Source organism: Gallinula chloropus (genome assembly GCF_964237585.1).
Source record: "Gallinula chloropus genome assembly, chromosome: Z".
In the NCBI taxonomy this organism is placed as follows: Eukaryota; Metazoa; Chordata; class Aves; order Gruiformes; family Rallidae; genus Gallinula; species Gallinula chloropus.
This window is the reverse complement of record NC_140089.1, coordinates 66,600,888-66,671,856: the sequence shown is the minus strand read 5'-3', so window position 1 is coordinate 66,671,856 and position 70,969 is coordinate 66,600,888. Positions and strand designations below refer to the sequence as shown.

General features: G+C 39.7%; 1 protein-coding gene across 2 annotated transcripts; it reads left to right on the top strand.

The window, feature by feature from the left end:
• Window positions 1-19,905: 19,905 nt before the first annotated feature.
• RGS7BP (regulator of G protein signaling 7 binding protein) lies at window positions 19,906-62,438 on the top strand (the record flags this gene model as incomplete). Of its 2 annotated transcripts, XM_084278145.1 has the most annotated exons (6): window positions 19,906-20,064; window positions 22,798-22,964; window positions 47,917-48,047; window positions 59,017-59,164; window positions 60,516-60,586; window positions 62,209-62,438. In XM_084278145.1, 6 exons carry the CDS (start codon window positions 19,906-19,908, stop codon window positions 62,298-62,300), a joined length of 768 nt encoding a protein of 255 aa, XP_084134271.1. The 2 variants fall into 2 exon arrangements, with proteins under 2 accessions (XP_084134271.1, XP_084134272.1); XM_084278146.1 differs by lacking the exons at window positions 19,906-20,064; window positions 22,798-22,964; window positions 62,209-62,438 and having other exon boundaries at window positions 47,984-48,047; window positions 59,017-59,162; window positions 60,516-60,548.
• Window positions 62,439-70,969: the final 8,531 nt, after the last annotated feature.

Here is a 70,969-nt window from a genome sequence, read left to right as displayed (position 1 = left end):
AATGGTGATATTTTCACTATGTGTACTTATATATGGAGTACCAAGATTTACTTTTTCAATTTCTTGTGCTAATTTTAAGTTCCTAATTTCTTTTCCTCTAATATAATTATATCTAAATGCCTTCTTTTGTATTACGAATACTCAGATTCTGGATTTGTTCTTACTCAGGTATTTCGGAAGGGCTGCTACAAATTAAATGACACATTTCCAAGGATAAGTATTAACACATTAAAACCATTTTTGACTACCAAAAACATTTTAAATGATGAGCTGAAGTAGCTAATGCTACATAATCATGAGCAGTTTCTAGTACTGAATTGGCTATAGGTTTTCCAAGACTGTTTTGTGCTCCTCCCACAGCATTTTTAGTTCCGTATCAGCTCAACAAATAACTACTTCTAAAAGATGCTAAATAAGATGATTCACTGTATGCTGATTTGAAACAAACATTACTAAAATCTAGAAATATTTTTTTTAAAATTGATTTGTTTTACAATTTTCAGTAAAAAAAATGAAAAACGTGATAGCAGTGTATCATCCCTCCAGTGCCATAAATCTGAAAAGACAACATGTTTTGGCCTTAATTAATACCCACATTTGTAAAGCCACCTAGCTTCCACTCTTCGTCCATGCATACAAGAAGTTTAGTAATAGCAACGAAGCCACAAAACACATCTCTGGGGTTTATGTAAGCAGGAGGAATGCCAGTCTGACATTTCTTCTTACTGTAGTTAGTATAAATGCAGATACACCTAATGAACAGCAGAAGTGATGAAGAGCTGCTGTAAAAGGATAAACCTGAGACACTCCTGCAAGACTAATAAATACAGTTCAATCTATTGCTGCCGTTAGAAAGCAAGCTTAGCTGAACTGAAAGTGACTGAATTAAGGGAGTTTGTTCTCATGCAAGGAATCAGTTCTCAAACGCAAAGGATATCTGGGATTTTATTTCTGAGCTTTGAAAAGTCAAAATTATCCTTCTTTTAATTCATGTTGCCATTGCAAAATGGAAGGTAAAAGGATTCAAGCGATTGTACTAAGTCTAAATCCTGTAAGAAGACTGAGGAGAATTTAGCCAGAATTTGAGAATAGACGGTTACAACCGATAACCATGTGCATCAAGTTAATAGGTTGTAGAGTTGCTTAAATCCAATCTTGGGCCCATCATCACCTATGTTCCTTTCCTGAGAAATTTTCTTAATTATTCTAATTATTGTCCCTGTTAAATGTTCAAAAGAAGTTTACTAGTGGCCAGCAACACAAAACTTTCTGCAGTTTAAAGACAGAAAAAATCAGGGATTGCAATCAGCTTCACAGTCAACCTAACTTTAAGTCTCAAAGTTTCCCTGTAACATGTGCTAACTTTTAGCATCCCTTGTGAATGCCAACGATCTAATTAAAAGTGTCTTGTGATCTCCAGAGTCCCCTCAGGAGTGGGGGATATAGCAGGTGCACTTCCACAGCATGGCAAAGGCTGTTTTATAGGAATCCACCTGTGATTGACAGTAAATTGTATCAGTAATGCATATCAGAGAAAACAGCTTATTTAAGTTTAATATGTTGTCAGAAATATTTTATTCACAGTAGGAATGCACTATGCAACTCAACAGCAATAACCACAAAAGGGATTCAAGGATAGTGCTGTAGGGATTGGAGTGTTAGAGTAGTATTAGGAATGAATATCTCTAACAAAAGAAATTCTTAATTATGGATGCTGATACTTCAATTAGAAAGTCCCAGCATCCATAAAACTGAATGCTATTGAATGCTGCATTCTTTCACTCTGCCATTACTTCTAACTGTTGAATGAGTAGCTATGTCAAAGGTAAATTAATTGCTATTATTCCGTGTAACGTTTGTACAATTCACATGGCACATAATTCATATACTATTACCAACTAATTCTCTCAAGAATACAGAAAGTGACATGCAGGTGGATGTCAAGGGGACTGCTTTTTACTATGCTTTTTGTGTTCCTGGTATGCAGTAATATTTTACAATCAAACTGAGTAAATTGCAAGATTTGAATGCCATTATCATTGGTGAGCTTAAAACTAAGTTTTAATAAGGCAATGTCTTTTGACCATAATCAACTCATGGATACACTAGAATAACCTCCAATTAAAAATTAAATTGAAACAAAAAAATTGGAGAGGCTTCCTGGCCTGATATTATTGATATGGCCATTGAAAACAATTGTGGGTTGTTTGTTTTGGGTTTTTTTTTTTAAATTGAACCTAATTCTTTTTAGCTTTTTGTTTTTTAAATGAGTCATTAAGAAAATCACAGCTACTAGAAAGAAAATTAACTCTATTCCTGCCAAACCTAGGACTTGTCTTGGTCGACATGAGCCATCGGTGTGCCCAGGTGGCCAAGAAGGCCAGCAGCATCCTGGCTTGTATCAGAAATGGTGTGGCCAGCAGGACTAGGGAAGTGATCATCGCCCTGCACTCAGCACTGGGGAGGCTGTGCCTCGAGTCCTGTGTTCAGTTTTGGGCCCCTCACTGCCAGAAAGACATTGAGGTGCTACAGTGCATCCAGAGATGCATCAACCTGTCTGTTGAAGGGTCTAAAGCACAACTAAAGAGGGGCAGCTGAGGGAACTGGGGCTGTTTAGCCTGGAGAAAAGGAGGCTTGGAGGACACAACTACATGACAGGAGGTTGTAACCAGGTGAGTGTTGGTCTCTTCTCCAAAGTAACAAGTGATAGGACAAGAGGAAATGGTCTCAAGTTGCACCACAGAAGATTTAGATTGGATGTTAGGAAAAATTTCTTCTCCAAGAGAGTTGTCAGAACTGGAACAGGCTGCCCAGGAAAGTGGTGGAGTCACCATCCCTGATCATAATTAAAAGACACGTAGATGTGGTGCTTATGGTCATGGTTTAGTGGTTGGACTTGGCAGTGTTAGGTTAACAGTTTGACCTTATTACCTTGAAAGTCTCTTCCAACTTAAATGATTTTATGATTCCAATACTTAACATATATAATTTAGGTTATTATGTTTTGTATAAGCAAAGGTATCTAGCCTGTTAATGCAAATTTTTTGTACTACTCCATTTACCTATTTTTTGGCTGTGCTGTGACCTAGTGTTTCCAAGGTAAACATGTTAAATACATTACAGAGGAAGCCTGGAAAACTGAATTTGTTGTACATATTGTTCCAGAATATTTTTCTGTATCATTTACCATGAGCTAGTGATAGAGGATACATATACTTCACCATGTCCTTAAAATAAACTTCACAGGGGGTCTTAGTCCATCCATCCTTTACAGCAAAAGTGCTGGATCAATATGATTTATTTTTGTGGTTATTCTAGGTACAATTGCAAAGGACACCTTTGTGCATCCATTACTTTCAATTCACAGGTTATGTAAGTTTAAACAACCATAAACCATACTGATGGGAGCATTTTTTTTTAATGAAGGCTCAAGAAAAAAGAAATTTTATCTGATTCTAAGATAATTGAGATTAAAAAAACCCCTCTCAGTTTAGTATGATATTATTTTCTGTATTGAACATGAAATAATATGGAGGAAGGAAAAAAGTCATTCTTGGTAGGCTAGAAAAACATTAAATAGTACATTAAGCATAAGAAATACTGGCCACGGTACTCTCAAATCCTCTTGTGTTACAGAATTTACATAAAGGCAGCACAAAATGGTCTTTCAGTTCAAATCCTGGACCTCCTACTGCTGTAGTCCCTGAAAAGGTCCCTCTTCAATGAATTATTATTAAAGGGTTCTGGATGCTAAGTTGCTTCTGCAGAGGATTTAATTGCTAATGGCAATAATTGTTAAGCTTGAAATAATACTAGGATGAGCAGAAAGACTATTTAAAGATTACTGTTAGTGTGTACACAGGCAGGTTTTTATGGATACAACCACTTTTCACAGAAAAATACGATCTTTTTGTGTATGCACTCCTGGAGTATGTAAATGAACAGAAAACTAAATTGTATCATAAGGAATTGAATTTACTTCCTAAAAATTGACTAGCCTCTGAGCTTCGTGAAAAAGTAACCAAGAATAGTAAGGACTGAAAAATGACAAACTGACTTCATCCTTACACCCAACTAAATCCATGGCTGAAAAGACAGATATGTTTCAAAACAGAGTAAAACAAACAAACAAAAAATCCATAAAGAGAAGGAATCACCTACTTGACACATTTTTTGCTTTCCCTTTTTGCCTTGTGCTGGTCTAGGTACCCTGCAGGACCTCTTCCTTACCTGCATGGGTAGTTGCCAACCAAACTAGCCTGTGTTCCATAACTTCCTGGGTTACCACACTGCTGTTTTCAGTAGCTTGTTTGTTGTCTAGTTCTGAAACTATTTGTCACAATTTAATTTAGGAGTCTGAACACTTGCTGCCCATATCAAAAGCAGAGCCAGTTTCAACTAAAGACTCAGTTCCTCTGTTTATTAAATGCTGTTTCTTTACAAAAGCACAGTTTGTGTGGTTTGCCTGTTAATTTCTCAGCAGACTGTGGGCCAAACCAAAATTCTTACATAGACTTCACTGGTCTTGGATTGACTTCTACCCTAAAGTAATGGTCCTATAGTTGCTACAAGTAGCACTTGCTTTGGAGACTAGCCCTTTTTAAAAGAAGTTATTTTTGACTGGTGGTTGTACATTACAGCCCCATAATTTCAAGATTAGATTTTCCTTTTCTTTCTACAGTGTTAGATGCACACTTTGACCATTCATTCCTGAACAGGATATTCTACTTGTAGAGAGGAGTTTTGGGAAGAGCCTGCAAAAGTGCATGCCCTGCATCCTATGTATCCTATGAAACTGGGCTCTGTAGAGCACAGACATACCATGGGCTGAAAGAGCCATAGAGGTGCTGCCACTATACAAATTGTGTGTTTATCCCGCTGTGACAAGGGCTACACTAATGCTTGCAGAGCACTACTTCAGCCAGTGCATCAAATAATGTCTTTCTACCCATTACATCAAGCATTTACGCTATGTCAACAATGCAGAGACCACAGGCTACATTAAAGAACACAAAGTCCTGCCTGGGACAACTTATCATCAAAAAGTGGCAGAAGACTACTCACAGTTAGGAAGAAATCAACATAGAATCGGAATCACAGAATCATAGAATGGTCTGGGTTGAAAGGGACCCTAGGGATCATAGAGTTCCAACATCTCTGCCGCAGGCAGGGCCAACAACCTCCAGGCCTGGATCTACACAAGGTTGCCCAGGGACCCATCCAACCTGGCCTTGAACACCTCCAGGGATGGGGCATCCACCACCTCTCTAGGCAGCCTGTTCCAGCACCACAACCTTTTCTCTGTAAAAAACTTCCCCAGAATATCTAATCTAAACCTACCCTTCTTTAGATTTAATCCATTCCCCCTTGTCCTGCCATTATCTACCGTTTTAAAAAGTTGATTCCCCTCCTGTTTGTATGCTCCCTTCAGGTACTGGAAGGCTGTAGTGAAGTCCCCCTGCAGCCTTCTCTTCTCCAGGCTGAACAAGCCCAGCTCCCTCAGCCTCTCTTCGTAGGGGAGGTGCTCCAGCCCTCTAATCATCCTTGTGGCCCTCCTCTGAACCCTCTCCAACAGTTCTACATCTTTCTTGTATTGGGGGCCCCAGATCTGGACACAGGACTCCAGATGGGGCCTCACAAGGGCAGAGTAGAGAGGGACAATCACCTCCCTGTCCCTGCTGGCCACCCCTATTCTGATGGAGTCCAGGATACCATTGGCCTTGTGAGCTGCAAGAGCACAGTGCTGGCTCATCCACCATGACACCCAGGTCATTCTCAGCAGGGCTACTCTCAAGGTGCTCTTCTCCCAGTCTGTATCTAAGTCTGGAATTCCTCCAGCCCAAGTGCAACACCTTACACTTTGCAGTGTTGAATGTCATTAGGTTCACCCGGGCCCACCTTTCCAGCCTGTCCAGATCCAGCCTTCCTTTCCTTCTGTTGTGTCAACCACACCACTCAGCTTGGTGTCATCCGCAGGCAGAAAATTCAGCTCACCTGGTATTTACTGAAGACTGCAAATGGGCAGCACAGCTAAAATAAGAATCATGTGTTTTCATTTTTTTGCTGGAAATAAAGCTAATGGATTTAAGTAAATTCAGGGAATTGAACTTTTTATATGTGTTGCGAGGTAAAAGAAAAAAACAGAACACAAAAATCTAGGTCCACTTGACACAGTCTTATTTCTGTTTGTACATACTGGTAGCTTCCTTTTCATAGCTGAATTAATAAAGCTTTTGTCTGGCATTTCCTCAAAATAACTGAAAATATTTACAAATCAAATAGATGATCAATGCTTAGTACATTCCATTCTTTGTCAAATGTCAATAGCAGGTGCTCTCTGAATAGAAAGGGAGGGAAAAACACAAAAAGGCACCAGGACTTGGTCTTTTTCTGTGTCCCACTGATTTGCGTTCTCATTCTGACCTTCACTCCTAAATTACTGCTCTCTCACTGCTTTCCATTTCACTTAATTTCATCATGCATAAACATTCTCAGTTGCTGTTTAGCTTTTCCCACTCTGTTTCTTCGTATTAGTATATGTCTATCTCTTTCTCGTCCTTCATTTCTTCCTCACTTTTTCATTACTCTTATCTTTAAAAGCTGTACCAATTTCTGGAATATTTTATAGCACTGATACTGCTGTCATTAAATCACTTGCCTAGTGCACTTGTGGGAAGAGCACTTCCAGTAACTGAACATTGAGAAATGTTGCTTCCAACAGTACTGAAGAGTGGAAAAGAGGCTAAAGTAGTGACAACTGCAGTTGAGGAAAGTCTGTCTGTCTCATGAATTGACAAGTAAACTTCCATGAAATGACAAAACCTTTTATACAACTGGGGAAGGCTGCAAAAGTGGAAGTTTTTGCCTCTTGTAGGAACAACTGTAAATTAATATTTCTTACTAAGCTGAGATCATATTTTTGTAATTCCAAGAAGTCATGTAAGAATAGAGTTGAAAAGGGTCTGGAAAAGGCTATAATACAGTTTCACTTGGTCCCCAAGTGTGATGGTCCAGCGCAGGTCCACCAAGATGACTGAGTGGAATATCTTCCTTATGAGAAGAGGCTGAGGGAGCTGGGCCTCTTTAGCTTGGAGGAGACTGAGGTGTGACCTTATTAATGTTTATAAATATGTAAAGGGTGAGAGTCACGGGGATGGAGCCAGGCTCTTCTCGGTCATGACCAGCGATAGGACAAGGGACAATGGGTGAAAGCTGGACCATAGGAAGTTCCATGTGAATATCAGGAGGAACTTTTTCACTGTGAGCGTGATGAAACACTGGAACAGGCTGCCCAGAGAGATTGTGGGGTCTCCTCTGGAGACATTCAAAGCCTGCCTGGATACATTCCCCTGCAATTTAGCCTAGGTGATCCTGCTGTGGCAGGGGGGTTGGACTAGATGATCTTTCGAGGTCCCTTCCAACTCCTAATGTTCTGTGATTCTATGATTAATAACGTGTATAATTTCTGGCAGAAGATTGTCTGTATTTCTCTTAAAAACCTTCAAATAACTAGCCTTAGAATTTAAAAGAATTTTCAATCTAACCTGAATACTCCTGCTGAAATTTACTATATATTTCTATGATTCTGGGGGTGGGGGGGGGGGAGGGGGTCATAAGATTACCCCTTTCCTTATGCTATAGTGTTTTGTGTACCTGAGAACTGATACTTTCCTTCAGTCGTCTACTTAAAGTACTTCGAATCTCTACAGAATTCATGTTTTCTGGCCCACCTTATAATATTTTTCTCTCTCCCCCTTCTCTCCAAGTGGCCCATATCTTTCTGGAAGTGTGAGGCACCAGGCTGGATAGGGTACTCCAACTGGTAAAGCCAAGACTGAGTACATATTAAGAGGAATTATTATTATTTCATGTGTCATGCTAGCTTCCTGGTATGAGAATATCTTCATCTTCATCTCAACAACAAAAATGCCTAGATCCTGTTCTGCAGCACTTTTCCTACCATAATCTTACCTAGAGTGAGGCAATTGACCATACACCTGGAGACTGTGTCTGTTAGGCAAGAGAGAAGGGTAGTTGTGGTAGGTGATTCCCTCCTCAGGGGGACGGAGGGCCCCGTATGTAGACCTGACCCTACACGCAGGGAGGTGTGCTGCCTCCCTGGAGCCCTGGTCAGAGACATCAGCAGAAGGCTTCCAGGGCTGGTGAGATCCTCTGACTACTACACATTATTGATAGTTCAAGCGGGCAGTGATGCAATCACAAAGCAAGCTATCTAAAGGGAATTCCAGGACCTAGGGCACTTTGTTGAGAAAGGGGGAGCTCAAATAATATTTTCCTCTGTCCCTGTTAGTGGGATGATGGGTTTGGAGCAGGTTAGGAGAACCCAGGAGTTGAACGAGTGGCTGAAAGGCTGGTGCTGGCATAGGAACTTTGGGGTTTTTGACCAAGGGGTGGTGTACTCAGCTCCTGGTATGATGACTGTTGATGGGGCTCACCTGTCCCCAAGGGGAAAGCGGATCCTTGCCCAGGAGATGGCAGGGCTCATTGAGCGAGCTTTAAACTAGTTAGGAAGGGGGAAGGGGATACCACGAAGGCTGCTGGGGTCAGGAAAGGGTTTTGGGAGACACGACAAGAGTTGATGGCAGAAGAAGGTAAATGCCAACAGCACAGGGACAGACTTGGGGTTGTTGTTCCATGTGATAGTAGGGAAAATACTGTGGATTGCCCTGAGGACTCCTCAGTGGAGCTGCCATTGCCCATGCCCTGTCAGAAATCTCCCTGTGACCTGTTGAGGATACCTGCATCTGCTGCCCCCCTGAAGTGCCTATATACGAGTGTGCGTAGCATGGGTAATAAACAGGAAGAGTTACAGGTCTTTGTGCGGTCGCAGGGCCACGACCTCATTGCAATCACAGAGACGTGGTGGGACAGCCTGGATGACTGGCATGCTGGCATGGATGGCTTTGTGCTTTTTGGGAAAGATAGGCTAGGGTGGCGAGGTGGGGGAGTTGCTCTTTATGTGAGAGAGCAGCTAGAATGTATTGAGCTCCACCTGGGGAAAGATGAACCATCAGTTGAGTGCTTGTGGGTAAGAATCAAGGGGCAGGCAAGTGTGAGTGACATTGTTGTGGGTGTGTACTACAGGCCCCCTGATCAGGAGGAGTGAGTTGATAGTGCATTCTACAAACAGCTAGAAGTAGCCTCGAGATCCCAGGCACTGGTCCTTATGGGAGGCTTTAATTACCCAGATATTTGCTGGGCAAGCAACAGGGCCAGTCGCATGCGGTCTAGACAGCTTCTGCAGTGTGTAGAAGGCAATTTCCTGCTACAGATGGTGCAGGAATCTATAAGGGTAGGGCGGATACTGGACCTTGTTTTTACCAACAAGGATGGACTCATTGGGGAAGTGAAGGTCAGGGGCAGATTGGGACAAAGTGACCAGGAAATGGTAGAGTTCAAGATCCTGAGTGGAAGCAAGCCGAAAAGTAGTATTCATCTATAGTGTTTATATATTCTATGCATATATAAATATGTAGCATATATTTAATAGGATTTCTCCAGTCCCCTTTGTACATACTGGTAGCTTTCCGTGGTGAATAAAGGCAGGACTAGGGATCTGAAAGTCTACCATGTAGTATAGTCTATGTCTACATATGAATTTTTATGTCATTTTTAAAGCTCACTTGTATAATAAATCTTCCTCTTATCACGAGTTTTAGCTTGTGCTGAGTAAATTTTTAATTGTACTCGTATTCAGAGATCTGACATGCTAACTTCAAAACTATAGTTCCGCTTGTCATTTAGAAGAACAGAACACAAAACTGTTCTTTGATCACACAGAAAAAACAGATGGGCATGTGGACAACAGAGAAATGAGTGAGAAACTAAATGGGGAAAATAAGGACAAAATATAGAGTAGAAGGATAATATGAGACAAGAAGAACAAACAGCAGATGAAAACAGGACAATAAAAAACCCATACGGTACAAGCCATAAAGAAATTAAAGCAAAGAAACAATAGGACAAAGTTAAAAAGAACAGGAAAAAAAGAGACAAGAACAAAAAAGCAAATCAATGGAAAAAACATTGAAACCAAGCACTTATTTCTTTGCCTTTAAACAATAATTCAGTCCTATATTTTTAGGAGAGTAGTCATACATTCTCAAATCTTTAGCTCTTTACTGCCAGCACAATAGACTCATGCAGGATTTTAAAAACATATTTTAAGACAAGGACATGCTATATCTTTCCGAATCTCTGCAGGTCCTCCCACATGCTGTGTCCTTTTCTCAATCTAAGAAAGATTCATTAAAACTTAAGCTGCTTTGCTTTTTTTTTTAATTTTTTGCCTTTGAAATACATTGTTGGAAACATTGGTACATTCATCTTGGTGAACATGTCTCCCTAAACCCTCTTCTGTTGGAATTCATGGTAGTGTTGAACCATTGTTTGCTCTTACAAAGCTCTTCAGTTCACTATCACGCAAAGCCCAACTAAGAATTATTAGAAAGGCTGCTTCTTCTTTCCGTCATTTGCAGAGCAGAAAGCAGGAAAATTTAGAGGGGATGGAAGTTTCTATCTACAGCCTTCATTCTGATGTTTCTCAGGTTCCAGCAATGCAGCTGCTGGAAATGCATAAGCAGAAAGCCACTTCTCTTATTTATGAGTCTCTCCATCGCCTTAATAACCAACCAACAAGGCAAAGCTGCAAGCCTACAGCAGCAAAATAGCATAACCACACCACAATACTAAACTTTCTGCCCAGGTAAATTGAGACAATTAAAAACCTTCAACTCGCTACAGTTTGCAGAATTATACATATTATAAAACAACAAAACTGGAAGTCCTGGCCAGTATTTTCTAAGAAATCACCATTCTACCATTCTAAAATACAAGGCGGGAGGGAGGGGGGACAACAACACATGGCATGACCCTTCATTTGATTTCATATGGATAATTGTATGCTTTATGTTTGTTTATTTTTCGTATTCTTAAACTCCCTAGTGTATTCATTTCTAGTTTCCTTTAAAAAACTCACTGCTTTCAGTGAATATCCTTGGAATGACCACAGGTAGCACCATCATTCGTGATCTTTTTCTAGATTTTTAAAAAGATAATGCAATATTTGAAGGTCAGGAAAGCAAAAAAAAAAAAAAAATAAAAGGGTCCTCATTACTATCCTTCTATGCCGCAATACACAGTCAGATTGTCAGAAGTGTATAGTATTCATTAAGAACAATTACACTTTCTCTTTGCTTTGTTTTGAGTCAGAGATTATTCCTATGAATTTTTTTAAAAAGGTTAATTTAGTAGATCGATGGGCTAGGTGAAAGCAGATTGATAACTGATTAAGGACAAGTATGACAAAGGCACTTGATGGTGTATGTTTCTATTAAGCATAGAATCACTGCATCATAGCCAGGTTTGGTTTCGAAGGACCTAAAAGGCCGCCTAGTTCCAAATCCCCTGCCATGGGTAGGGACACCCTTTACTAGACCAGGTTTCCCAAAGCCCCACCTAACCTGGCCTTGGACACTGCCAGGACACACCTGGACTTGGGCACAGCTTCTCTGAGCAACCTGTGCCAGGGCCTCACCACCTTCACATGGAAGAATTTTTTTTTAATATTCAATATAGATGTATCTTATTTTATTTTAAAGCTATTATCCCTTGTCCTGTCACCACACTCCCTGATAAAGAGTCCCTCTCTAGCTTTCCTGTAGAAAAAGTATATTAAGAATGGCCTGGTTTCAGTGCAGGTACTCAGAGCAGCAAGGCTAAAAATCTTGAAAGGCAGAATAGGAGCTCAGATTTCCCTGCTGAAATCACTGATAATTTGATTCACCCCACAATGCATTCTCGTGTAAAAATTAACCGTGTTGCACTTGCTGTGTACCAAAAGTAGATTAAGTCATTGTTTGTGGTGTGCTGTAGTGACACTTACATGGAAACCACATCATTTTCCCTGTGATTTAAGCTTTCGTTTAAAGAAAATATGAAAATATGGTTATTACAATAATCTTTCAAATGTGAAAATGTATTGAACTTGCAGGGTAACAGTTCAGATGATAGCTCATAAGAGGATGTTCTGTTCAATTCAATAAAACATTAATTCCAAAGTGATGATAGTTTTAAAACCCAATGCTGGATCTCTTCCTACATTTCACGGAAATGTGCAACAACATAATAACTGAAATTGAGGACAAAGTTTGTTTTGGAGGGCTACAGTGTCTCTTTCAAACATGTAGATAGTGAATAGTTATTAAGGCAGGAAGAAGTGTGGAGATATAAAGTAGCCACTGAAGGCTTTTCCACAAAGGCCAAATTAAATGGCAAACTGAAGAGGTGTCAGAGTACTGCTGCTTTCAGTGACTTGGGTAATTTTGAGTTATATTCTCATCTTCTTATAACAAAAATAACCTTTTGTCAAACTGACTAAGCCGGAGTGTCCAGTGTGATTTAGTTTTCAGATTTTCATTAGATCACTAGCTCTGAGAGTTATATTTGCATTATTCCTTGTAACAAGATGTTGTGGGTTTGCATGGCAAAGTTTCGGGGGCTGGGGGGAGGGGGAGGACGGAGTGGGGGAGAAGAGCTGGGGGTGGGGGCGGTGGTGCTGCAGGGGTGGCTTCTGCAAGAAGCAGCCAGAAGGTCTCTGCAGGCCTCACAGAGTGAACACCAGCCCGCTCAAGGCCAGAGTCATTGCTGACCAAGGCTGAGCCCACCAGCAACAGTCACAGCGCCCATAGTGCCTCTGTGGTACCATATTTAAGAGAAAAAAACCCCTGCTCACTGTTTGCTGCCAGAGAAGGGAGTGAGAAGATGTAAGAAACTGTGCAGACACTAAGGTCAGTGAGGAAGGGGAGGAGGAGGTGCTCCAGCCGCTGGAAAGAAAGATTCCCTGTCAGCCTGTGGAGAAACTCATGGTGGAGCAGGTTGTTGCCCCGCAGCCCATGGAAGATGACAGGGAGCAGAGACACCACATGCAGCCCATGGAGAGGCCCCATGCTGGAGCAGGTGGAGACCTGTGGAAGATTCTGTGACTCCGTTGGGGCAGACTCCTGGCAGGACCTGCAGCTCGTGGAGAGGCACACACCAGAGCAGGTTTGCTGGGAGAGCTTGTGCCTCCATGGAGGACCAGGCTGGGGCAGTCTGGGCCTGAGAGACTGAGAGACATTCTGTGATTTATGACTGCTGGGGCAGCTGGTGAAGAGAGGAAGCCCCATGGGAAAGGATTCACGTTGGAGAAGTTCATGGAGGACTGTCTTCTGTGGTTGGGACCCCACAGTGCAGCAGGGGAAAGGTGTGAGGAATGTCCATGTCTGCCCTCTGGCAAGAAGAAAAACAATTCATGATGAACTGACAGAAAACCCCATCCCTGTCTCCCTCTGTGACACCTAGGAAGGGGGTGGAGCAAGGGAGAGAAATCATGAATAAAGTGAAGTCTACAAAGAAGGGAGTGGCGGCAGGAGGTGCTTTAAGATTTGGGTTTACTTCTCATTATCCTGCTCTGGTTTCATTGTGTGTGTATGTGTAATAAATTAGACTTTTTTTCATTACCTGTTGAGTCTGTTTTGCCCGTGACCCAAATTGCAGAATGATCTCTCCCTGTCCTTATCTCAACTCCTAAGTCCCTCCTGTCCAGCTGAAAAGGGGAGTGACAGAGTGGCTTTTGTGGGTGTCTGGCCTCCAGCCAGGGTCAAACCTCCACAATTGTTTTAATAGGAATAATACTTCATGATAAATCAATGAAGTCATTGCCATGGTCCTCAAGAGATCTTCATCTTTGTGCTGCATTTACATTATTACTCCTGCATTTACATTAGTAGTCCTGCATTTACATACAGTAGTGAAGTTTTACCATCCTTGACTTGCTTTTAAAATCTGAAAATATTTGACTTTCTTTAAATGCTACTGGACATTTGTTTTCTAAAATTCCAAAAGAGAACAGCAAAAATATTGTAAAAATAGTATTTCTTTTAAAAAGGTACTAGCAGGATTCCTGAGGTTGGTGTAGTCTGCTGCTTGCTATTCCATTTCTGAGCACTTGAACCATGTGATGAGGAAACAATATAGACACAGTGGAAAAACATTTCTCATACTGACTAAACCAGAGTTTTTGTGTAGGACTTCTATTTCTCATAGCCATGTGGGTCTACAAAATAACTATGGACATGGTAATGACTACAGATTTTGACATTTATTCCACTTCTATAAAGCATCTGACTTTTTAACATATTTCTGAAGATATAGTGGAGGGCCTCTATATTGGTAGAGGCATTTTTATGTTTGGTTTCAGCATTTATGCATTATTTTCAGTTTCTCAGAAGACTATACTTGGAGGGTTTTAATTCAGTACATGTTCTCTGAATACAGAGAGGAGTGAAATTTAAACACTTCATATAAAAGCGCAAACCCCACATATTTCCCCCATTTTGCAGATTCCAAAACACTGCAATGCCAAACATTGCATTTTCTAAGTAGCAAAGCACTGATTCTTCTATACATATTAATTTCTTAAAATTCCCTTTGGACAGAGCTGTATTCTCTCACTCCTCTGTCTAACAGTTCCTCACAAATCCACAATGTTTTCTTTTCCTTAGCTGTTTCTATTCTACTTTTAACAGTATCAAAATTTTTCCTTTAATTTGATCTTCACCATTCCATAAATATCTTACAGATTTATTATGTGTAAGACTTTCTTCTAATACTTTACTACCCAGTCATTTATTAAGTTGGTCATTGGGCTTCTGATTCATAAGGAATCCAAATTATATAATACTTAGGTTTTAATTCTTAGTTCTTTTAAGTATTCCAAAATTATTTTGTGTTTTGTGCTTTATGACTTTAAAGATAATTTTTCTTGGCTTTTTTACAGACATTTGCAGGGAGATTTGCCAGAGGTCTTTTTCACTGTGTAGCTTTGGTTTTATGCCGGATTATCTGTCATAAAAAACATAATGTTGAGGCAAATTTGTATTTATTTATTACAATCATTCTGTATTTTATTGACTACACTAGAGCTAAAGGTAAATTATTCTGTTTATGCTTTCTAAATGAGAAACTGATGTTAGTCTCATTCTATTCAGAAATAATTCATAATTTCTGTACTCTGAAGATTTGATATGCTGATGTTGTTCTTTTTAAAAATACGCATTTGTGGTGGTTTTTTTTTCTTATAATAACAGAAGTGCTGATGGCATTAGCATTAGGTTAACAATGAAATAATCTTTTAAAAATTATACTCACAGAGGTGAAAGCAAAAAATAAAATCTGGTTGTATGCTCCATTTTCTTAGATCCCCTTGTCATTGAATCCTATATTGTGTTGGGCAAATCTGTCTGAATTTGAAACAGTTGTCTTGCTACATGAGGGCTCCTGTGGTTATTTCCATATAAATTCATGATCGAATTCCATATGTAAATACATGTTGTAAAAGAAATAGGGAAGGCGGGAACGTATATTCTGGATTATCTGATTTAGAATTGCTTTCATTCTCTGATCTAAGTAATACAATAGTTCTTAAACTGCAAAATTCTCCCTGTGATAATCTCTGGCATACTCAGGGCATGACTTAAGTGTCACACACCATCTTTTCCAACACTTATGGGGAAGGTAGGAAAGCAGACTAAGCCATTTTGACATTTCTGCTACCTTAAGCACGTTGTTTCATGCCTTCATAACCAGAAGCAACATGCCTATATTGGGCTGACAGCTACAGGCGGACTCACTAATGACTGCACTCCTTTAAAACTTCCAGTGACTGCAAGCAAAATAAGCCTCTCCCTCAGCATCTCCAGGGATAATACACTGTGTGGACATCAGCTGACTAAGTAAACTTAAAAACTGTGGAGACTGACACAACAGAATTTAGAAGAACGCTCCTACTTTCTCCAGAATCTCATCTAACATACATTGCTGGTCTCTGTTGAACTGTGGCTAAAAATTTCTGTTTGTTTGTTTTGAGGGGTATCTATGCAAATTGTTTTTCAACATATTAAAAAAAAAAAAGGAGAAGAAAAATACTGTATTGTCTTCTAAAGAGACTACATGCAATATTTTTCTATACCTTGGGTTTACTCTAACAGACATTAAAAATATACTAATGTGCCATCTTTGCTACAAAATTTTTTGACTTTGTAAGCCCTGCACTGATCACAAGCTGAGGAGAGGGGGTACAGGGAGCTGCCATCACTGGAGCTCCTCTGAAGTGAGGAAGGCTAACACCTTGGGTACCTAAAACACTTACTTGTAGAATCAGGCCAGAATAATGCCTCCTGTGGCACTCCTTTCCCCAGCCTATAGGAAATTATTAACAAAGAAGAAATGGCCACTGAAGCTTTGATTCTCGAACACCTTATTACATTGCTTTTTGTAGGGGTTAAACAGTTTTACTCCATGGGAAGACTGGTACCAAAATTAAGTACTTAACCTGGAGACACTGATCTGACCCTGCATTTTCAGGGAATAAATTCATTTTCTGTTTAAAATGTACCACATTTACTTAGAAAGACAGTCAGTTTGCTTTCTGTAAAAAAAAAAGATTATAATGACATGTGAAAAAGTCTCTACTCTTATTCTTCAGTTCCCTTTTTCAATCTAACTTTAGAACTTACATTTTATTTTTCTGTCCTAGGGACATCACACAGAATTACTTTATTTTCTTCATTTCTCCAGTACCCATTTCTCCTGTTTCTTGGCTTCATCTTCTCCCTCTGTATCTCTTTCTACAGAAATGGCCTTTTTGCCTTCTCTGTTCCTTTGGTTTTTGGTTGGGCTTTTTTTTTGTGTGTCCAAAGGCATCTCTCACATTTCTCAGCTAATCAGTGTCTCTTTCATAACTTATCTAGTCCATTACATTCTACTCACCCTTGGGAAATATTACCAGAAGCCAATGACCAAAGAAATAGATGGATTAGGCAGAAATTACAATAAAACGTAACAAGAGAGACTCCCAAGTAAGAAGTTCATCCCAGTACATTTTTTAGAATTACCATATAGGTATAGCAAAGTCTACAGAATAATTGTTATTTCATTTTGAACTGTGGAGCTGCTGAAGAATTTGGCTAAGAGGCCAAGTACTCTCTGAACTTATTTCAAGGTCACCTACCCATGGTCTTGACAGGATGCTGTGGGAGGGAGCAACAAGCCCCTGCTTGCTGCAATGCATTAAACATCAGGAGACAGAGCTAGAATAAGTCTATTTGTGATAGGAACTAGTTCAGGTGAGAGGAAAGAATGCCTTTCTCTTTTTAGGAGAACATTGCAAGATATAATAGCTCTGACTCCTCAAGACGGAATTTGGTTTCCTAGTGATAGGTCTTTTCAAACTGCATCTTACTGTTCTCACATCCCGTCCTGTGACAGCATTTTGTGGCTTAGCTGGGTGCTTCCTTCCCCAGCACAAGAACCAGGATACCTATAAAAATCATTGTTTCTTACGCATCCCAAACTGCCTTGTTCTCTGTTACTCCTGCCTCTTCGATATCATCCTGGGGTGCCATCCATTTCCTCATGTGCCATGATGACTTCAGAGGTCAGCTGGAAGAATTATGAAAACATGTGGTCTTATGAATTACAGAATTGACAGATTCCAAACGTGGACGTACTCAAGATACAAAGAATCAGGAGTGAACACACTGCAAGTTATTTGGGACTTCAAAACTCTTTCCAGATATTGGCTGAAGGCAAAACTCAGCTGTGACTCAGCTTTATACAGGGCAGATATATCACCAGGAACTAAGTTCTGGGACTTCTGGCATTAATATCAAGGGATGAGAACTTCAGCCATGTACAAGCAAACATGCCACACTTTTTGGTAGATTTAATGTTATTATTTGATTTAGTATTAGTATTACTGCATTATTGCTAATTACAATAGTAATATTCTCGTGATAGGACCTGAAATAGACTGAAATGAGACTAGAACATAGGACTAAAATGAGTAACGATTAAAACACTAGCATCAGTGTGGCATAACACTATGTTTTAATTTCCCTTTACAAATATATATGTTTTGTTCTACACAGATGTGAGGAAAAGATGTGTTTATTTTGCTCTTTGCTCATTTTTAAACTGTTTCCCTTGTCATCAGGTAATGGTTTGCCTGTATGTGGAAGCAATACAATGTTCTGGCTCAAAGTTACTGGCCAAATTCAAGTACTTATTTCCTATGAGTAATACAATTAAGTTTACTACCAAGATAAAAAAAAAAAAAAAAGAAAAAAAAGTGGTATCCTTAAAATAGCCCTGGCAAATTGCAAGTTTGTGCTACTCTGGATGCTGGAGATGTAGTAGTTTGTTTACAACAGTAACATTATAATTACAAGGTCATCATTATACCTAAAAGTGATGACAGTGCTTGCAAGCGTGGCAAACCCAGCAACACTAACACTCGTCCAGTAGCTTCTGTTTCTGGGGAAACAACAGAAATGCCTAACAGGCGTTTCAAAGTAGAACAGCAGTCAGTGTCCAGACTCGAGTAGGTGCCAGGGTGTGATGGTAATGGTCAGCACAACCTGAAAAGAGACCCTCAACATGCCAAAGTGCCATTGCTGCCATGTTCAAGCTCCTTTGCAAGACTGGCTTTCTGTGCATGATGGGTTTGGCGCACCTTTGGCACAACGAGCATTATCAAAACACCAGAAAAACCCACTTAACGTCCTAACAAAATAAGATTACACCAGAAGTGAGCTGAAGAGCCACAGCTGCAGAGAGGAACTGGACCAGCCCGGAGCTGAGGATGGCCCAGGACACAGCTTGCCCCAGGGGCCCCGGGGAATGCAGCTGCAGAGTGTGTGGGCACAGCCCTGATGCTGGCAGCGTTGGAAGGGCAGGTGGCCAAGGCTGGAGGGAACTGTAACCATCAGCCTGGGGCACATCAGCACATGCACTGTCGTACCACAGCCTGGAGGAAATACACCCTCCAATCGATTATCGTCCAATCTTTTCGAGGATGAGCAAATACCAACCTACGCTGTACCCTGCATCGCACCCTCCAAACGTTTTTTTTCTGAGAGCCCCCAAAATACGACAGGTTTTAGCGAGAGAAAAACCCGAGCGGCGAACCAAGCCTTTGTTCTGCAGGAAAATACTGCCCAAGTCAGCTTCGTGCAGATCACTTCCAACTTCGGCACAAGCCGGCCGGGCGATGTGCTAACGCCCCGGCGGCCCGGGGCCGGCTGCCGCCGAGGCCGCGGCCCGCCGAAGGGAAGGTGCTGCCCTCGCCGGGCACGCACCGGGGGGCGCTTCGCCCCGGCGCTGACCCGCCTCCCGCGGCGGGCGGCCGAACGAGGCGGCGGCGCCGCTGGCAGGCGGGGTGGGGGGGCGGGGGCGGTGAGACCGGGGCTGGGGGGAGGGGGGGGCGGCCGCCACTCGCTCTCCCGCCCTGTGGGGGCGGCGCACTGTTGACGGTTTTAGCCCGCCGGGCCCCGCCACCCCAGTGGCCCCTCCGAGCGGCACCCGGCGAGCGCTCCGCCGAGACGCGCCGCGGGGTAGCGCGTAGTGGCGCGGCGGGGCGGGCTCCCCGCGGGGGCTTCGACAGGTTTCGGCGCCCGCTGGATGGGAGCCCTTCTCCGCCGGGCACGGCCGCGCTCGCCCCCCCACCGGCTGCGGGAAGGAGGACGGCAGAGCATGCCACCGGCGGGGCGGTTCCGCAGGGACTGACATGCTTCTGAAGGAGGGAAGGCACCAGCCCCTCCGCCTCTCCCCGCGGTAGCGGAGACGATGCTGCAGGGCGCTCCCCGGGCTCTCCCGCAGGCTCCAGGCTATCACCCACAGCAGCCGCTCTCGCTACCGTGAGCGGCGGGGTCCCGGCCGGGCCGAGGCGACGAGCGGCGCGGGGCCGGCACCCCTCCTCGGGGCGGCGGCGGCGGCGGGGAAAGGCGCTGCCCGCGCCCGCGGGGCCCCGCGCGGCGGGCGGCTCCGCGCGGCGGATGCGTGTGCATGAGCTCTGCACCGAGCGGGCGCAGGAAGCGCCCCCGCTCCGCCGCCTCCATCTTCCAGGGCAGCAAGACCTCGCCGCACGGCCGCGACAGTGACCGCCGGGGCAGCGGCTCCGAGAACGCCTACCAGACCCAGAGAGCCCTGGATGACTGCAAGACGGTGGGTACCACGGATGGGCTTGCCTTAATTTTTCTCTTCTCCCAGTGTTCCCGTGGCTGGCGGCGGTGCCGCTCCTCCCGCCAGCTTGCCTATTCCCATCACGTGCAGTTGCACTATTTTTAAAACTGCAGTCCCCGTCGGGGGTGCTGCCCTGTAGCCTAACTCGTAGCGGTTCAAACGCGGGCGAGGGGAGGGAAGGCGAGACCCGTGGGGAGCCGGCTGGGTGCTGCGGGACAGTCAGGGCAGCTGAGGCACCGGAGCCTCAGCACACGCCGCTTTAGCGGCGCTGCCAAGCAGCTGGAGTGCCTTTTTTTTTTGCCGGATCCGGCCAAATCTGTCCCCAGACTTGCACTCACTGAAGCCTTGGTAGGTAAATAGTTGCCTTCCCCCGAACCACCGCACTCTCCGCTGCTTGTCTTGTGCCGCAGCCACACTCTTGCCCTGCGATCTAACAGGACTCAGAATTCGAGGCCCTGAAATTCTGCCGTTGACATACGCGGTACCTGTTTGCAGTCTCTCCGGAGCAGCTGGTTGCAATTCTAAAACCTCAGATCAAGCACCTGCATCCGTGTTATTTTTGGACTACCACATTATGGTACGGCTTTTTTCCCCATCCAAGTTCAAAATGCTTATATCCTGACACTTTCCTCCAACACGGCAGCACATACCCCCTTGTCTGGCTCCTTGAGCTACAAGTCCCCTGGACATCAGGCCCTAGCTTTGCTCCTCTAACCAAGGGCAGAAATGGAAAACAAAGTTGCAGCTACTTTACTTGAAAAATTCTGGATCATGCTAAAGCTCTATCCAGTAGCATTGGAAATGTACCTGCCACTTCTGTTCTGCTGCGTCCTGGCAGGCTTTTTCCCCCTAATCCTGCAAATTGTGCTGGCAGATATCCACTTTGATACTTCAAAACCGGGAGCAACTCCCAGCTCACCAAGGAACAAAAGCTGCCACAGTATCTCTATAAATATACCCAACAAGTGGATCCTACTGGGTCCTGCCTTTTTTCCCACTGACGACAGCATAATGTGGTTAGATAAACAGAAGTGCTAGCTTTGTGGAATTCACCGATTAGAGATAAAATGCGATTTACAGATGGGTTGTCAAGATGCAGTGAGATTCAGGACCAGTGGATTTTTTTTCTTGTTCTCTGTCTTGATGCTGCAACATCAGTGTGGTTTTGTTCTCCTTGGCAATGCTGAGGTGGCTGAATGTGTCCTCTGTTTAGACAGAGGATGTCAGGTGAGAACTAGAAAAATCTGTCTGGCGCAACCAGTTACCACTTGCAGGATGAAACACTTTTTCTTTCTTAATGCAGAATAACTATGCTATGACACAACGTAATACAGTTATTTTTTTCTCTCTCTCCATTGCTTTCATGCATTCTCCTAAGCCACGGAATGAAAGAGTTGAAGGCAGGTTTAGCAAATATTGTGCCTGGGGCTTTGTTTGGTGTGTGCTTTTGGTTTTGTTTGGGGCTTGAGGGTGGGAGGGTGCAGATGTACTGGAACTCACTGGGATTGTTTTGCTGCTCCACAGGCAGAGAAACCTATTTGCTACTCTCACAACAAAATTTAAGAAAGCATGGCCAAAAAATGGGTTCCGATACTAGTTCTCAGCTGTAGAGAGTAATTACAGTAAGATGCATGAGAAGTCAGGATGTAATACTGCAGGAAAAGTGACTCCTTTATTTTCTGAGTATAAGAATTTGAGGGTTTGACTTTAAAATTTGGTAGATCTGATAAAATCCAGGTATTTAGTATGCCTTTATGTTGGGGTATGTCGAACTCTTGGTAATGATGGCTGCAGAATTATGAGCAGTTACTCTTGTCTGTTTTTATGTAGTTTGGAAATTGAGGTCAAATTAGCAAAACACAGATAAATAAATATTCTGTTCTGTTGCTCCCTGCCTTCCACCCCCGCTACCATGTGCAGCAAATGGTCTGATGTGCTTTCTTTCAGAAGACAGCAAATGCTTGGTTTCCCTAAAATACAATCCCACGTATGTAATCAGTGGAACTAGTGATCTTTCCATCACTGTAAAAGCTACCCATCTATCCAATTGCATGTACAGTGCGTATCTGCTGGATATTAGATTTCTGTAAAGGCTTAAGTGTTTATTTACTCCTTTATCTTCACTGCCCTCCCCCCCCCCCCCTTTGGAAAAAATGCTTTCTAGAATCCCAACTGGAAAGTGCATATCTGGTACATCTTCTCAGCCAATAACTTCAGTCAATTTTAAGTATGAAATCTGGGTTAGAGGCCAGTGACAGAACAGAAATCATTAGAAAATAAATTAGCAAAATCGCCAGTGTAAAAGCAAATGCTACATTCCAATCCCTAAATGTGCTGTTAATCAGGAAGCAGGAGGAGCACAGGCAATCATTTCTGGAGATATTTTTGTCTTTTATGATAGCAAAAAATAACCTCATGCTACTAGTAAAACAGCTGGTTTTTTGTCTGCTTAATATTTAAGACTAATAACTCAAACACTTTCAGAGATAAAAAGCAGAAACACTACTTTACTGCAAATGAACATTTATAGCACACAGAAGAGGCAGCTGCCACGGAGGCCCTAGTCATTTACAAAATCTTTGGCACTTGATCCAAGCATTGCCATGAAACTGGGAGCAAGAACAAGCCCTAGATTTGGCATGTTTTTTGAAACCTTGATTGTTTTTACCAGTGTAGTTGAACATCTCATGTAAGTAAATCCTCTTTGTTTCTCAGCTTGTCCAGGAGTTCAATACCCAGGTGGCTCTGTATCGGGAGCTGGTCATTTCCATCGGGGATGTCTCAGTCACCTGTCCATCTCTGCATGCGGAAATGCACAAAACTCGAACCCGAGGATGTGAGATGGCCCATCAGGCTCATCAAAAACTAGCAGCAATTTCTGGGTAGGAGTCTACTTATGTTTAATTAAAGCTGTACTCATATGCACATCTTTGCTTGGTGCTACATTATGGAAACTTTCCGCAAAAGCATTAACTTGTTTTTCTGTTTTAGGCATAGAGGTGTGTGACCGCAAATTCTACAGAGTATTCATGTCCTTGTGGTAGTGAAATTTTGGGTCAAATCCTGCTCCCCTTACCAAGATGGTATTGTATTGATTTCACTGGATGCTTTTATGTAAGATGAACAGGATTTTACTCGGTATCACTGAACAACCTAAAAAGATGAAGGGAGAAGTCTTGCCTTTCAAGGGTGAAACAGCAACAGTCTTCTGGCTAATCCTTTGGTTTACCTAACCAAACAGCTACAATTAGCGCAGCTCACACAGAGACTTAAAAAAATCAGGAAAAAAAATCCGGTGAAAATTGCATCAGGGTGGGGAATAAAAATATTACTGTGAAAACTCGTGTTTATATTCTGCAAGTTTTAAAATCCTTGTTTGTGTTGCGATGAGGATTGAAGCTTTGCCAGCATATTAATTTAGTCTTTGATGGATTTAGTGTATTACATTACATACATTCCTATCCATGGTGACAGAATGCATCATCACATACTTCAGACTATGCCTCAGTACAAGGTAAAACAGGACAAATAGCTGTATCTTACAAAACATCAATTCATGCTGCTTACACAAAGTCTAATTTTTTGTGGGCTCTTCCCAGCACGGTAACTGGGCCATTTATATTAACACATCTACCTCCTGGCTCATGTTTCTGACCACACTTTGTCAGAACTTTCTGCACCTGCCTTATCCAACATCAACCATTGTGTGCCACTGGAAGAAAGCTTTCTTGCTTTGTAGCTCTGCATAATCCCTGTTGAAGTTCTTTCATCACTGCAATGCGAATGAGAAATCTGTCATAGGTTTAAGAGCCTGAGCAGAAGAAAACACCTGTTTGGTCATTTTAGCAGAACTGTCAACATTTTCAGCTGTGATTTAAGTTGACACTACAAGCTCTGATTTGTTCCTTGAACTAGTATTGGCTTTTAAGTTTTTCTATGAGAATTTAAAACCAAACAAACAAACCCCAAAAAGATACTTTTTCTTAACCAGTACATGCTAACTGAACACTGTAGCACTGAATATGTGGAAGTGAACAGTAGTGAAATGGATTTTGCATATTTTCAGACTCAAAAGAGAGACTAATACAAAGCAAAATAATACATCTGAATAACAAAACATTATTTGGATTCCACCACACACACCATCCCCCACCCCCCCCATAAAGAAACCCATCAATACATGCTGATTTATAGATATGGAGTATTTTTAAGTAATCATTTCACAGTTGGGAGTCTGTCATATACACAAAGATGTCCTGAAGGTTGTGCAGTTGCTGCGAGATTGACATTTAGCTAATCTAAAACTGTTTTAAATAACTGTGATAATAATGTGATATCCATAACAACTGCTAGGTGTTAGAAACCCTCTGAAAATTACTTGTTTGGTTTGACAGACATTTTACAAGATGTGCTTCAGATCCTCACCCTCCTACAGCTGAGGAAAGCCATATGAGCCAGCTTAGCTTGTTTGGTGTGTCTGTGAGGAAAGATGTAAGATGAAGGTCCAGCAAGGATTCAGCGTAGAAAAGAAACAGAACGAGAGGAGTAATAGAGAGTTGCAGAGGTTTTGTCTTTAATTCAGCAGGATGAGCAATTTAGTGGATATGGCATAGGATATAGAATGGCAACCTCATTTAGTAGGAAAGAAAAAGTATCAGGAAGAAAAATATTTAGAGACAAGAATGTGTTAAATCATCCTCAGTTTTAAATAGTCAGGAGGATAGTGTATTGCTCAGAAACCACTGGTAATCAGCAGATGGCACAAAGGCTCATTTACTTCACTGCTTTTGTTCAAAATGCACATCACTGCACTCCGCGAATGAACTTCTGGGTAACACAACCAATCCTGTCTTCCAAAGCTTGTTAAAGAAAGCCTGTTGCTTTCCCACTCAGAGAGAATAATAGCAATTACCTAATTACATTACTAGACTATAAAATTTCATTACATACCAACATTCTATTAGTTAAGGTCATCAGTAATGTTCAGTTAGTCTCTTCAGTGACCTGAGCTGTTGCAGGGCACTGAGTTTCCTTCACGAAGTTGACATCACTGTCTAGGACAACATTAAGTTTATTAATCTTGTTTGTGCTTATGTCTTCCTTGGAAAATTAGTAGACAGCTTCACTTTATGCTTCCTGTTTGAATACATCAGCATCTGAGACTCTTAGACACACTTCTGGCTCAGGAAGCTAGAAGAGGCACCTACTTCCCTTTCCTAAAGCACCTATTCAACAAAATTAGGGAAGGTGCAAAGAGTTGGAAGGAAAGAAACAGGAACAGATCCACTAGCACTAAGAAAGGCAGATCTGGGAGAAACCTTGGGAACTGTGGGATGGGAAAGAAATGCTGAAATGGAGATAATTCATTAGGAACTGAACAGGATAGAAGTCATGCAGAAGAAAAAAACTTTCATCATGGGCCTATCAGTTCTGGAATGTCAGACATCAGAGCAGGATTTCTCTAAATATGAAGGTCTACTCAGAAAATGCTGATGATGAATAATGACATCTTTAAACTGTGGTGTGTTTAAATACATTATAGGTCAATTTAAATAAAATATTGAGAAAGGAAACTTCAAATTCAATCTCCTAACTTAATAGTGCTTCACAGTTACCACATCCTGTTCTTAACTTGCTCTCTCATGTATTTTTCTTGTAAAAATAGGTGACATTTTATCAAAGAGTAGATGCATGCATGAGTATGCCAACACTGCAATGGTTTTCAGGCAATAGATTAGAAATAGAATAAGTAAAATTTAAATATTCCAATTCTGTGTGACAATCTTTTAGGAATACAAGTTGAACTCCTTTCAGTGTTGGTTTTCTGAGGACTTCATGTCAATTTCTGCACAGCACACTTACTAAAAATTCGTAGTGATTTTTAATGAACTTTTTTCTGAGAAAAGTGATTAAGGGTTGGTCCTTTCATTGCATTTTTTTCCTTTATCAATATATCAGAAATTAAATTTCTCAAATTAATTACATAGCACACGCTTGCAATGCCAGGTGTCATGGCCAAAAACAGAGAAAGTAAAGCAACAAGAAAATGAGTCAGCATGTTTTGGGTTTTTTTCCAAAGGAAAAGAAAGGAAAAAACACTTGTAACAATATTTACAGATCTGTGTTTGGAAGAATCACCATAAAAAACTGGTGGTATTTTAGAAGTTATCAAATACAGAGCCAGCTTTGTAGGTGAAATCCACCAAGTCTGGGTTGTAAATGGAAAGATAACTCATAACTGTATTTTAAGATACAGGTCTGCACAACTATGTACACACTTCTGCCAATGTCCCCTTCATATTCTAAAGCACTTGATATGCTTACATAATACAATTACTTCTAAGGGCATTTGGCACACTGAAACCTGAACTGGCAGTGTCTCTGTAACAGTCTGATATATATGTTGACACTGCCATTTTTTTTCCCTTTTAAATAAAAGGGAATTGTATGAGGAGCTCAGGAGTACATGGAAATGAACACAGCTTTGGAATTGGTTCTTTTCTTTTTTTCGGACTAGTGTTGCAAAGTCATGAATGCAAGGATGAATAAACTCATACACCAGATGACTACATGGAAAGCAACTTTGCAAGAAAGGACCTAGAGGGATCTGGCAAACGCCAAGTCGAATGTAAACCAGCAGTGTACCCTTGTGGCAAAGAGGGACAACAGCCTCCTGTGCTACATTAGGAAGTGTTACTAGCAAGCTGAGAGAGTTGGTCCTTCCTTTCCACTCAGGGCTGTTGAGGCCGTATCTGGAGCACTTTCAATTCTGGGCTCCAATTCTGGACTCCCAAGTAGAAAAGAGAAAGGGACATACTGGAGCAAGTCTAGTCAATGGACATGAAGATGATTTAGAGCATGCAACATCTGACATACAAGAGGATCCCAGGGATAGACCTGGGATTGTTTAGTTTGGAGAAGAGAAGGCTTGGAAGGGGATAGGATAGCGTAAAGAAGACACAGACATACCACCATACTCGGTGGTATCCAGTGACAGGACAGCAGGCACAAATTGAAATACAGAAAATAGATTTAAACATTTTTAAAACCTCTTTCTTACTGCAAGGTTGGTTAAGAGAGCCAGTGGGATCCTGGGATGTATCAGAAGGAGTGTGGCCAGCAGGTCAAATGCGGTGATTATCCCCCTGTACTCTGCCCTGGTCAGGCCCCACCTGGAGTATTGTGTCCAGTTCTGGGCTCCCTGGTATAGAAAAAACAGGGATCTCCTGGAGAGAGTCCAGAGGAGGGCTACAAAGATGATTAAGGGCCTGGAGCATCTCCCCTGTGAGGAAAGGCTGAGTGAGCTGGGACTGTTCAGCCTAGAGAAAAGAAGACTAAGGGGGGATCTTATGAATGTTTATAAATATCTTAAATATGGGATGCAGGGGGGAATGTCCAGCCCCTTTTCAGTGGTCTGTGGAGACAGGACAAGGGGCAATGGCTGCAAGTTGGAGCACAGGAAGTTCCGCACCAACAAGCAGAAGAACTTTTTCCCAGTGAGGGTGACAGAGCCCTGGGACAGGCTGCCCAGGGAGGTGGTGGAGTCTCCTTCTCTGGAGAGATTCAAGACCCATCTGGACACCCATCTGTGCGATATGAGCTAGGGAGCTGCTTTGGCAGGGGGGGTTGGACCCGATGATCTCTCGAGGTCCCTTCCAACCGCTATGATTCTGTGATTCTATGATTTTGGAACCTATGCCCCAAGAGGTTGTGGAGTCTCCATCCTTAGCAACCTGCTCTCACTGACACTGCTTTGAGGAGAAGAGTTGGACAAGGTTATGTTGGATGTCCCTCCCAGCTTGTCACAGAAATCACTTTAAATCTCCTGATTTGGAAAATTTGAAGATAAACTTTCCCTACTTGGTACTGAGGTGCATCTGTTACTTTTATAAAACAGTTGTTCATGTAACTTCCTCTGAGTCCAAGAAAAGTTAAGGAAGTAGTCCTAAAAATCTCATCTTGATGGCATTTCCATCATTATTCAGTGCACAAAAATGCTACCATAGTATTGCTCTAAGTATGTAGTTTTAGTTAATGTCTACTTTTGTTTTCCTTTGCAATCTACAGTAGATTTAACAAGAAATAGAAGGTAATTTCTCCAACCTAATTAATATTAGATCAGCTCATAAGCTTCTGTTAAAATGTTTTATTGGCACCCAATTGTGGACAAAGTTTTTTTGAAATGTCTGAGTTTTCCCTGAATTATGACACTTTAAAATTATTATCTGCTTTCTAAAGCACGCAAGCAGACAAAAAAAAGACTGCCATAAAGTATTGTACAAATTAAAAGGAAAGGAGACTTCAGGCTTATAACTTAATGAAAACTGCATTAAGACAGGCATAATAGAGACCAAACTGTTTAACTTAAGATGTTAAATAAAGCACTGCTGGTAGGCGTTATAGCTGAGCAGAAACAAAACATAGCAGCACTTAGCTTGACAAGGAAGAATTTTTAAAATCATGAATCAAAAGCAAGGTAATGCCAGCAACAAACTAGAACTCTGACCAAGCTAGATACCAGTCAAGCAGCATGTATGGACATCTCTGCCCTCCCGAGATGTCTTTACAATCACTGCCATTGTACTCATCTAACTATGTCTGAGGTGGGGAGAGTTATATTAATGTTGATCCCTAGAGCTCTGAATTACAGGCACTGCCCATGTATCCTACCTCAGCTACAGTCAGCATTGTTTCAACCGCCAGATGAAAGTTAGAGAATGTGGTTAAGTGTTTCACAGAGGTCACACCATGGAAACTAGAATGTGGGCCAGTGAGAGTATAATGAAATATTAAAAATAATGTGAGGACATGTAAGAAAACACAGCAAGCAGTCAATATGCACTGCAAGAATCAATACTGTTAAATGTGATAATGCTCCCTGAATTCATATGGTGGGTGTTCTTTTACCATAATATGGCAAATATTTAAAACAGTAAAGCCTTAAAAATCCTCTTAAGTACAAAATGATGAGATTCTCCCCTTCTGAAAAATGTTAGAAATATAAAAATTTCCATTTTGCACTCACAGGTGTATACTAAAATAATTTCAGTAACTTGCTGCAATCTGGCAGGCCAGATCCCACAGTTCTTACAAGTACTGAAAAGTACCTTACTCAGCCAGTTGTCCTGATGACTTAACCAGGAATGTACAAAATGAGAAAAGTCAGGGAGATCTTTGTCTCTCTCCAAAGAAGAGCTTTCAGGTTCTGCAGCAAGTTCATTTCTGACAACGCTTACATATAAAATCTCATTTCCCCATAACCTTTATATTCAGCTTCCATAAACATTTACTGTAACTTTCTTAAATGTTTACAATTTTCTTGTGATTTTGAGCATATCAAATTCTAGGGAAAAATTCTGACTGTGTTTGTTCTGCTTTGTTAGGAATATCTTAACTGATTTCTCAGTCATGAAGTGACTCCATACTTAGTATCACAGACTATTCCAGTGATTGCACCAGTTTCAGTGACTCAAATCCCATTTTTGACTAATGGAATATGGTCTAACTAAGGATGTTTTGGGAAGCTCAGATATGAATATTGTAAACATTCTCTTTATGGACAAATTAGCACATGATAGTGCAGTATCTCAAGAGGGTAAGACGCACATACACTGGTCTCACTAGGTTCCTCTGCAAAAATAAACTTCTAATTATAGAGGTCTAGGTAAATTAGAGAGCTGATCAATCAACAACAGCACGAAGTTTGACAAGGGCAAGTGCTGGACCTTGCACCTGTGAAGGGGCAACCCTGGCTACACGTACAAGCTGGAGAATCAAACACTGGAGGCCAACCATGCTGAGAGGGACTGGGGGGTCTTGGTCAACAGCAAGTTACCCGTGAGCCAGCAGTGTGCCCAGGCAGTCAGAACGGCCAGCCGTGTCCTGGGGTGCATCAAGCATGGCATGGCCAGCCGGTCCAGGGAGGTGATTGTCCTGCTGTACACTGTGCTGGTGCGGCCTTACCTTGAGTACTCTGTGCTGTTTTGGGTGTCCCAGTACAAGAGGGACACAGAAATATTGGAGAATGTCCAGAGGATGTGTCCAAAGGAGGATGGTGAGGGGTCTGGAGGGGAAGTCTTAAGAGGAGAGGCTGAAGTCCCTTGGTTTGTACAGCCTGAAGAAAAGGAGTCTGATGGAAGAACTCGTCACAGTCTATGACTTACTGACGAGGGGGAGCAAATGGACAGGCGCTGATCTCCTCTCTTTGGTGACCAGAGGTAGAACCCAAGGGAGGTGAGACAGGGGAGGTTTAGGTTGGATATTAGGAAGAGGTTCTTTACTGAGAGGGTGGTTGGGCACTGCAACAGGCTTCCCAGGGGAAGTGGTCACAGCACCAAGCTTGACTGAGGTCAACAAGCGTCTGGACAGTGCACTGAGTCACATGCTCTGACTTGGCTGGTCCTGTGTGGAGCCACGAGTTGGGCTTGATGATCCTTGTGGGTCCCTTTCAACTCAGGATATTCTGTGATTCAATGATAAAAGCCATGTGCATCTAAAATGATGGAAAAAGACACTTAAAATCTAAGACCACTTTATGTGGAACTGAATTATAGCAGGTTCTGTTGTTGAGAGTAAAATCTGTTTACTCAATTTAAGTTGCAAGTAGAAAAATCATTTAAATCAGATACCTCAAGTTCTAATAGGTGAATTCAGAAAGCAAATAATGGAGGAGAAAACAAGGTTACTTACTAAAGCTAGAGTTCTCAAAATAGCTAACCTCTACAGACTCACTTTTCTTTTGTACCTTTGTCTTTCGAACTGTGCTGTAGTAGACAGTTGGGACTTGAAGATACAAGGTATTAATATCTCCCTTTATAGATCTGTCTTTCATAACTGGAAGGCAGACATAGTAAAGGGCAAACTTACCTAAAATTTAATTCAGCATTTACTTCACTATGTCCAAACCAGCAATTCTGAAAAATGCGGAAGTTCCACATCTGCAGTAACACTGCTTAACTTTGTTTTGACAAAGTGGAAGAGCTTAGTAAACCTCATCAGCAGTCACAATATTCTGCCTGCTGGGTCAGATGATGGTGATGTAGATCTTCCTTCCCTGCCATTACGTCACAGTTTAAAGTCATGTCATGAAGGAAAAATTACATTCCTCTATGCCTGCTAGAGAGAATATGGCTATTGTGATGATTCCTTCAACATGGGGCAGAATCTGTGGCTGCTGGGCTGGGACACAGTTTCTCCTCTGTTAGAAGACCTTTCACAAGAGGCAGGTTTACCTGTCTGGCTTACCCAGCACGTACCCTTGAGTTGTCTCGGCAGTGGCAGTGCTGCTCTGGAAAGTGGTGTGAATGTGTGAAGAGCCAAGGAAGTGACTGACAAAGATGATGTACACCCAACCTTTAGCTCCTGCTTTCCTCTGACTGTAATCAGGGCATTTCTTTTGGATGTAGGTACAAGTGGTTTAGAAATTTAAGTTGACTCACCTTCAGCTGTGTTTTAAAAGAAGGTGGCGTGTGCATTCTATATCTTCAGCCTGGTGAACTGTAAATTCTTCTAGACAGGCACACGGTCTAGGGTTGGAGTAGGCTCTAGACTTAGGGTTGTTTGGCTTCCATTTTGACATGCCTTCTGCATTCAACACCCCATTCCAGCTCCAAAACTCCAGCCTGGAAGAGGGTACAAAAAATAAGGTGTTGCTCTATTTTAAGTCCTTCACTGGAATGCTATTCTCTGTTATGCATGAGCAGCAGTTCCACAGGGTTTGATTCTCTAAATCTAACTTGGGAATAGTGGACTATTCCAGCCACACTCCTGTTTTAAGCTGTACAAACCTTTTACATCACAAATTGAAGTGAGGGAAAACATGTAGCTAAAGAGATCTGGGGACTGAATAACATTGCCAGGGTTCCTTTAGAAATGCTGCAGCATCAGAGCTGACCTTGTTCAGACAATTCAATGTTTCTGGAAGCATTCCCTAACTTCATGCCCTTCTCTTGCCCCATTTTATCCTTCCTTCAGACTACCTGCTATCCCTACTGGACAAAAAAAGCTTTTCAGATGTCTTCTATGAAGGCAATTTTCTTAGGGAGTAATCAGTCAGAGGATCCAGATGTTAGGTACATCTATACAGGCAGGAAATGGGGATTTTGAAAAGCCTGCAAAACTTAAGGATTGAGGGTTTTTTTGAAGGTTGCTCTTACCTTTGCTTCACCCCAAATTTTCTCATCTCTTCCTCTCCCTTGTCATACCTTTTTCTTCAGTGTTTCTGTTTTGTGCCTTTTTTTTCCCTTGCAGCCCTTCTCCAAGTAGTAATGAAATTAAGATCAAATTTGCTGCTGTTACATTAACTATTTGGAAACTTCTCAGGTCAGAGACCTGAATGCACTTGCAGCAAGGCCCCTGGCATCTACTTACCTTTAGATCTGTGATATTCCTGCAGTAAACATGATTAACAAAAATAATTAATATTCTGAATATTTAAATTTTGTTGTTTTCGGAAAAGACCTGAAAAATTTTCATTTAAGCTCTGACTGATGTTTTAGGTGAATCACTAATATATGTAGCAGTACTTGCCATCTCTTTGAAAAATACTGTGTATATTGTTTAATGCTTTTACTTCATATTTCAGCATTTCATGAAAAGGCATAGTACTCAAATATTATATTTTTATTATTGCTATAGTGTTTACTAAATAAAGCATGTGACTATTACATTTTAATCATATTCTATTCCTAAATTTTTCCTTTAATATTTGATATTAAATGTCAATTTGTTGGAATTCCATTTCCTCTTGTCCTATTGCATGCTACTTGGGAGAACAGACCTGGACACATCATCCTTTCGCTGATGAACAGATAAGGTCTCCCCTAAGCCTCCTTTACTCCAGGCTAAACAGTCCCAGTTCCCTCAGCTTCCCCTCTTAAGAGTTGTGCTTTAGACCCTTCAACAGATGGGTTGATGCATCTCTGGATGCACTGTCAATGTCTTTCTAGCAGTGAGGGGCCCAAAACTGAACACAGGACTCAAGGCACAGCCTCCCCAGTGCTGAGTCCAGGGGGACGATGACTTCCCTAGTCCTGCTGGCCACACCATTTCTGATACAAGCCAGGATGCTGCTGGCCTTCTTGCCACCTGGGCACACTGATGGCTCACGTTCAGATGGCTGTTGAGCCAGGTCCTTTTCCACAGTGCAGCTTTCCTGCCACACTTCACTAAGCCTGTAGCATTGCATGGGGTTCTTGTGACCCAGTCACAGGACCCGGCACTGCGCCTTGTTGAACCTCATACAATTGGCCTCAGCCCATCCATCCAACCTGTCCAGATCCCTCTGCAGACCCTTCCTACCCTCCAGCAGATAAACACTCCTGGCCAACATGGTGTTGTCTGCAAAATGAGGATGCATTTAATCCACTGTAAGAGAACTGACTCCAGTACTGAGCCCTGGGGAAGACCAGTTGTGATCAGCTGCTAACTGGATGTAACTCCATTCATCACAACTTTTTGGGCCTGGCCATGCATCCTGGTTTTTTACCCAGCAAAGAGTATGCCCATCCAAGCCGTGAGCAAGCAGGTTCTCCAAGGAGTGTGCTGTGGGAAAGGGTGTCAGAGTCTTTACTGAAAGTCCAGGTAGACAGCATCCATAGCCTTTCCCTCATCCACAAAGATGACCCAGTCATAGCAGGACATCAGGTTTGTCAAGCAGGACCTGCCTTTCATAAATAATGCTGTCTGGGACTGATGACCTGGCTGTCCTGTAGTTGCAGCAGTCATGACACTCAGACGATCTGCTCCATAGCCCTCCCTGGCATCGAGGTCAGACTGACAGGCTCATAGTTGTCCAGATCCTCCTTCCAGCCCTTCTTATAGATGGGTGACACATTTGCTAAGTTCCAGTCAACGGGGACCTCCCCAGTTACCCAGGACTGCTGATACATGATGGAAAGTAACTTGATGAGCACTTCTGCCAGCTGCCTCAGTACCCTTGGGTGGATCTCATCTCGCCTCATAGGCTTGTGTGTGTCTAAGTGGTGAAGCAGGTCACTAACCATTTCCCCTTGGACTGTAGATCTGCACTTCATCCCTGTCTTCCAGCTCAGGGGGCTGATACCTGGGAACAATTGATGTTGCTACTGAAGACTGAGGCAAAGAAGGCAGTAAGTACCTCAGCCTTTCATTCATCTTTTGTCACTATATTGCCCCCCCGCCCCAGCACCCCGCATCCAATAAAGATGGAGATTTTTCTTAGCCCTTCTTTTGTCACTAAAGTATTTACAGAAACAGGTTTAATTGTCTTTTACTTCAGTACCCAGATTAAGTTATAGTTGGGCTTTGCCTCTTCTGATTTTCTCCTTGCATAACCTCATGACACCCTTGTAATCCTCCTGAGTTGGGTATTAGAAAAAGACTTCAACATGGGCTCTTATAATTCCACTTACACTGGGTTCTTAGAATTCCATGTATACAGGGTTCTTAGAATTCCACTTCTTCTGAGGTTTCTTCTTCTGATTTTTTAACTCTACTTTTACATTTTGGAGTGAAATTTTCCTGTTAGCAGAAATATTTCTACTAATTCTCAGTAGTTCTGAAAAACACTTTTCTCTAACTAGAAAAAAAAAAATTGATTCTCTTTCCCTCACTGAAATCAGCCAGTGCAGTTGCTAAGTCAACTGGACAGGACCATGCAATCAAATGCATGTCCTTCACAGGACCCGTGTCCTGTAATGCCCCTTCAGGTGCTAGGCTTCCTGCTCAGTCATCTAAGGAAACACTTCATACTTACCATGAACTTTGGTGCATGAATGTTTGCTTTCGTTAGATGTTGAGTACCAAGCAAAGGATAACTGCTCTCAACAGCACCATCAGTAAGTTGCAAGATCACTCTCCATGCAAGGGAGTTCTCAGATCTGTCAGGCTTACACAGGGCAAATTCCAACCAAATCTAATTTTACTACAAGGTGTGTAAAACCTGTTCTAATTGTTCTAATTGCTTTTATTAGTTCTGTTTCATAACAATTCATTATTTGAAACCATTATCTGGGCATTGAGGTCTCATCAGAACAAAGCATTAAATTAAGCATTCTTTAATCAGGAACCCTTCCAGTACTATCTATTAAATTAGGTTTAAATTCATGTTTTAAATTTAAAGACATACTGAAGTGCTGGCTATTATTGAATACTACTTCGTTCTGCTGAATACATTTGCAGATGTATATTTAGACTTTAAAAATAATAACAGGAAGTTATTTGTAGATTAACAATTATTCACAATAGCTCTTCCTCTTCTGTTTCATATTCCATTTCTTACCTTGCTATTCTTATCTTTCATGTGACTATTTTCTGCATGAACATTTCCTGTCAGCATAGGAATCTGGCATAAGAATTCAAATACTGTCATATTCCATTAAATTATGTGCTCAAATTTGTTGAAGAGAGTGCTTTCCCATTACAGAAGAAAACAAGTTTTCATTTATTGGGTGAGCAAAGAGAAGCTGTCACTGTGTATGTCTGTCTATCATGGTAAAACAGATCAGTGCAGATATACTGCTGGTAAAGTCAGCAGCATGACAAACGGCTGAGTGGCAAAATATTCAAAAGTGCCTTGTTTATACAGCAGCCTCTAATTATTTCCCTGAGTTCTGGAGCTGTTATTGTAGTGAAGCAGAGCCATCCACCCCATACGCATTCACAGCCCCTTCCAAGAAAGAAACCAACACTAACAAAACAGAGATCGGTACTTTGGGATAGTGTGACAACTGCAGCCATAGCCCTTGGCAATGTGAGGCCCTGTGCTGGGGAAGCATCCCCATCATACAGGTCAAAAAGCACCCAGGCCCCAAAGTTGCAGGCACTGCAAAGTCTTCATTTGATTTAGCTGCAGACCTACACAAAGTAGTGTGTGTACAGCTTTGCTATTCATTTTACATCACATAATACATGGAAACGAGTAGTATGTGCAGCTGCTAATACAAGATGCTGGATGTTCAAAGAAGACTTTGTGGAGTCATCCTTGCTTCCCAAGCAGAAACAGACATTTCAGAGAAAAAAAAATCCTAACAGAAGTAAAGTAGAGACTAGAGTAGGATTCAAATATTCAAAGTGAAAAAAATTGCAAAGTTCTTTATGCTAAAATACTACTTCCTGACCACATTTTAGCAACAGATGGTTTTAAAAATTTCTTTCTTCATATACCAATTTAAACATTTCAGGAAGCTAATCTATTTCTTTTTTCTCTCTTTTTTTTTTTTTTGACACATACAAGTTTTCTCACAGTCTGTCAGCTGTGATTTTTAACTACTCATACGGATTTGATCTGTGAAATATCTGGTGGGGCTATGAAAGATACTTCTACTGACTTTATTCCACCATTTCTTTTTCTCTTGGAATACTTTAAAATTGAATTTTTGGTATTTGTTTTTTTAAAAATCTAAAAAACACTCCAAGGTGTAAGAATGATCTATTCAAAACACTCCTATTATTTGATACATCCAGAATCCCAAGTACTACCCTATTCTGAGCCAAATTAATAATGATCTGTTTGGAGGGCTGTTTTCCTTCTAGTTCAGAATTGGGGCAGTCACATCATCTGTCTAGAGAAGGGGGGGAAAGTTTAGGAAAATATCTGGATCTGTTCAGTTAATAGTTAATGAAGTATAGCTCTTATCCAAATCCTAGTGAAGCTTACAGAATATTTTCCTTTGGTTTCAGTAGTCCTTAAAAGTGTTTTGTCATATTTTTGAGGAAATGCAAATACCTTGATTCTTACTGCTTCTCATGTTACCATCTCTTCACATCTGCTCTGTTTCTCTCATTTTGAAATACAGAAAACCAAAAATCTAAGTTGAGAAAACAGGTATCCAGATCACACAAATGCTTTATGAAGCACGCTTTGTAAAAAAAAAAGTATATATATTGTAATTTATATTCAATGTAGGTACTAGAGACTGAAAAAAAAATGCAAAAGAAATGTATCACAGATCAAGGCAGTCATCTGGTTTAGTGTCCTGTGGATGGTCAACAGCAGATGGCATCACTTGCCTGCAGCACAGTCCCTTCTAAATCCCATATGTTAGGAGTTTGTTGTGACCTACATCCTAAAGAACCAAACACCCAAAGCATTTCATTCATTTTCAAGACTTTCTGGGAAGTCTGATGCTATGTCCACACAGATCTGAAAAAAAAAAAAATCCTAGATCATCCCACATAAGATACTTGTTTTGAAAGATTTCAAACTTTATCTTTCCTACTCTTAACCAAAGGAACTACACAGGAGTGGATGTATGATTTACTACCATCTAAGTTTTGCAGATTTTTGAAATATAGAGTTTTTAAGTAATTTATTAGTAAGCGATTAAGGGACACTTTAAACAACTTAGAAGCTTAACTAAAATCAAAGAGGCAATCCATAAGCAACATAAGTCTGCTGCTAAGTTATAAGAGGCAGTATGGAATTATATTTGGCTCCTGCCTGTTGGCTGCCACATACCTGTCTGTGCTCTCATTACTGGTTTATCAGAGAAATTAATTTGATAACAACTAGCAGATGCTGACAAGGCAGTATGCTGAATAAGAAATTTTTTGCTTAAAAATTGTTGCATATACAACTAACATGACTGCTTCCTTAATGGTTAGCACAGATCTTTTCTGGAAAGTCTGTATCATAGTTTGGGTTTATGTATTATTTATCTGTCATATAAATTGAGGTGGTGAGGCTGTGTTATCTTTTTTGTCCAGCTGAGGCTAGAGCTGAGTGAGGCTGACTTGAGCGCTCACCCTAAGATTTCATGCATCTCAGCTGACACCAACTCTTCTCAGTTGTCTGTTCGTGTCTGGAAAGGCCCTGTTCAGCTCATCTTTGTCTTGTGCAGAGGTCTTACAATTTCTGTAAACTAAAGGCAAAGGACAGCCAGGTGAAGGAAAGAAATGATGGAAAGGGGGTTTAGAGCTACATTTCTGCAAAGTTTTGGTAGTCAAGCCCTGGTTTTTGTTTGGCTGTTGGGTTGTTTTTTATTAATTCAAAAGCATAATTGAAGGCACGTGCAATTTCACTTGGGATTCTGAGTGCTTAGAAGTATCCTGTTGGGGATCTTAAGCTTAGCTAGTCTGTTTAGCCTTGGCTAACAGCCCAACTCCCACCCAACTGCTTGCTCACTCACTCCTTCCTCAGCAGGAGAAAACAGGAAGAACAGGGATGAGAAAGCTGGGGAGGGATAAATACAGGGACACTGCTTGCCAACTACTGTTACAGACAAAGCAGGCTTAGGTTGGGGGAAGATAAACCTAATTTACTGCAAATTAAAATACAAATAATTACTAATTTGGGTAATGGGAAGCATAAAGACAAACATTAAAACAATGTCTTTTCTCACCACTTTCCTGTGCTCACCTTCACTTCAGACTGCCTGAGCAGCAGAGGGAGGATGGGGAAAGGAGGCTAACAGTCCCTAACAGTTCTGCTTTTCCTTTTCCTCCTCACACTTCTCCTCTGCTCTAGGATGAGCTCCTCCACAGGCTGCAGTCCTGTCAGGAAAATCTGCTTCAGTAGAGGCTCGCCACAGGTGGCAGTTCCTTCAGGAATATCCATCTGCTCTGGTGTGTTCCTCTCTGCAGGCTGCAGCAAATATCTGCTCTGCCATGGAGAACTTCCTCCTCCTTTTTCTGACCTTGATGTCCCCTCTCGTATTTCTCACTCTCTTTGTTCCCTCTCTCCCTATGGCGTTTTCCACTGTTTTTAAAGATAAGTTTCAAAGAGATGCCACACAGCTGTGTCCTGCCATAGGTCACTTGTGGAGCTGTCAGGGGCTAGCTCTAACCAGCTCTGTCCAGCACAGCGAAGCCCCTCACCTCTGCCCACAAAGGGCCTTGAAGCCACCACTGTGACCAGAACCTTGTCACCTGCACCCACTGCTCCTGTCTTACCTAAACTGGAGTGGATCAGAATAAAAAATCTTGTATTAGTGCTGCTTTAATCAATTCAAGAAGTTTTACCAAGATATTATCGTTGGTTTTGTCCTCTGTTGGAGTGTCCTTCTCCGGTAATTCGCTTCTTGCCCATGCTTGAGTTAATTCATCCCCTAAACTTCACTTTTGAGGGAACAAATGTAGAAAATTCCAGTCTCTGATTCCTATTGTTTTAAAAAAAATGTTCTTTGACTAGCACCTGCCAGTACTGGATATGCTGAAAGGTGCATGCACAGCTCTTGAAAACAATGTGTGACACATTCACCCAGTGTCATAAAGTCAGGGGTGTGGAAGACTCATGGTGTTAATTAATTATTAATTAATGCATTTTAAAGATAAGGCTAGTGCATCGGTAGTAATCACCTCTCTTGTGAATTTCTAGAAGAATCTTAGAACTTGAACATCAAAAATATTAGAAAACTTCAGTGATATAAGTGATGCTGTATTTTTTTCCTTCAGGGCTGTTTCTGAAAGCTGTGACCCAGCCAGCAGAAGGAAACAACAGCATATTCAAAATGACCGTAATTTGCAGCCCCTGGTTTATCAGATAACTTGTGTAGAAGACTGTGAGAGTTTCTTGAATGGATAAGAAAGATATATTTCTTACTGGTACAGTTGTAGCTAAATTGTTCTAGCATGGGAATATCTAAACTTAACATAGGCTTGGGAGTTCGAAACATCTCTACAATATGAGTTACTGCTTTGTGGTTTTATTCTACTTGTATTACCAAATACCCAGATTGACTCCATTGGCCTTATCAGAGTAATTAGAGATTAACACTGGTCTAACTAAACAAGGTCTGATCACACGTCATCTGTTATTGAGAATGCTGCTGTAGTAATTTCAAAACAACAACCTGATTTAAAAGAAATAACATTGCAACCACTTACGAATTTACTAGAAAGAACTAGCCCTGCTTTTTGTCTGTCTGTCTGGGATGTTGTGTAGCAGTTATATTGCAGTATTACAGTGCATTAGTAGAGAATAAAAAAACAACACATGATACTGAAACTGACAGCAGTTTTGAGCAACACCTACATTTAAAAAAATACATCCCCAGGAGCAGGGCAGAACACAAATAAAGTTTTCTCAATATCTGTTCAGAAGAAAACCTTGCTTGGGTTGACTTTTCTGCTTCTACTCAAAATGAATCAGCAAGTCTTTTGTTACATGTAAAGGTGAATTGTTAAATGATAAAGACATTAACAATGTGTTTGATATAGAAAAACAGGAACAGGTTTAGTAGGCTGTTGCATGTGAGCCATAAGTAGAAGGGCATCTTGCTTTCATTATCTAATGAGATTAAGTGTATCTTCTCTGCAGTATTTCTCACATTTTTCATTCTAGCAGAAGAACTGAGGTAGGTCTTGTCTCCAGATCTTTGGAACTGCTATGTATTTCTAAACTACAGTGTTTCTGATACTAAAATAAAAGACAGTCTACAGGGGAATATTTCTGGACAGGGATTTTCCAGTTTATCAAGCCAATTTACATTGCTTTTCATGGGAAGTATGTATATGGGGACTGAGACAGAATTTGATTAATTGATTTTCACATCAGATTTGCCAAATGTTTATTTTCCTTTAGCTTTTGAATGCCATCAGCCTTCCCTATATGTCCAGATAGACGGTTTTTTAGCTGATAATATTTTAGAACTGTTGATACTATTCATAAAAATTATACTTTTCCTTAGACTTAAACATGGAAGTTGTCAAAAAAATACTCTTACAAAAAGTCATATCAAACCCTTCATGTAACTAAGCTACTCTTTTAACCAGAGATAATACATCAGTTTTAAAACTCACTGATAGTAAAATTTCAAAGCTGCTGTGTTGTAATGGTTTTTTTTAATGTTAAAGTCAGAATTAGATCATAATCTTTGTTCAATTTTAGTAGCCATAAGTTTCACTAATTTCAAGGGAACTATGAATGCTGGACACGTGGGAATTCAGGAAAACCTGAAAGAGGGGTTTTTTTTTAATTACTAACATTTTAGCACTACAACGAAATAATCTGTCAACTATTTGGGGGGAAAAATAACTTAATTGCATTTTCACTCCTTAGCTTCATGTTAAGGAGCTGCATTTTAATGATGCTTATTATTACATCTTAAAATGATCGTCTGAAATTTCATATGTATACCAGGTACTAAAGAGATGGTATAACAGCTCCCTCTATAGGTTACATTTCAAATACCAGTGGAAATAGGAAAATAGGAAAATATAAAGGAAAGTAAATTCCACTTTTTGTCAGTACTTCATAAACATATTCAGTTGAACAGCATGACCTGATTTTTAAACAGGGTATTTTATGGAAAGAGCATCATCGATTTCAGCAATGGTTATAATATGAAAATGTAATGTTACAGATTTATTAAAATTATGCTTACAAAAAATTTAATAGTAGCCTGATAAATCACGTAACTTAGGCTACTGTTATATAAAGGAATAAACCAGCATTTTGTCTTTGACAGCTGCTTTTAATACGTGTAGGTATCAGAGCTTTCAAACTGTGGAAGTATGGCTCACACAGTAGTAAAAGTTTCTTACCAGCTGAGTAAGTATTCACATCTGTGAATAAGAACTTCTACCCTTTATGGCACCCTCTTGGTATAGTTTCATGTGACAACTACAGAAACTCCTCATAAGGGAGGGAAAAGATGTTTGAAACTATTTAATATATTGCTTTCAGTATAATTCAGCAGAGAGAAGGGAAAAAATGTAAATTAGAACCAAATGATCTGCCAGTTTTTCCTAGACATCAGCAAGTGTTTCTAAGTCAAATAAGAAATCCTACAGACCTCATGATGGCAAATGTAGTTGTTGGTGATGATAAACTAGCTGTCTGTCTTTCTTTCATACAGAGTTTTTGTTATTAAAAGCTAAACCAAAAAAATCTCTGTTTGAAGAAACCTATTTTATTAGTTCTATTTGAAAATCAAAGCCTACTATTTTCTAGTGAACATCAGGCTGGAGCGAAGCCTACCACAGTTACTGTGCAATATGCCAGCCTATATGGACCTGTAAACTTCACCTGACATGAAAAATATTTGCATAAGAAGATGTATACCCACCGTTTCCTCTTCCTCTTGTATGAGAACATCTGTGTCTTGCCTCTTCACGAGTACTCTCTCAAGGTGGTGGAATTCCATAAAGTCCACCTTTGGTCTCTTCCTGTGTAGGCCTAAATGGCCTGCATTCATCTTGTGAAAGGCAGGAGTGCTCCCCTGTCAGGTGAAGTATCCCCAGGAAGTCACAACCTGTGTATCCAAATGCGGTAGATGTTATCAGTCCCTCTTTATCTTACCAAAGTGGATAGGAAGAAGCAAGAAAAATCCTGCTCCACAGTGGATGCCTATTCACACAGTCTCATGGCAGCTGTGCTCAGAAGTCAGCCATGAGGAGCTGGTCTTTGGCTCATGGACACACAGGTGCTCAGTGCTGTGCTAGCTCTCAAATGTCCATCTTAACATCTATTAAAACATCTCCATTGAGAACATGTACATAGTAGTTGTATGAAACTGTTCTGTATGAGATTTATCTTGAATATATAAGTGGTCTTCATAAAGAAATAAGCTGGAACCGAGATAGGTGCCTTTGGGGGCCGTGTGTGTGTGTGTGTAATAAGACAAATTTGCATGAACTTCTCTTTGTAAATAAATGCAAGTTTGGTATGTAGATATTTAATAATGAACATACCATAATCAGCATTAAGTGAGTTATGTCTGTATTAGTCTGCTGTTCAGCATTTGTCATGGTATGACACGTCATATAAAAACAGAAAACTACTGAGGGAAGTGAAATTGATGACACTTTACTGGGAAATATTAAGCCCATTACACAGAATGTACTTCAGGGATTATTAAAGAAATCTCTATGAAAACTGGCATCAGAGCACGTGGCTTTCAGAGACGAAAATGAGGCCTATATCCATGCACAGGAGAAAATTGTTTGGTTGCAAGCTAATGGAATTCTTGTGGTCATTATTGCAATTAAAAACTAATTACACAGTTTGAGACAATCGGTGAGGGTAGTGGCCTGGAAATAATTCTCATTGTATAAACCTTGGATAATTGAAAATAGTTTTCTTGGATGTCACTGCTATTGCTCTGGATTTGCAAATGAGAGAAGAATTTTGCCCCAGTCCAATTACAGATGCTCCATATTCAAGAATAAGAATGGGCAAGAACATGCATTTATCTCACATTCCTAGTTCATATTCAGATGCTATTCATAAAGATATTTTACAAGAAAAAGGTATTAGATATACCACAACAAAAAAAAGTCAATTAAAATACCTATTACTGCACTACTGTACTTTCCAATTACTCCTCCAGCTCATTTGTGAATAGAAAGCCCCTGTTAAATTCAAAGTGGTTTATGAGCCAATCAAAATTGCTGCTTCCTTAGTCTGCACAATTAAAAAATCTGTCAGTAAGACCAAAAAAGTTTTAAAAGAAAGGTTTTCACCATTTTTTCTTCTTAGAAAGTTAATCGCTGTTTTCTTACACCTGTGTTCAGACCCTCAGCCTCTTTGCTAGAAAGGAAGAAATCCATTCAACATTGCCAATAAAGTTCCTATGGTGGCCGTGACTCCCAAAAAAATCTAAGGATTTCTAACTTTTGAAACAATGCACAGAAAAATAGGACAACCATAATCCGGTTTTATCTAAATCTGCTACACAGTAATTATATTCTCATGATGTAAGTTTCCATACTTCCCTTAGTGATAGACCTGTGGTTAGAGAATTCTCGCTTTCAGAAGAGCTAGACAGATTCAGCTTCACTTGCATAAGAGAATGGAGTAGATCTGTATCTCCCTATCAGAAAGAGCTCTCTGCACCAAGGAGAAAAAGGTTATCATTACCATCTGTGGTGGCTTTGGTATTTTGCAATTCCTCTTTGCACATGAATGTTTATGGCGCACTGCCCCGCAGGTGAAATAGGCAAATCAGGGACTCGTTTATCCATTACTAATTGTGTAACTGTTCATTGTCAGCATAGAGGAAGCCCTGCTCAGAAGGAAAAGTACAGCATCTAGGAAACTCAAGCAGAAACTGATTGTGTTTCTGTGAATATTGGTGGGGCTCCAGGAATTAAATGACATAAACAAAAATTTTGAAAAGCTAAATTTTGGGCCTGAGCGCTAAATATGGAAAGTAAATTAAAGTCAGCACTCCCAAATCTTTTTGTAATCCCTCTATTGGTAAGGATAAATCAAAGGAAATAACTCTGTGTGTGTGTGTGTGTGTGTGTGTGTGTGTTCAGAGGGGAATAAGCTGCAACAGTAAGTGATGCAAATAATGGGGGGGACAGGAGGAAGGATGCTGTATGTAATACCATGAACTTGGGAATAGTGTGTACATGTAAGAGGATGTGACACTAAGGGATATAGAAAAAAACATCTGTAAGCTAAAAAGTCCTATTAGGGTAGTAAAAGCCTTCAAGAGGTTTATCTAAATACATATCACATGATTCTTAAATTTAGCTATCAGAGACATAAATAGAGGTGTGTGAAACCCAAAGTTCAGAAAGTTAAAATACTGGTCCAGAGGAAGAAAATGTTATGTGCTGTTCTTTTGCTGTATGTGGCTATTTGCTTGTTTGTGCTGTAGTTGGCTAGACCAGTTCTGTAAGGTTCCATTTACTGCTGAGACTTCCTCTTACACCAAACCATCAGAACCCCATTCTGCTCCAAGATCCATCCAGTTTTTTAGTAACTCTTCTGCAGAAAATATCAAAATCATTAGGAGCAGTGCATACAAAATGAAAGGCTAGATGCTGGTCTTGAAAATGTTGGTATGATTTAGAAGTAACCTACTTCTGAAGAACTGCTCCTGATTTATACAAAAATTAATTAAATTTATATCTGTGCTATATGTGTTTTATCTTCTTGGGCTTTTAATGTAATCATATTGGTATTAACCATTCTTGCCATCTGTCAATTTGAAAAGAAATGCAGTTAAATTTATAGTGATTGTTTATGCAGAGAGAACAATCCATTTCCAATTAGCTAAGTGATCACAGATCTAACAGCTGCAATTCATATAATAAGTAGATTGATTTAAAAATGAAAGAAACAGCAAACACAACTGCAGAAAATGTTAAGATTTAACTCGTGTTAAACCAGGACTGGATACTGTGGATACTTAATGCAAGGTTAAAAAGAACAAAATAGAATTTCTGAATGTCTGAGTCTGCAACTAAGTACAGTTTTTAAAAAATAAAATTTTATTTATCCCAAAATAATTCCATGTGCATGTTTTCTAATGCTACGTGTCTTCTAAGCATAATTTTCAACATTTCAGAAGTGACATTTTGTTGTACTACTGCTTATGCATACACTAAAAATATTGGCATTCCTGTCCATTGAAAATAATATGAGATTGCAACACAGATCCATTTCTAGGAAATATGTGTTTTCAATGCAGTTAAGAACTTGACTCTGAATAAACAACAACAAAAATACCTGTCAGCTAGCTAATTTTTCAGGGAAATCATTCAGGGTCTCGAGTCTATAAAATATTTTTCAAGTTGGAATCACTGAGAATAGGGAGAAATATTGTAATAAGCATCTGAACAGCAATCTTCTTGAGAGTGAACCCTTTTTTATTCTGCCATCATAGCTTTATTTGGTATTTATGATAAGATGCAGGAAATACCGTATCATAGAATCATAGAATGTATAAGGTTGGAAGGGACCTTTGGAGGTAATCTAGTCCAACCCCCCCTGCAGTAAGCAGGGTCATCTTCACTAGATCAGGTCACTCAGACCCCCATCAAGCCTGACCTAATATGCATGGTCTAATTTTTCAACAAATGCAGACTTCACTTTAAAAGTAGAAAAGTAGATGTGGCTTAACAGAAATGCACATATTATAGTCTAGGCAACAGAAGTGAAGCGCCTGGGATGGACAGGCTTATTAGCATGTATATGGTATTGCTTCTGAAGTTGTAATTGCAATTTGTACTTACGTCATTTCCTGCCTTTTTGATGAGGTCTACTTTGTAATGGATTGGCAGGTCATCTTCCTTTGTCCCTTCTGACTAAGTCCAGCATGATTGATTTTCAGTCTCCCATGTTTTCCAGCCTTGTATTATGTTGGGTTTTGGCTGCTTTATTTAAGTAGTCTTGATTTTACAGCCTACCACTGCTGTGATTCTTACCAGTGTTCGTTGGCAGCACAAGCACCAGTGATTCTTCCTTCATGTGCTGGTGAAGTGCTAAGTTTGCTCTTTACTTCAGCAATTCTGTGAAACCTTCATGGTCTCAATTGGTTTCTGATGTCACTTGGAGGGACAGGAACCCTTGAGGACCTTGGAAAACCACACAGTTTCTTCCTCACTGGAGGCAGATGGTAGCAAATCATCAAATGTTCCTTTGCATCAAATACTCCTTTGAGATTGTTTCTTTCTCCTGCTGGTGAGCCACATGCATTCGGGCCTACCTTATACTGGCCCTATTTTCTTATGCCAGGATATGGCTAAGTGCATTCTTCCTTCACGTCACTGAAATCAATGGCACAAGGCGCACCCTTTCGGGCAATTATTAGTCTACTTTGTTAGAAATAATGGTGAATCTCAAGTACATGAATTAACAGGTTTCAAGATTCAGTATTCATTTGAAACAAATTTCAGTAAGAGTGTATCAGCACAAAATGGTAGGGTTTTCCCTAAAATAGGGGTTTTAAGCTTTTTCCTTGACAGAAGAGCTGAACTTTGCATTTTGACTGGACCTGGATCTAAGCATCAATAATGACCTTAGGCAAGAAAGAACCTATTTTATTAGTTTAAATAGACATTCTCTGCTGAATCCTGAAAGGCTTTGGCCTGAATTGGTATTAAGAAATTGTTTGTCCATAGCAGCCCGATCAAGTGTTGCTGCAAATAATTTATCAGGTAAGTTGTTTTTCTTCCCATCAGGAAATCCATAATTCTAAATTCATATAAAGGAGGTTCCTTTGAAACATCAGTTTAACCACAGGAAATTCAATCACTGTAAAGAATGCTAGCAATCTCTTTATTGTGAAAGCTTCATTTATATTACTCATAGGCTAGAAATCTGAAAGCATGTTGAAAAATATTTTTCATTTCTTAGCAGTAGTATTCAGAAATGGCATTATGTTTATAAAAGCAGGTTCCTTTGGTTATTATAAAATCCAGTGTGGGGAGTTATCTTACCATTTAACATCACTGTGTAGCAAACCAGTAGCAAGAATGTCTTAATGTGAAGTGGCTGAAACCCTAACTCTTCAATCTGTCCTATTGAAAGTACCTTTGGGAGGAGCATTGATCTGATTCTCAGGTACAACTGGGTAAATCACTCTGTTAACACTCACTGAAACAGTTAAATTTATTAAAAAGTATATTTACCTCTGTGGAGCATTCTCAGGCTACAAAAGTGAGCTATAATGTCTGATTTTGCAGCCAGGCATGAGAATTGGTTCCTGGATCTGGGTAAATTATTTTATTAGCATCCTAAGCAGTTAGTTGGAGATGAAGAATTATTCTTGATTTCAATTTTTGTTTTCAAGATCGTGACTACCTTTATAAAAAATTCTTTAACATCCCATTCTCCTGACAGTGCAGTTTCAGCTGACGACTGGTTCAAACACAGGGACTGCATTGTAAAATGCAGGCAGAAACTACACAACCGAAAGACTACAACTGACTTGTTTCTGATGAGCAATCTAACTAAAGATGATGAAACTTTAATTGGTTTGAGCCTAGAGCTTTATAGATCTAAAGAATTATTTATAAGCACATTTTGGTAGAAAACAGTTTTTTATCATATGCACGTATCTTAATAGATTATGAAACAGATTGTGGTGTGGTTGCTTTCAACACTACAGAAGTGGATTCGATGATCCCAACATCCTTCCAGTCCCGTTTCTAACTAATTTTTTTTCTCTTTTACTGCAGCCCAGAAGATGGTGAAATTCATCCTGAAATCTGTAGACTATACATCCAGTTGCAGTGTTGCTTGGAAATGTACACAACAGAAATGCTTAAGTCCATATGTCTGCTAGGATCACTGCAGTTTCATCGGAAAGGTATTGAATTGCACCAATATACAGATACTGATTCAAAACAAAGAGACCAGTCTTTTGGGACACGCATGGGTATTCATGAAAGCCAAAGCACCAAACTATAAAATTAACTATACCACTGAAGCTTCTCAGCTACTGAAAAAGCATTATTTCTATTTCATTATCATAATTTTACAGAAGTGTGTCATATCAGGCATGTATCCCTAATGTCCTAGTAGTTTAGAAGTCTGAAAATTTTTTGTAAGAGTGTTCCTGAAAGTTTTAGTTATCATTAGTCAGATCAGTAAAGAAAACCATCTTTTCAATTTTATTAGAGATATTTTTAGAGTATGATATTTGAGGCCAGGTGTTTGGTGGAACAATATGGCGTGGGTTTAGTAATCCCTTAACTCTGTTGAAGAATGATCTAAAACATTGTTCTGTAGCTACAGCAGGTGTATATGCAGTCATATGTTGCTTAAATTGCAGATTTTCAAAAAATAAGGAAAATATTATTAAAAGATGAAATAAAATATTTTAGAATTATATTTCATTAAGCTAAGAAAAGATAAGCAGGGCCATATTAATCTCTTTTGCCATCACACTGACCACAACAGAATCATATTTGGCAAGTTTTGCATCAGCTTTGTCTGCCATGTTTCAACCTCTTACACAACTAGAAACTAATGCATGAGCCACATTTCTGGTGCTTTCTGCTGTCCTACAAGATCATTTGCTTTCACAGACACTTCAAAGGAAACTTTGTACTTCAGTTCTGTCACTGTGTAGGCTGGTGAAGGGTCCAGAGCACAAGTCTTATGAGGAGCATCTGAGGGAACTGGGGCTCTTTAGCCTGGAGAAAGGGAAGCTGAGGGGGACCTTATCACTCTCTACTGCTACCCAAGAGGAGGTTATAGCCACGTAGGTGTTGATCTCTTCTCCCAAGTAACAAGCAATAGGATGAGATAGGACAAGTTGTGCAAGGGGAAGTTTAGATAGGATGTTAGGAAAATTTCTTCACCCTTCAGAAGGGTTGTCAAGTGTAGGAACAAGCCCAGGGAAGTAGTCTAGTCCTCATCCCTGGAGGTATTTAAAAAATGTGTAGACCTGGCACTTTGGGACATTATTTATCCAGCAATACCAGCTTATAGCAAAAGGATAATTATGGTTAAAAAGCTTCCCACCTTTATAAAATTAGCTGCTAGATTCAGAACTGAAATCTACCTCATCAAGTAGTGAAAATGCATCTCTCTAATGAGTTCATACTTGATTATCCACCTACTGAAGAGGTAGAAATGCAGATAATTCTCTGAATTATTACTTAGTAACCTCATTACTCAGTGATGGCACACACTGATGGGGACTGTATCTGTGCTAATTGTAACTACTATTTCCCCAGGTAATACCTCAGCAGAAGACACTAGGTAAAGACAACGCAAAGTTCTGTTATGAACTGTAATGAAGGTCTTGTAATGAACCTCATGTATTTCCTGTCATGCTGAAAGATCCCATAACATATTTTTCATATACAGTTTTAGGAAGCAGCTAAATTGATTCTTATTTTTATTATGAAAATACATAGACATTTGTAATTGCATAATTGAACCTCTCAGTGATTTTCTCAAGTCAAAATCTATAAAATAGGAAGAGAGGAGTAACAGAGCCATCATATAGCAAGATGTCAGTACCTGCCTAAATGTATAATTTATTTTTTTAAGACAGATTGTGTTATATTGCCTAGCATTGCCTACAGTTGTCAAACCACCTCTAATTGCAGAAAGGAAGTAGCTTGAGGTAACCATAGTAACCCCTATATGTCTTGTCCCTCCCTTTTGTCTCTGGATGGAATCTACATTAATAACTTAAACTCAACATCACATTATTGGATGTCTAAGTTGGACTACAGTATGGACCAGCTCAGTTCCTATCTGGTAGTACTTTTGATACACATTTGTTCCTTATCTCATCATAGAGAATGTCATGGCAGCTATTCTGCCATTTCTAAACAGAGTAATTTTTGTCCTATATCTGTATAGAGAGCCACAATAATTTAGTTTCAAGTTTCTGTGACAGTCCTTGAGAAAAAGTATCATTATAGGCAAAAATTATATAATCACAAGAATTTGAATAATTTGAATTTTGGAACTTAGCCAATAGAATGTTGCTCTTGTATTTGCAACATCTAGAAGTATTGTAAAGGCATCATGCAACAAAGGAAATTCCTGGTACCTGTTAAGTATTTTATCACAGTGAAGGTAGTCATATAATAGAATAGGCACCCAAAAAGGCTGTGAATTCTCCATCCTTGGACATATTGGTATCTTGAACAGCCCTGAGCAATCTGATGCAAGTTGGCCCTGCTTTCAGTAAGGTGTTAGACTGGATGACCTTACAACATATTTGTTCTGTGTTTTGCCAAAACATACAATTTTCCAAGGAGTAGAATGAACACATACTTCCCTTTATTTTCTTTATGAAGAATGGTACTTCAGTGTACGCAAGTGCCTCAATTTATTTCACTGTTATAAATAAAAGGTACATAAGTTAATTGTAAAACATATTGTGCTGTTACTAGTATATAACAGTCTTACTTTTTGTCCTTAGTTTTTCACCAAATGACCATATTTAAAAAAAAAAAATTATTTGTGTACAATGATTACTACCCTTAGAAACTTTGCTTAATTCATAAAAGTGCATATCTGATGTTCCTAATAATTTTTGGAGGTAATATTTTCCATTTGAATGTAATATTTTCCATTTTCTACTCCTCTTACCTGTTGCATAAGTGGATGATTAGGTTTTTGTATCTCCCATGAGATTACACCGATTTATATAGTTACTTGGGAGCTGGCAGAGATTCAAGTAGAATGACATACAGGCTGTTCTTGGCAACCTGCAGCTAATAAATAATAATATGTGTGCTGGTGTCTTGACTGGATGTTATCAAACTATAGAACTGTTAAAGCTAAAGTGGTGCTGATGTTCTTTTCCCAAGAGTAACTCAGTGCTCCCTACTGGGAAACAGATGCTCTTTAATGAAACACTGTACTAAGATTTGAAGGTAAGAGGTATGGGTGTTTTCACTGTCTTTTGCTGCACTGATCTCTCTCCCCTTATGTTTCTGGTCTAATGAACAAACATTCCTGTATATACACACTATAGTGTATATATGAAGCTTCCTGTCCAGAAATATCTTACGTATTTACAGTGCTTTAGATTAACTCAACTACTGTCATACAACTATACAAGTCAGATTGTCTTTCTTTGAGATGCAACAGTTACATTGAAGCTAAAAGCCATAAATATTTCCAGCTGTTCAAGTGCAATATTTCCACTGAGGCAAGTGCTCTCTAATAACCCTTTTTTTAAGAAACATAGCCACAAAAGCCAAGTGTTGAAAATGCATTAGGATTGCAAAGTTCAACATTCAGCAGTTTTGCAAAGGGCACAATGAAATGTGCCCAAGGAGTCTTAATTCAAGTCTTTGGTTATTTGATCATATATTTTATTACTCCCCCTTTCCACAATCAGAAGAGTCCTGGAGAACTAATAGACATATAAGTATTTACTTGGGCATAGATCTTGCTTTCATTCTAATTAATTGTTCAGTGTCATACACTGTATTTATTGCACACAGTTCTGATCTAAGGACAGAATCCTTCTACTCCTCAGACCTTGCTCAGTAACTCACGCACTGATGGTGTGTGAATGTCTTTAGAACTCCGTTGAGCAGTGAGTTTCCCACTGCTAAGAAGGAACAAAGGAACAGTAAACTAAAAGTTGCTAATTTAGGACCTGAGATTGCAACATATTTTATGCAGTGCTGTATGTGTTAGTAGAGTAGTATTTCAGTAGCTTCATTTGGAACTGAGTGCAACGTCTCCGGGTTGAGCAACCAGACAATTAGAAATACTTTGTCAATAACTATTTTGAGTACCTGAGATTAAGCAACTTAGATAGGATCACATGAAAACTTTGTGTAGGTTTGGGGTCTAATTTGCAGGGCAGTGCTGTGAGGATTTCTTGTGTCTTCCTGCAGTCCTTAACATGACAGCTTTAAGGATCTTGCTGTCCCTTTTGTCATAGCAAATAACTATTGGGGCAGATATGACAGATGGCAGGTCATGTTCCAAGTCTTCCTAGAAATCTTCTGAAGCTTCTCACTGCATTTGTTCACCAAGTTTTCTTCTGCATAATTATCACACTCTGGCAGAACTTCTCTGGATAGAATCATCTTTCTCAGACTTTGTCAAGCCACAGATGAGTTTACTTACCAAGGACCTGCAGTTTTCGTCCTCATCTTCTCCTTCATCATTTGAATTATACAGCTTTGTGCTTTAGGGAGAAGAGTCAATAACAGTTATTCAAGCTAGTAATGCTTTTTAAAATTTAAGTTAGTGTTTCATGGAAAGTAAGATACTCTGAAGGAGCTTAGGTACCATTCCGAAGTGTTTACAAAATTCAGCTCTAATTCCTTTGAATATTGTATGGCTACTTTATTGACCATGCATGTTCCCAACAATGACTATTCTTTTGATTAAATAAATAAATACTGGCTTAGCTAGCAAGGTCTTAGAAATAGGTGACATAATTTCTGTCCATGGAAGTTGCTGGATGTGGTTACTCTTTTTTCCAAATTAACACTGAGCTAGTGAAGGTCCCACACTGAGAAAGCCCAGAACAGTCTCAGAGTTAAGTACATTACAGCATACACAAATATTTTGGGAGAATTTCGTTGCACATTTTAATATGTAAACATAACAGATAAAAGACCTTTGCCGATTCATATATCCACAATAGTAATATATTCTTTATTTGTGAAGAACTGTAAATTATTTTCATTGGGTTATTATAGCATGTCACTGTGGAACTGTGCATTACCTAAGTTTAATGTCTCTATGAGTTTATATAGAAGGCATTAATTTCTTAGGCTGATCTGCAGATATAATGGACTTGTTTCATTATATAATTTCATATATGATATTTTTTCAAAAATTCTACATAGCAGATTGCAGTAATTCTATTGCTAGCTATGCAGCATTTGAGCAAGGCACTTATTTTAATGATTACGGCACTAAGCCCATGTAACAAAGGCTAAAGGGGACCGTTCAAAGGGACCAAAGGTGTTTTCTGGAGTTCAAAACATGCTATAAAAATAGAGCTACATTGTCAAAGTAGTACAAGGTTTGAAACTGGTAGCCATTTATGCTCGAGTTTGAACAAAGCAAGCCACTGCTCATGAATAGTTATAAGAATATTATAATTTTAAAGGTCCAAAATCAGTGCAGCCTGCTATATTGTTTGTAACTTGTTGAGCACATGGACAGGTAATTTCTGTAGTTAGTTATTTACACACAGCTTAGTCATTTTAGTAGAATTGAATATCTACGGGGAAAAAAAGTAGTCCAGAACACATTTTATTCCTGTTATCTTACAGTTTCTTGGTATTAGTCTCAAAGTCTTTTTTTTTTTCTGTGGGTTTTTTTTTTCCTAAATTATGTGTTTCTACATGAATAATTTTTCAAAATAAGATGCTAAATACTTCAATGCTTGTAACCTGCTTATTGTTTATTCTTACCAGAAGCATATTAGGAAGCCATGAAGAAAAAATTACGGTTCAATCAAAAGGGAAAGAATTGAGAAAAAAAGGGAAGAATTGAGTCTTCTGGGAAAAGCCATGTGTCAATACTATGGACAGATAACACTAAGCTTTTGCGATGTAGATTCATACTGAACTCTTTCCTGCATTGTTGGTACATAAGAATGATACCAAATCACATATCATGTACCATACAAGCACTTCTTTTTCCAGTATGTATTCTGTGATAGCAAAATATTTCTTCAAAATACTATCTAAAAAGGCTGTGATGGCTTATATTACTGATTACAAAAAGAAACACTCATTTAAATGAAAAGACTTTTGCTTTATTTGGCTTTAAGTTACATGTAGAGATTTGAAGGAGAAAGGAAGGGTTGTTTAAGGGAGGTGGAACAAGCTCACCTTTCTCCTTAAAGACTGGTCTAATTGTATAATTGAGCTACGACCTAGTTATATTACTTAAACAAGATGTGTGAGAGAAAAAAAGCACACATGGAGAAACAAGCACTTAAAAATTCCAGGGAATGACCCATTTTCTTGTGGACGCTGTGAAGAGGCCATCATGAATACAACAGAACCAGGCAAGGAAGTAGGAAAACACAAATTCTGCCACAGATTTGTTCCTCCTATTGCACTTTTCTTGAATCGTAATACTTCCAGTGAGACAATTTCATGAGTTGTGCATGTCCCAGGTCTAAGTCAGGAATGAAGTTCATCAAGCTATTAGCCATATTTGCCACATTTTAACTTCCTAAACAATTCTTTCCGATTGCTATTTTAATGTTCTTTTCATATACTTTAGCTGTGATCTGTAGTTTGTGCATTTATTCTTAATTGACCAGGTTAGAAGCCTGATGGAAATTCTGCCTTCTTTTTGAGAGAGGCATTCTCTCAGCATTGTTAAATTCTGTTATCACCCTCAAAGACTTTTCCAGTTCATCTGCAGTGAAATCTAGCTAGAGGTTGGGTTTCTTTCCTTGTCTATCTGAGTTTCTCTGGGACATATGTGATGAATAAGAATAGTTGCATAGGGTAACATGACAGAAGGAAACACAAAGATCACCACAGAAGCAGTAAGGAGCACAACAGGCGAGACACACAAAGCCCAGTGATCACAGATGTTGGATGTAGCTTTGCTAAACTGACTGTTTTCTACCCTCTTGTTTACCCTAACTCAAGTGTGATCTTTGGTATTATTTAATTCAATTTATTTAATTTCATACCAAAGGCATTTTCTGCTTCTTAAAGTAAAAATATATAAAAAAAGAGCTGAATTAGAGGGTAGAAGGCAAAGAATACATTGTGCTTTTTATTAAAACTTCACAGTAAAAAGACCCTCTGCCTAGCTCACTGTCAAGAGCAGCAAGTGTCTATGGACATCTCTGAAAACACTCTGTGCACAATCAGACTCCAGCTGAAATTAATGAAAGTCTTTCCACTGACTAGATTAAAAGTAAAATCCAGGGTTCATATCCCTGTTTTAAGAATGTGTGATACAAAAGATATCCTTACCCCCAGTAGAAGGATGAGAAGATTAAAGCGCTTTTGTTTCTCTACAAGCTGTGCCATGTAGTAAAAATGTTAAGCATGAGTCATATACATTATTCAAGCAAAGCCTTTATTATTAGCTGACTCTTTAACTGTTTTCAAGTGATTGAGCAGATGCTCTGAAATTCAAGAAAGGTTTCATGAATTGTTCACAATACAACAGAATTACTGGTAAAGAGCTTTTTTCGTTTGAAAAGAAGTCGCTGTTCATCTGCTGTATCTGCAAGAGCTTGCCTTTATGCTAACAAAAAGAACATTACAGTCTCAGTGCTTCTGTTCTCAAGTTGCAAAAAAAAGAACCTTTTCTCTTACTTCATCTAGTATTTTCATTGTTTCCAGTGAAACACCTTTCTCACCCCTGAAGGATGCATCTATAGACAAGGGTTGATCTTGACAGCATGTCACCAAAGGTCAGGTCAGAGTTCCTACATAACACTTAAAAATAATGTGAAAATTAATAACCAGTGGCAGCAGTAGTGCCTTATGATATCAATGGTCCCTAGTTTTTCTTTTGCAAGGAATTGGTAAGAGAGAGATTGGTAACAGTGTTATGTTACAGGCTTCTTGTAATGGCAAAAATAATGAATAATGAAGCTTACACAAATAAAAAATTAAAACTGATAATATGAGCTACCTTAAAATAACAACATAAGCTGCCATTAAGAACTAAAAAGATTTGAAAGTTAACCTACAGGGTGTTACAGAATAATGCATGTAATCTGAGAAGTAGGCTTAGGCCACTGTTCCACAAGCAATTAAGTCAGCATAGTAGCTTGAAACCACCAGAATGATCTCGATCCCTTCCTCATTATCTGTCCTCTCCTATCATGCCTTCACTTCTTCCTCCCTTCCATTGCTTCTCCCCATATTATCATACTCCTCCTTTAGCACTTGCTCTGAAATTTGTAGGGTTCTCTGGCTCACAGAGTAATCTGGCAAAGCATAAATTAGTAGAGGATGCCAGAGTAAGCAGGACTTAACTTTTTATAGATGATAAGCTTGTAATGTGAGGTCATGCAATCTCTTCGAATCATAGTTAGATGACTTAGGAAAAAATCGGCCAAACTTAAATACATCATTAAGTCAGACTTAGTAGATGAGTAGAATAGGGCTTCCTACTGACTTTAGAGAGTAATAAAAACATTAAGCAAGTATCTTAGCAGCTATCTTTAGGGACGATGCCCAGCTGTGTAGGAAGGTCAAGGCATGGCTGGAGCTGAATTTGGTAAGGGATGCTAGAAAAACAAGAAGGGCTTCTACAGGTATGTCAACCAGAAAAGGAAGGTTAGAGAAAGCGTACCCCCCCAGTGAGCAAGGCTGCCAAACTGGTAGCAATAGATGAAGAGAAGGCTGAGATTCTCAACAACTTTTCTGCTTTGCTCTTCACTGCCAACCTCTCTCCTCACATCTCCTGACTTGAAGGACTTAAGAGATGGGGACCTGGGGGACAAAGTCCCTCCTGCTGTAAGTGAAGATAAGGCTTGACACCACCTGAGGAATCTGAATGTCCACAAGTCTGTGGGATCTGATGAGATGTATCCCGGAGTTCTGAGGGAATTGGCTGATATAGTTGCCAAGCCACTCTCTATGTTATTTGAAAAGCCATGGCAGTCAGGTGAAGTCCCCAGTGATTGGAAGAAGGGAAAAATTACACCCATTTTTAAAAAGGATAGAAAGGACAACTCCAAGAGTTACTTACCTGTCAGCCTCACCTCAGTGATGCAGTTGACACACCAGAGGGATGGGATGTCATGCAGAGGGACCTGCACAAGCTAGAGGTATGAACCCATGCAAACCTCATGAAGTTCAACGAGGACAAGTGAAAAATCCTGCACTTGGGTTGGGATAATCCTCATTATGAATACAGGCTGGGGGATGATGTGGTAGAGAGCAGGTATGCACAAAAGGACTTGGGGGTACTGACAGATGTACTGATGGCTGGACATGAGCCAACAATATGCACTTGCAGCCCAGAAGGCCAACTGTGTTGCATCAAAAGTGTGGTCAGCTCTGGTGAGACCCCTCCTGAAGTACTTTCTTCAGTACAAGAAGAACATGGACCTTTGGTGCAGGTCTGGTGGAGGGCCACAAGAACGATGAGAGGACTGGAGCACCTCTCCTATGAAGACAGGCTGAGAGAGTTGGGCTTGTTCAGCCTGAAGAGGAGAAGGCTCCAGGGGGACCTTGTTGTGCCTTCCAATATCTGAAGGGGCCTACAGGAAAGCTGTGGAGGACTGCATGCAGATATAGGATGAGGGGCAATGGTTTTAAACTAGAGCAAGGTAGGGTTAGATTAGACATTAGGAATAGGTTCTTCACTATGAGGGTGATGAGACCCTGGAACAGGTTGCCCAGAGCGGTGTTAAGGCCCCATCCTTGGAGATATTCACAGTCAGGCTTAATGAAGCTCTGAGCAACCTGATCTAATTAAAAGTCTCCCTGTCTACTGCAGAGAGTTAGAACTAGATGACCTTAAAGATCCTTTCCAGCCCAATACATTTTGTGGTTCTATGGCTAAGAGTATATATATATTTATTTACTTACTCCTAGCAAAGGAATACTTTACCAGAATAAACCAGTTTAAAGAACCCACTCAAAACGAAATTAAGATCCAGGAATTTCTAGTTTTAAAAAAAAAAGGTTTACAAGACCGAGAGCAGGATACTTACCTGTGATATGGAAGAGCAAAATAACATGATATAGTGTAGTCTGCAACCTTGGTCTCTAGTGTCCTAGAATACTGGGCTAAATGAACACTATTCTGTTAGCTGTTCTTGTTCTTCCTGTTCCTTGTCAAACTTTACTTAGGAACTACTTTACCTAAGGAACTACTTAGGTTTGTTTTTTTTAAATTACAAAAATTTAAGACAAAAGAGTATTTTCTACTAAACTCCTCATAGAGCTAGTTTAAATGTCGGCTTTTTCACCCTATTTTTAGAAAGTTTTAGTTCCTCTTTCAGAGATGTTTACTCCATTTCATGAGAGAAAGCAGAGGGAGTTCCCTCAGAGGGAAGGAAAAACTTCTCAGTAATGTGTCTGGAATGCACTCCAATTTGCATTTTCTTTTTTAAATGTCCTTGGTGTCAGTATTGTACTTGCCATTACAGCAATGGAATACCATCAGACATTCTAAAGGAGGTTTGCAAGGATACCAAAAAATCTCACCAGTACACAACTATCTTCCATACTGCACATCCTTTTTCCCATTCTCTCCCTGACAAAAACCTTGGCAGATCTGTCATGAAACCCCCATTAAATTCCAACACTGCATTTCATTTTCATATAGTGAGCATGGATTATGCATAAGAACGGAATCCATGCATGGATTATGCATAGGAATTCAGAATATAATGTGCATTGGGCTGCGAGTGGTGGCAGGTATGTATTGCTCTCAAAATCACCCAGCACAAAACTGTCTTCCATTTTCCCTCATTATTGCTGCAATACTAGGAGACATGGATTGCAGTGTTCTTTAGTGCCAGTCGAATTTGCTTTCAGAATATAAGATGTAGTCTCCTTACTTATTTAGTTCTGTTTATCCTTTTACTGCTCCTACATCGTGTCACATGCAAGACACTGGAGTTTCACTGGAACCCTTCATAATACATAAAACTCTAATCTCCACACAGACCTGTGGAGTTTGGTAGGAGCAGCAGATAGCAGCACCCTGATGAGCCAATTGGTGTGGTCTGCTCTGTTTCAGAATAGTTCTTACCCCTAGTTTGCATTCAGCACCTCTCTTCCTTTACACTGGGCAAGATCGATGCATCAATGGTGTAATCTGAGTGTACGTTTTAATTAATAAATAATGGGGATATATATATTTTTTGTTTAAATATTTTAAAGGAAAAGAACCTTGTGTCCTACCCAAGATCTTAGATACTAAAGTGGAGGAGGGTTCTGAAGTACCTATTTTAGAAGACACGTCATCATCACCAACAGATATTCAACAACATTTATGGCAGGTTTCCACAGATATTGAAAACACTGAAAGGTATGTGTACAAAACAAAACAGATTTTTGCCTAGGGTTTATTTGGTCTTTTTCAATTAGGCACCAGTGTTGCTACCATTTTAAGTAAATAAAATAACCTGTTAGCATTTCTGTTACATTTAACATATCTAAGAGCAACTCCTTGAAAGAAGGGCAGAGAGAAGTGATGTCCTTAATTAGCTCCATTCATTCTAAAAGGGTGCGAAGTGATGTTGCCGGTGAGCCAGGTTTTCTAAAACCAGCAGCTTTTGCCTAATCTTGAGTGGTTTCTAACTTTTTTAAAATCTGAAATCTTCTGGCCTGCAGTTCTGCATTCATAGTTTGAAAGCAGAGATTGTAGTTCTTGGCAGTTGTATTTCCCCATAGTTCCAAATGTGGAAGCCTTAACGTCATCCACTGGTTTGTCAAAGTGGACTTCCCTTATCCTCTTAGCTATTCATTTGAAAGGCAAAAATAAGACCCTTTAGTAGGGAATAATCCTTAGAGCAAATATTTCTTGGCAAAAAACCCACCTCTTTTGGTGGCTTTCTATTCTAAGTTGCTGCTGAGATTTTTAATGGTTACCACGCTTGTTTATATGACATAAAATTCTCTCCCGAGAAAGTAACTTGGAGAGTAAGAATGAGCAACTTCTTGTTAGTCATGCTACTTCTTTTCTAAGTACTATTTTATATGCAGGTGAATGAGGCAAGACCACATTGTTAAATCCTGAAATCCTTGAGACATTACAAGACATTGCTGGTCTGCTATCTGTGAGACAGAAACCTTTTTGCAATGTCTGGCCTCTCTCAAAATAAATCCAAATGTAACTTGTGCTGTGAGATGATATTTTGTTATCATATTTTCCATCTTCCACCTTTTGTAAAGTTTCATACCAGAGTCCTCCTAAGAAGGGTGAGAATGACAGGCCTTGTTTCTAAAATGTTCACTTAAAGTACAGGGAGCTTAAACGTCATGTATTGCCTACTTGTATTATAATTTCCTTCTGAACAATGGAACATGTTCATAGACAAGCTACAAAATGCTGGTAAAGGGTACTAATTGGACATTAGTTTTAAGACAATTTTAAGACATATTAGGTATTTTGCCTGTAGGATCACATTGTGCCCACCAACTTATGTAACCTGGACTACTCAAACAGATGATAAATTTGGACCAGATAAGACTCATTAGTATCAGGCTGGCTTAAAAGTCTTCCCTTATTAAATCTATGACCCTTTATTTTGCTTAGCCTCTTATACATGCATGCGAACCACATGCTTTAGTATTGCTCCATTCTATCAGTATATGAAGCCATACTCTAAGCCAGTTCTCATTCAGTCTTCAACTCCTGTTCTGTTTTGTTTCCACAGAGATATGAGAGAAATGAAAAACCTTTTAAGTAAACTCAGGGAGACTATGCCTTTACCATTGAAAAATCAAGGTAGGTTTTGTATTTTATTCATGTAAGGAAAATTAAGACAATTTAAGGTTTTGCCTTCTATTAGATCCATGAAATCTCAGGGGTTTTAATAGAAGATACAAAAAGAAATATCCAGGTGAATTCTCTTCCCTACTGATTCAGTGGAGCCAGAATTTAGTCTGTGAACTTCGTTCTCTCAAGTTACATATGAGGTGTTCTGGAATTTTATAGATATAGCACCTATAGATAGAATAATAAGCTTTGACATGAAAGCATCAGCACAGCTCATTCCCTGTGTCAGAAGGCTTTCTTTTTCAAAGGTAACGAATGTCTAAATTACACAGCCTCTGTTAGGGATCCTACTAAGTGATGGGATTTGCTCTACCCCTCCAAGGTTTGTAGCTTCTGTGACATGATGCTGACCCTATGCAGAAAAGATACTTGCCCTGAGTCTGCTAATGGACTGCTTTTCTCAGCAGGCAGCTGTAAGGCATGCTATACAAATCCACAGGGACATAGGATCTCCATCCTGTGCAAGGATTTAGCAATGGGCCTTCATTTTGTGCCCCAGCAATGTTAAATATTCCACATCTACAAGGACTCTATTTCTTCATGTGAACAACATGAAAAAGAGAATAATTATTTTCTGATTTCTTCTTCATAATGTGTATTTCTTAAATTCTTTGTAGCCTGCACAGTGGCAGCTGGTGCAGTATGCCTAATGCATCCTAGATATTGTCCCAAGTAACTAAGCAGTAAGTTATGGTAAGAGATAAAGATATAATGGATGAATTTGTTGTACAAGTTCATAGTTTCCAGATGACCTCTGAGAATGGAAGGCTCAGGAAGAAGCAGTCGTACTCATTATTTATTACAGCCCTTAATTTTTTTAAAATATTCCAAGACCTTTTATTAATTAAAGCTACGCAACAGTATAATAGAACAAACAAATAATATTATAGGTAATTAATATGGTTTGGACTGTAATATTGAGGTAATGTTGGGCATGAGATAACAGAAGTACAGGCACTGTGTATACATTCTGTATGAATTTGAAAAGAGTTAGTATAAAAGGTATAAAGCTAACCAGAAGCAAGGTGAGCATATTGTGCTAACTTCCCCAAACAAGCGCTTTTTGTTTTGGTGTGCCAAGAAGTTCTACTGTTGCAGTTTTAATTGGAAATTCTGCCTGATGTGCACAAACAGCCGCCCAATAAAGGTGAAGGCTTTATGTTTAAATTAAACAAGGCTTTAACCTTAGGAACAGCATTTCCAAAGTTGCATGTCTGCAAGATCCCGAGCTAGTTATCTTTATGTTTTATTTGGGACCCTGACATTATTCATCCAGGTAGGAATATTGTGGCTTAGGTCTCCCAGTACCAGAGGTGTTATATCCTTCAGGTTTCATCATTGAACTAGTCTCCTCCTTGCCAAAATTTTTATGCCATCATGGTAATCCTGATAATTAGCACGTTAAGACTCTTACATACAAAATTCAGGTTATGATTTGCTGTGCCGAGACCAATGGGATCAACTACTTGCTCATGTAAAGGCTGTTAGGACACATAAATGACATAAACGCTTCTCTGCATGTGCTTTCATGTCTTCCTGCTGATATTGAAATCTGTGTTTTTTCATCACAGATGATAGCAGCCTCCTGAACTTGACTCCGTATCCATTGGTAAGAAGACGGAAGCGAAGATTCTTTGGACTGTGTTGTCTTGTCTCAAGTTAGAAGATTAAGTACAGAAGCACCAAGAAAATCATAACTTTGATTAAACCATTACTGTTTGATCACTGAAAAAATGAAGATTGTTTCTCTTGATTATAAAGTACATTTTCTACACTAGCCTGTTCCTTTTTCCCTTCTGCTCCATCCCCATTTTCAAAATAAAGTTTTAAATAATTTAAAGTTATGGTGGCCAAAAAACAGCTGTGGAATAGATCTAGCATAACTAAGAATGTTTTTAAAACTTTTTAAAGTATGTTTTTGCATGCTTCTTTCAACCACTCAGAGAAAAGACACATGAATTATGGTTAATAGGTAATTTTAAAAGTTTTTTCTGTTTGTTTGAGCTGCAGCTAAAAGTTTGTGCATAGTACAGTACTCTTACTAGTATCTTATTAAAATACTTGATCATATTCTAACAGTCTTTAGGCATAGAAAACTATTTAACAGCAAAAGTATTAAAGTTCTAAAACATTTAAACAATATTGTAACAAAATTTGCACAAAATCTCCAGTTGCTTTTTGTGCTGTCATTCATATTTAGTCTTCCACTACATCTCAATTTAAAAGCTTCATAGAAAAATATCTCAATTCATGATACACAAACCATATATGAAAATGCTTGTAACTTGTAAATACAGAGAAATCATAATATCTACATACTGTACAATGCATAGAAGCAACACATTTACTTTTATGGGGATAGTATCACTACAAGCTTTTGGAAAGAAAAAATAATTTATTAAAAAAAAGTATATTAAAATAAACAATGTAAAACACAACACCAACCCATTCTGTTTCTGATAGAATTCAAAGCATGGTGTCTGCATATCACTAAGTATTAACTCTTTTAGGGCATGCCAGAATTATCTGACTGTAACATATTAAGCGTTTTACATTGTTAATAAAGTTTTTTATTTAAATTAAATGTTGTCTTGTTTCTAATTCAATTGCTAGAATGTCTCTTTTTTTCTCCAAGTTTTGTTGTCAGAATACCACACAAAGTTTTGATATTCTTTCCATGTCAAGAAATATGTTCACAAAGGCTGATAAAAAATTACAACTGCTAAAATGACAGCTAGGGGCAACAAGAGGTGTGAATAGGTCAGACTCATTGTACTGATAATTCAGGATGACAGGCAAGGCATCAGACTGCAATGCTGTGAAACCCGTCATGGTATAGATCAGGTTGCCAGACCCCTGTAGTCAGTAATACATGAGGGGCGTGACTATGAGCCCTTCCGCCATTCCACCAGCGTGTCAGCAGGAACCAAATTCCATCTTACTGTGTAAGGGTTTGGTGCTGAGTAAGTGTTGATTCCTTGTAACAGGAAACACCCGTACAGTTAAATTTTCTATGTATTTTTTTTGGTTGGATATTGGTACACTCCCCAAAGCAAGTCGTTAGGGATAACTATTCCCTGAAGGGTGTCTGATAACTACAGGGTAACTATTCCCTGAAGGGTGTCTGATAACTACAAAGTGTGCTCTGACTGATGTTTTCTACAAAGTTTTTCTCCTGGAATGCTGTTTGCTGAAAAGGAGAGGAAACACCCACATTGTCAGAAATACCAGTGCACTGTCAATAGCAAGGACCAAAAATTCTGATTGAATTCCCAAGAAAAGAAGGCAGGGGTTTTTCTTCCTCAAGAGCCACATTGCTCGGGTTTTAGGAAACCATGTAACTGAGCTTCCAGCGTTACTCTGGAAGCACATTTTTCTTCTCATTGAGATAGAGTGTTTTGTTTTCTTCCAAGTTGGACTGATCCATTTACTTTTCATGTTTCAGTCTCCCAGACAGGAAACGTATTTGTGAATACACAGACCCCCAAATAAATCCTTTGAACATAATGAGGACACATTCCAAACCACCCTCATGAAAATTGTGTGTTTCCATAAGAAAAATTAAATCTGTCTGAGAAATGCATGACTAAATCTTTAAACAGCACAGGTAACTGCAATAGGAATGTTTTTTAATTGGAAGGGCATAGATTTAGATTGGATATTAGGAAGAAATTCTTCCCTGTGAGGGTGGCGTGGTGCTGGAACAGGCTGCCCAGAGAGGTGGTGGCTGCCCCCTCCCTGGCGGTGTTCAGGGCCAGGTCGGATGGTGCCCTGAGCATCCGGGTCTAGAGAGGTGTCCCTGCCCATAGCAGGGGGGTTGGAACTTCCAGCCCTAACCACTCTAAGATTCTATGATTCTAGGATTTCAGGTAACAGACTATTCTTCAATGTACAGGGCACTGAATGCCCAGAGATCCCTACACCCTCGCAAAGCTTTGCGCTTATGAGCACAAATCCATTTTTAAGAATGGAATCAAAGCCCATAGCAGGACGTTTCTTTCAATGTTAATTCTTTGACATTTGCCCCACATCCTTCACGAGCTATGTCCTTGTTAATCAGACCCCAGTTTTCTGTAATAAGTAGTTAAAGCATGTCCAAAAGATGGCAGCACTGACACATTTTCATTGAAAGTCTACGAAGCAATAGACATCATCCCCAGAGATTCAACTGGGTTTGCAACCATTAAAACTTTGGAAAAACAACTCCTGTTGTCTAATGGCTGTTAAAAAATATTGTCAGAGGGAGGCGGGGGGGATAATCTGTAATTATAATTAATCAATTAATTTTGGTTTAGCCTAAGTTAAGAAGCCAGACTGATGCTGTAGACATTAATGACAAAAAAGCAGTGTACAGACACCGAATATGCAGCAACACTATGAAAGGGTGAAACAAATTTTCACACAAGCAAACTGTGTTAATTCTTTTAAAATAAAGAAATTATATAGAAATTGCTTAGGGATGGTTTAGAACCATTCTTTTATTTATTTTCCAAGTATTACAAGGAAAGACAATTTTACATTGATAAATGAATGTGTAGAGGCAATTTAGGGGAAATACCGAGGAAAACAATACTTGCTTTCTAAATCTTTAACGGGGTTCGAAGGTTTGAACATTTTAGTTGAAAATGCTACAGGATAAAGGCACCACAACTCTTTTGCAGGGTAAGAATCAAGAAGAACAATTTCTGTACCCACAAACTACGTCAAATTCCACCAACTCTTTTTTACTAAAATTCTGTGCAGCTCTGGCTTTTCAGAGTAAACCCACATTCTTTATAACCACCATTCACTTCTAGTAACGTTCTTGTTTTCACAGATATTTCATGTCACAAAAACACTTGTCAAAAGCCAGTTATGTGCATTATGAAGTGTGAAGTTTTCAGAGCAGAAGCAAAATACAAGTTTACAGAAACAGGCAGTAAATACATATTGTAGACTGCATGTTAATTTACGCAATATGTAAAAATTAGCATGCAAAATCTGCATGTTAACTTCTGCATAATTTATAGGGTTAGCCCTATGACGTATTTGTATTTATCCCATAGCAGTCTTACCTGAGTTGAGATACAATATAGATACATTAATTTTTCAGTATAAGGTAAATATGTGACTTAAAAGTGTTTTAAGAGTTTGAAGAGCTGTTTGAATTGTGGTAATGCAAAGAATACTGTAAGATATTTACTACATGGCCCAAAATTTATTTTCTTTGAAGTAGATACAGAGACTACATAGATGTGAAGAAAAAAGTCAGTGGGAATACAATAAACTAAATGAATATATGAGAACACAACAATCTTAACAAAACTTTTTGTTGAGCACTGTGGTAGGTTAACTCAGGCTGGGTGGCAGGAGTTCACCAACATGTTCTATCTCAGGTGGACTGTGGAGATAAGATACAATGAAAGGCTGCTGGGCTGAAATACGGACAGGGAGATCACTCAATAATTCAATTACCATCACATCAAAACATACTTCGCTCAGGGAAGTTAATTTTATTGCCTTTTAATAACATGGTAGGATAATGAGAAATATGAACAAATCTAAAAAACACTTCCCCCACCCCTCTCCTCTTCCCAGTCACAACTTTTCTCCCAATTTCTCTACCTCTTCCCCCCATGAACAAGTATTACAAATAGAAAAGGGCCAATGCTTTGAATTTAGTGGGAATACAGTAGAGAATTGGGCAATAGTAGGGAAAAAAAATAATCTGTGACACTTCGATGAGATCCAAATTATTATCTCCTTCTCCAGGCTAAACAAAGCAAGTGACCTCAGTGTCTCTTCATAAAACTTCTCCTCCAGACCCTTCACCATCCTCATTGGATACACACTCCAGACAGTCTCCAATATTTTTGTGTCCTTCTTGTACTGTGGCACCCAAAACTTCACACACAGTACTTGAGGTGAGGCCACACCAGTGCAGTGTAGAGTGGGAAAATCACCTCCCCGGACCAGCTGGCCATGCCTTGTTTGATGTACCCCAGGACGTGGTTGACCTTCTTGGCTGCCTGGGCACACTGTTGGCTCATGGGTAACTTGCTGTTGACCAAGACCCCCAAATCCCTCTCAGCATGGCTGGCCTCCAGCGTCTGATCCCCCAGTCTGGATGTGCAGCCAGGGTTGCTCCTCCCCAGGCGCAGAATCCAGCACTTGCCCTTGTTAAACTTCATGCTGTTGGTGATTGCCCAGCTCTCCAATCTGTCCAGGTCTCTTTGTAAGGCCTCTCCACCCTCGATGGAGCAAACAACTCCTCCCAATTTGGTGTCAAATGAGATGGGTTTCTCACAGCACAGTGTACTGCAATTCCCAACTCAAGACCTTTGGCTCCCAAGGTAGAATCTGGAGAATAAGTACTAGGTACTAGAAATAAAATGAGTACTAGGAAAATAAGTACTAGATACTAGAAATATGGACTTTGGTGCCCTATAAAATATGCTGAGCTTCAATGGCTGAAGGTAACTTAAATTGCTTAATTCTATCACTTATATGCAGGGACAGAAGCAGAACATAACATGCATGTGAAGTGGTTTAAGACTGCACACTCCAGTCCCTAATCAGTGATCATTCCCAGAATAAGAGCTTTGGTCTGTGGCACTTAAGTTTTCACGGCACCCATTAAATTTGATTTTGGATCTGGTCTAGGCACAAGACAATGGGGCAAATGTCTTATGCTTTGATTTCTGACTCTTAGCCACTTGAAATTAGATATAATTTGCAAACCAACAGCCAGAGTGTGAATTCCAGTGCTGAGCTCGGTCATTTGATATCTGATTATCCATATCCCAGTTGACATTGACCAAAGTATTAGAAAAAACTCCACCAGAGTATGTCCTCTCACCTTGTGCTTAAGAATGGGTAAATGTAACTGCAACAGATTCTGTGGTACTTATCTTCCCTGGTCATGACAGGCAGTGCAGCAACACATTCAATTTTACTGAAGTATTTGAGTCACTGACAGGAGAGACAGCTTAACTCTTCACTACCATCGCAGGAATCCTAACTATTGAAAGCTGGAATATACTGTTGACATGTGAATTCAGTACAATGACAATACAACCCAAATGTAAATGTTTGTTACCTACAACCCCATAATTCTGCCCTCTTTCCTAGTCCTACAGCTTCTGGAAGAAACATTCAAATTGACATAAATGATTTTTCAGCATTGCTGTGAAACAACAATGCTCGTCCCTTTCAGAAAGATTAACTAGGTGTTTGCAGACCCTCATCACCCAGTCTGTCCTCCCATTCCAAGTGACCTTTTCTAGCTGTGTCCTGAAAACCTCTAAAGACGGAAATTCCACAGCTTCCTTGGCCAGTCTGCCCTAGTGCTGCCCTACTTTCCCAGTGTAGCAGAGTCTAAAGTGTCATCTCTCATGAACAAAATCTCATTTCAAGTCTACCATATTATTTCTCAACCTTTTAACCTCCTAATAAATTTCTGTGCAAAAAACCCTAGATGAATTATCTTCCTTCTGTGCAAGTGAATGGCAATAGGTAACCACAACAAACACAAAAAACCCTCCATAGTTGCCAGTAAACTATACCTATTCCTTGTTACTGGCTTTCCATATTTCATTTCTGTATTACAATATAAAGAATATAAAGTACCTGAAGGAAGGTCTTGCTGCTTGACTTTCATACAACTTCCAAAAGAAGACAAGGAAGTTTTGAATAATTGAGAGGTATTTCTGAATAACGTTCCTACCAACTTATGGGGGATTTTTGGCAATTTCTGTGGAAGGCTGCCATCTGGTTCCCTGCAGATGAAACATTTTAACACCTTCTATTAAAAGAGACTGCAGAAATCATGTCTACCGAGGACTTGTAAAAAATTTCTGTTCCTGGTGGAAGAGGAATAATAACATATGATGTAGATGCTGGCTGGTGTGGCAAAGAACAGTCTTCTGTCATTTGAGTATTTCTGTATTCCAAAATACCAGGATTGTCTGTAAATATTTTCTGTTCAAGCATCTTTTCTTCTAATCTAGACAACCAGCTGGATAAAGAATTTGGCTAATATTTAGAGAGGACTATACACTTACCAACTTGCATTTTGCTAATTGAAAAGTCCAGCTTTTCTACATTCTTGTAAACATTCCTATAAGAGTATATTTAGGGTGAAAATACCTTCTTCCTCAAAGACTGAGTGAATACCAATTTTATTCTGGTTTTGAGTTCTTTCAGTAATTGTTCAGTGAAACAAGATTTAACACTAAGTAATTATTACATTTAATAAGGAAAAAACTTAGTAAATGAGGGCTTTGTTGGGGAATACAAAAAATCTGTTTAAAGCATTCCAAAAAGAGCAAAACCATGCATTAATAATATGAACTGACTATTTTTTCTAACTCATACTAGGAATAGTTTATTAATTTTTAGCCATCAAATGAAAAGTAATCTACTCATATACTCATTTTACAATGGAAGATAAACATTTATTCTTTGGTGCTTTTTCTTCCTTTAATTTCCTTAGCTCTTGCATTCCCTGTGTTAACATGGAGAAATAATTCTTTGTTATCTATGAAAAAAGATTTTTTTACTGTCAGCATTGAGAAGAGCCTTCTTAATCTTAATCTTTTAATTTTATGCTACAACATAGAAGAACAGTAATAAAACTTCTCAATCTGAGGGAAGGGGGGGAGGGGGGGAGGAAAGGAGAGGAAAGGTTGTTGATCCCAAGAGCAACACTCTTTTGGCAGCCTGTTTCCAGATTCAAACCATTAATCTCTTTCAGTCAGGAGAAGATACAGTAACAGCAGAAACAGCAGTCACACATGGAACAGATCTGGCAGATGTTCTAGAAAGACAGCAATTATTTAAGACTCAGAACCCTTCAGAGATTTGGAAAGGTTTGGCAAAGCAAATTCGTAGAATTTAAATGTAACAGACAAGATTTCCTTAAGGAAGTCAAAGTTATATAGCTAAAAAAAGTTATACCTTTGAAAGGATTAAGTGTCTGCTTCTTCTCCTTCGAAAGAAATATTTGAGTTCTTATTGGTATAAATCCACAAAAAGATTGGGTTTTTGTTAGATCCAAATCTTTCATCCTTCTTCCAGTGCCTAGCATTCTTAGTCCCTGGCACAAGCAACTCGGTCTCTTGGAAAGAATAATTCATCCTCCTCATCTTCCCTACTTCTTTTATTCTGAAGCTGGTCTTACTACCACAGGAACTTCTTTAATATCAATACCTCACTAGAGAACAGATCTGAACTGAGGAGGAACCTCAAAGGGAAACTTAACCATCCTGTAGTAATTGGCAAGTTAGCCTTTCTATAGGAAACCATCACCTATGGGTTATCTCAGTACAGAAACTGAGCAAAGTGTCGTACTAAGAAAGTTTTTAACATAAATGCAGAGATACTTCTGAGGTCTGTAAAACACCTTCCAGCATCCAAGTTTCTTACATTTTGTTTTAACAGGTTTCTATTACACACTACCTGAAGCCCATTTGAGATAGCTCATTGCAGCCATCCAGTATTGGAGGCTGCTTCTTGTCTTCAAAAATAGATGATCTTCCCTAAAATGGTTACCTCATTTAATTCTTGAAAGCTTGTAAAAACCAGGGCTTTACAAGTGTAAGTATCCCTAGACTCTTCGGACAAGCTGAAGCCTAGAGTTTAACCCATTTCTTTCTAAACATAATGTGGAAAACAAAGCCTGTGCAGCGTATTTCATATACCACCAAGCCCCACATACCCACATTTCTTACATATGTAGAAAAGGAAAGCTCTGCCTTACTGTTTTTACCAGTTTTGACCACTGTGGGTGGGGGAGGTGGTGTTGTTTATAGCTAACTCCCTTTCAACTTCTTATTTCAGAAGAGAATTGCTTGCTAATGTGAAATTTAAAAAAATACAAACCAAACCAAAATATCAAACCCAATTTACTGGAATCAAACAAATGGTTTTGATCTTAATCTTTTCTTAGGACATAGAATAAGCCCCTGAATCACAGAAAACTCACACTTTCCGAACCAATACAGGCCAACTGTTTTGGAATAGATGCTTTCCCTGCAAATAGGAAAAAAAAAAAGAGAGGTAAGAATGAAGAGAGTGATAAAGAGAGAGAAGCAGGAGGGATGTAACAGCTGCAAAGTATTCTGTGTTGCTGCTCTTTGGAATGCATACAGTCCTGGATCCATGAAGGTGTAATCGTGTCTTTGTGAACTGACTAAATATGTTCCGTCAAACTAGAGGAGGAAAATTTTGGTTATTTAAAATGTTAATTACTTCTACCACCAAATTAATTCCACGGGGTTCATCAGCCCGAAACTTTGTTCACACTTGGTTTGCCTGAAGAAACAGCTGTTTTTCATGGACTTCATGGAACTT